Source organism: Carassius carassius, chromosome 29, assembly GCF_963082965.1.
Source record: "Carassius carassius chromosome 29, fCarCar2.1, whole genome shotgun sequence".
NCBI classification, from domain to species: Eukaryota; Metazoa; Chordata; class Actinopteri; order Cypriniformes; family Cyprinidae; genus Carassius; species Carassius carassius.
This window is the reverse complement of record NC_081783.1, coordinates 12965515-13037603: the sequence shown is the minus strand read 5'-3', so window position 1 is coordinate 13037603 and position 72089 is coordinate 12965515. Positions and strand designations below refer to the sequence as shown.

The 72089-nt window shown below is 39.1% G+C and overlaps 2 long non-coding RNA genes across 3 annotated transcripts; one reads left to right on the top strand and one right to left on the bottom strand.

Moving 5' to 3' along the window:
- Positions 1-26626: 26626 nt before the first annotated feature.
- Positions 26627-37827, bottom strand: LOC132110131 (uncharacterized). Its single transcript, XR_009424596.1, has 3 exons — positions 37722-37827; positions 36665-36749; positions 26627-27058 (listed from the first exon to the last, which is right to left on the bottom strand). It is a non-coding gene; the product is annotated as an uncharacterized LOC132110131 (long non-coding RNA).
- Positions 37828-50501: 12674 nt separating this feature from the next.
- LOC132110130 (uncharacterized) lies at positions 50502-59827 on the top strand. 2 transcript variants are annotated; one of them, XR_009424595.1, is made up of 9 exons: positions 50502-50549; positions 50831-50914; positions 51134-51315; positions 53870-53948; positions 54153-54206; positions 55139-55309; positions 55753-55851; positions 59165-59209; positions 59304-59827. It is a non-coding gene; the product is annotated as an uncharacterized LOC132110130 (long non-coding RNA). The 2 variants fall into 2 exon arrangements; XR_009424594.1 differs by lacking the exons at positions 50831-50914; positions 51134-51315; positions 53870-53948.
- Positions 59828-72089: the final 12262 nt, after the last annotated feature.

Genomic DNA, 72089 nt, shown 5'->3' with positions numbered 1-72089 from the left:
TTTGCTCATTCTCAAATCAAAACTCTCCAAACTTTAACTAAATGATTCATATTTTTGAACGGATCGGTTCAATGATCCGTTCACCATATATTGTAGAATTAAAACACTGTCACGATCGGTGTTATGGAAAACACAGGAGAAGGAACCAATCGCAGGTAAGTCATTTATTAAAGGGTAATCCAAAAGGGGTAAACAGTCCAGGCAGGGTCAAAACCAGAATATCCAAATCCAAACATAAACAAGACACAAAGACAAGGCAAGGCAAGGCAAGGCAAGGCAAGATGACGGACATGAATAAACTTTCAACATTAAACAAGGACTCCGTAACACAGACTCAGACAGACCGGGTATAAATACACAGAAGGATAATGAGGGAACAGGAGACAGGTGGGGAACAATCAACAACAAGGAGGAAGGTGACCAAATAAGGGAACAGGAAGTGATAAGGTGACAGACACCGTGAGAAAGGGGGACATCTAGTGGAAACCCAGGGAGACAACCCAGACACTGTGACAGTACCCCCCCCTCTACGGAGCGGCTCCCAGACGCTCCACGACAGACACAAAACAGAGACCAGGAGGGAGGCGGACAGGTGGAGGCTCAGGGGGAGGGACGGAGGGCCAGAAAAAAAATCATGGGGAACAGATACCAGAAGTGTAGACACAAAACAGAGAGACCAGGAGGGAGGAGGACCGGAGGAGGTTCAGGGGGAGGGACGGAGGGCCAGGCTCACAGAGAGGAACAGGGACAGGAGTGAACACAAAAACAAAAAACAACATGAAGCCCCTCCAGGGCGGGGCAGAAGACCACCACGTCCGTGTGGTGGAGACTGGAGTCCCCCAGGGCGGAGCAGAGGACCACCACAACCGTGTGGTCAGGGCGGAAGCCTCCCAGGGCGGAGCAGAAGACCACCACAACAGTGTGGTCAGGACGGAAGCCCCCCAGGGCGGAGCAGAAGACCACCACAACCGTGTGGTCAGGACGGAAGCCCCCCAGGGCGGAGCAGAAGACCATCACAACCGTGTGGTCAGTACGGAAGCCCCCCAGGGCGGAGCAGAAGAACACCACATACTTGTGGACGAAGCCAGAGTCCTCCAGGGCGGAGCGGAAGACCCCCACAACCGTGTGGTCAGGGCGGAAGGCCCCCAGGGCGGAGCAGAAGACCACCACAGCCATGTGGTCAGGACCAGAGCCCCCCAAGGCGGAGCAGACCTCCGTGCGGCTGGATCAACGGGACAACGGAACTCTGGTAATCCCCTGGTGTCCTTACTGGACTCCAGAAGATTGGTGCTGGCCTGACACTGCTCATGAAGATCATTGGTGACTTGCATTTGCTCATGAAGATCAATGGTGATTTGCCTTTGTTCATGAAGATCAGAGGTGACTTGCCTTTGTTCATGAAGATCAGAGGTGACTTGACTCAGTCCTTGAAGATCAGAGGTGACTTGACTCAGTCCTTGAAGATCAGAGGTGACTTGACTCAGTCCTTGAAGATCAGAGGTGACTTGACTCAGTCCTTGAAGATCAGAGGTGACTTGACTCAGTCCTTGAAGATCACCGGTGACTTGACTCAGTCCTTGAAGATCACCGGTGACTTGACTCAGTCCTTGAAGATCACCGGTGACTTGACTTGACTCTGAAAGGTCAACGGTGACCAGCCTAGTCTCTGGAGGATCAGCGGTGAATAGCCCTGACTCAGGAGGATCAGCGGTGACTAGCCCTGACTCAGGAGGATCAGCGGTGACTAGCCCTGACTCAGGAGGATCAGCGGTGACTAGCCCTGACTCAGGAGGATCAGCGGTGACTAGCCCTGACTCAGGAGGATCAGCGGTGACTAGCCCTGACTCAGGAGGATCAGCGGTGACTAGCCCTGACTCAGGAGGATCAGCGGTGACTAGCCCTGACTCTGGAGGATCAGCGGTGACTAGCCCTGACTCTGGAGGATCAGCGGTGACTAGCCCTGACTCGGGAGAGTTCACTGGCACCTGACTCGACTCGGGAGAGTTCACTGGCACCTGACTCGACTCGGGAGAGTTCACTGGCACCTGACTCGACTCGGGAGAGTTCACTGGCACCTGACTCGACTCGGGAGAGTTCACTGGCACCTGACTCGACTCGGGAGAGTTCACTGGCACCTGACTCGACTCGGGAGAGTTCACTGGCACCTGACTCGACTCGGGAGAGTTCACTGGCACCTGACTCGACTCTGGAGAGTTCACTGGTACCTGACTCTACTCTGGAGAGTTCACTGGCACCTGACTCGACTCTGGAGAGTTCACTGGCACCTGACTCGACTCTGGAGAGTTCACTGGCACCTGACTCGACTCTGGAGAGTTCACTGGCACCTGACTCGACTCCGTAGGTTCAACTGGAACCTGACTCGACTCCGGAGGTTCAACTGGAACCTGACTCGACTCCGGAGGGTAAACTGAGACTCTCATCCTGTGCAGCGGCGCTGGGCAAGCAGCCATCTTGGGCCATGACTCTAGACAGGCGGCCCTCTTGTACTGTGGTGCTGGGCTGGCGGCCATCTTGTACTGTGGCGCTGGACCGGTGGCCAATTTGGGCATTGGCGCTGGGCTAGCGGCCATCTTGTGCTGTGGCGCTGGACTGACGGCCATCTTGTGCTGTGGCGCTGGACTGACGGCCATCTTGTGCTGTGGCGCTGGACTGACGGCCATCTTGTGCTGTGGCACTAGGCTGACGGCCATCTTGGGCTGTGGCGCTGAACCGGTGGCCAATTTGGGCATTGGCGCTGGGCTGGCAGCCATCTTGTACTGTGGCGCTGGACCGGTGGCCAATCTGGGCATTGGCGCTGGGTTAGCGGCAATCTTGTGCTGTGGCGCTGGATTGACGGCCATCTTGTGCTGTGGCGCTAGGCTGACGGCCATCTTGGGCTGTGGTGCTGAACCGGTGGCCAATTTGGGCATTGGTGCTGGGCTGGCGGCCATCTTGGGCTGTGGCGCTGGAACGGTGGCCAATTTGGGCATTGGCGCTGGGTTAGCGGCCATCTTGTGCTGTGGCGCTTGGCTGGTAGCCATCCTGGGCAGTGGTGCTGGACTGGCGGCCATCTTGGGTTGTGGCGCTTGGCTGGTAGCCATCCTGGGCAGTGGTGCTGGACTGGCGGCCATCTTAAGTTGTGGCGCTTGGCTGGTTGCCATCCTGGGCAGTGGTGCTGGGCTGACGACCACCCCGCCGGAAGAGACAGAAGTGGCTGGGGCATCCCACCGAAGCCGATGCTGCAGGTAGCGCACGAATTCCCAGAATTCCAGTGTCTCTAAATGCGCCATCTTCTCCTGAGACACTGGATCATCCAGCCCGCCATTGAAATAGTCCTTGAGGGCCGCATCGTTGTAGCCCATGCCCTCTGCCAGGGACCAGAACACCTGAGCCAGGGCACCCACTTCATTGCCCTCTTGGCGGAGGGCGATCAACCAAAGGTAGTTGGTTCGCCGCTCCGCCATCTTGGCTGGGGAACGGAAAAATGACATACTGCTGGTTCCTACTTTGAGTCCTTCTGTCACGATCGGTGTTATGGAAAACACAGGAGAAGGAACCAATCGCAGGTAAGTCATTTATTAAAGGGTAATCCAAAAGGGGTAAACAGTCCAGGCAGGGTCAAAACCAGAATATCCAAATCCAAACATAAACAAGACACAAAGACAAGGCAAGGCAAGGCAAGGCAAGGCAAGGCAAGGCAAGGCAAGGCAAGGCAAGGCAAGGCAAGGCAAGGCAAGGCAAGATGACGAACATGAATAAACTTTCAACATTAAACAAGGACTCCGTAACACAGACTCAGACAGACCGGGTATAAATACACAGAAGGATAATGAGGGAACAGGAGACAGGTGGGGAACAATCAACAACAAGGAGGAAGGTGACCAAATAAGGGAACAGGAAGTGATAAGGTGACAGACACCGTGAGAAAGGGGGACATCTAGTGGAAACCCAGGGAGACAACCCAGACACTGTGACAAACACTTTATACTCAAATGTCAAAAAAGTTACTCGAATCAATGAACAGCACTAATAAAGCCCCATTCTTATAGATCAGTAACTAAAAAAAGTTGGTTTAGGGTTTAGTTACTCTTTAAGAAGGAAATGTGCTCAATTCTCTAAAATCATTAACTAGCCTACCAATGAGAAAATGTTATTGCATTTTTTAATGCATTTTTTTCTTATATTTTACAGATATGAGATTCATCTAGTCAAGTGCAATTTGACATGCAAATGCTCTATAGAACTGGTGAGTATTTTTGTCAATCTACTGCAAGTATATTTGATTGCCTTTTTTTCTATTTTCAGTATTCCTCTCTATTGGGGCTGGGTAAAAAATATTGATTTCTCGATTTTAATCAATTCTCATTTTTATGAACCAATATCGATTCTTAAATACCAGGAATCCATTAGGCATCCTGTTTTCAGTTGATGAATGAATGGAACATTGTAGTGCACATCCCATCCAATAACTCACAATAATCTTTGTGCTTTGTTATTATTGATATGAAACAAAGTCTCAGATTTCAAATTACGTCCGTTTTCTTACTAAATTCAAAAACATAAAAACCGTTTTGGCGCCGTGGCGTGAGATCGCTCAGGCTCAGCTCAAGAGAAGCACATGATTTTCTCTTCCTCAATAATACCAGTTACAGCGCGAAATAAACATGAGCATTAGGGCTGTCAACTAATATTCTAAATTTGAATATACACTGTAAAAATTGCTGTAGTTTCTACAGCAAAATTTTACAGAATTGTACTGTATAAACATTTTACAAGATGCAGCTGTAATTCGCAATGCATTATGGGTCAAATAAGGTTTTACAGTTGTTAACAGTGTATTACCACGTCAACTTTAATTCATTTACAAGAAGCAGGTGTTGTCACTGTAGTTCCTGCTTTTTACACTAACTTACTGTAGTGTGGCATTATGGGATTGCACGCGCATCATTCAAATCTGAAACCCAGCCGACTGGAGCAGCCTGAGAACGATTGAAGATAAGAGGCTTTATTCATAATTCCTGGTAGGTTCACTTAATTATACTTAAGAAATATATCCTTTTATATTTATTTAAGTTAATGTATAAGCGATTTCATGTCACAATAGCCTCCTATCCTGACATTCAGTGGCCTTGGTAACTTCTGTGCAGTAAACTGGGTATTGCTATCATAGCAAAGTTACGCCAAATGTTCGATTTTTGGAAGTAAAATTTTCTTATTGAGAGCATTAAAAAGTAGTGTTTACCTGACTTAAAATAAAGCCCAATGCGAAAGATTGTCATAGTAACTACTATCTATCGAAATAACTACCGAACAGCAAAATGTGAAATTCCATTCGTTTATATGTGTTCAAATGTCACATATTGACTCGACGCCTTACTATAATAAGTGAAAGACATCTTTATATGCCCGACTGGACAAATTAGCCTGATTTAAAAAAAAAAAGAAAAGAAAAAAAGACGGAGGAAGCATCGAAACGCGAGACTGATTCTGATTATATTAGCCTTTCATTCAACATCAAAACAAGCTTAACGGCACACATAAACTCACGGAAAATACATGAGGTAAATGTTCAACTGTTGAGTTTATTTATAACATATGATATAAGAAGCATCACAAGTGAGCTGTTTTGCTGAGTATCACGATTGCAAATACATAGTTCAATAAACAATTAGTTAACAAGTTACTTACTTTTTTAGACACAATATTAACTGTTATTGTATTTCACCAACGAATATAGTTCCAAACAAAGACCAAAGCAAAACTATTTTGCTCATTCTCAAATCAAAACTCTCCAAACTTTAACTAAATGATTCATATTTTTGAACGGATCGGTTCAATGAATGACTCAGTTGATTCCCTCATTAATTTATTTACTGCCACCTAATGGTGCATTAGTTTCAGGTTTAATAAGTAGCATTGCTTTTTTCCAACATTTATTAATTGTATTTTCAAATTTCATGTCATTACACAGTTGTAATTTTGCACTGTTTATTATTTAATTTGATTGGTGGTACAGTTCTACAATGTAATATTACAATTTATAATTATAAATTATATAATTTATAATAGTTTGTTTATTCTAAAATATATGCCTTTTTGGGTGTTAATTTTGGTCTCATTTACAGTACATAATGCTTTAAAGAAATCACAAGATTATTTTCTTTATTTCTTGTAGGTGCAAAGTGTCACAGTGTCTGGGTTGTGTCCCTGGGTTTCCACTAGATGTCCCCCTTTCTCACGGTGTCTGTCACCTTATCACTTCCTGTTCCCTTATTTGGTCACCTTCCTCCTTGTTAGTAATTGATTGTTCCCCACCTGTCTCCTGTTCCCTCATTATCCTTCTGTGTATTTATACCCGGTCTGTCTGAGTCTGTGTTACGGAGTCCTTGTTTAATGTTGATGTTAATTCATGTCCGTCATCTTGCCTTGCCTTGCCTTGCCTTGCCTTGCCTTGCCTTGCCTTGCCTTGCCTTGCCTTGCCTTGCCTTGCCTTGCCTTGCCTTGCCTTGCCTTGCCTTGCCTTGCCTTGCCTTCGTGTTTTGTTTATGTTTGGATTTGTTGGATATCGACCCCTGCCTGGACTGTTTATTCTTTGGATTGCCCCTTTAATAAATACATACCCGCAATTGGTTCTCTCTCCTGTGTGTTCTGTAACACCGATCGTGACAGAAGGACTCCGTCACACTAGGAACCAGCGGTATGTCATTTTTCCGTTCCCCAGCCAAGATGGCGGAGCGGCGAACCAAGTAACTTCGGTTGATCGCCCTCCGCCAAGAGGGCAATGAAGTGGGTGCCCTGGCTCAGGTGTTCTGGTCCCTGGCCGAGGGCATGGGCTACAACGATGCGGCCCTCAAGGACTATTTCAATGGCGGGCTGGATGATCCAGTGTCTCATGAGGAGATGGCACAGTTAGAGACACTGGAATTCTGGGAATTCGTGCGCTACCTGCAGCATCGGCTTCGGTGGGATGCCCCAGCCACTTCGGTCTCTTCCGGCGGGGTGGTCGTCAGCCCAGCACCACTGCCCAGGATGGCAACCAGCCAAGCGCCACAACCCAAGATGGCCACCAGTCCAGCACCACTGCCCAGGATGTCTAACAGCCAAGCGCCACAGCACAAGATGGCCGCTAACCCAGCGCCAATTCCCAAATTGGCCACTTTTCCAGCGCCACAGCCCAAGATGGCCGCCAGCCCAGCGCCAATGCCCAAATTGGCCACCGGTTCAGCGCCACAGCCCAAATTGGCCACCGGTCCAGCACCACAGCACAAGGTGGCCGCTGACCCAGCGCCAATGCCCAAATTGGCCACCGTTCCAGCACCACAGCCCAAGATGGCCGCCAGCCCAGCGCCAATGCCCAAATTGGCCACCGGTTCAGCTCCACAACTCAAGATGGCCGTCAGCCTAGCGCCACAGCACCAGATGGCCGTCAGCCTAGCGCCACAGCACAAGATGGCCGTCAGTCCAGCGCCACAGCACAAGATGGCCGCTAACCCAGCGCCAATGCCCAGATTGGCCACCGGTCCAGCGCCACAGTACAGGATGGCCGCCAGCCCAGCGCCAATGCCCAAATTGGCCACCGGTTCAGCGCCACAGTACAAGATGGCCGCCAGCCCAGCACCACAGTACAAGAGGGCCGCCTGTCCAGAGTCATGGCCCAAGATGGCTGCTTGCCCAGCGCCGTTGCACAGGATGAGAGTCTCAGTTGACCCTCCGGAGTCTAGTCAGGTGCCAGTTGACCCTCCTGAGTCGAGTCAGGTGCCAGTTGACCCTCCTGAGTCGAGTCAGGTGCCAGTTGACCCTCCTGAGTCGAGTCAGGTGCCAGTTGACCCTCCGGAGTCGAGTCAGGTGCCAGTTGACCCTCCGGAGTCGAGTCAGGTGCCAGTTGACCCTCCGGAATCGAGTCAGGTGCCAGTGAACTCTCCAGAGTCAGGGCTAGTCACCGCTGATCCTCCAGAGTCAGGGCTAGTCACCGCTGATCCTCCAGAGTCAGGGCTAGTCACCGCTGATCCTCCAGAGTCAGGGCTAGTCACCGCTGATCCTCCAGAGTCAGGGCTAGTCACCGCTGATCCTCCAGAGTCAGGGCTAGTCACCGCTGATCCTCCAGAGTCAGGGCTAGTCACCGCTGATCCTCCAGAGTCAGGGCTAGTCACCGCTGATCCTCCTGAGTCAGGGCTAGTCACCGCGGATCCTCCTGAGTCAGGGCTAGTCACCGCGGATCCTCCTGAGTCAGGGCTAGTCACCGCGGATCCTCCAGAGACTAGGCTGGTCACCGCGGATCCTCCAGAGACTAGGCTGGTCACCGCGGATCCTCCAGAGACTAGGCTGGTCACCGTTGACCTTTCAGAGTCAAGTCAAGTCACCGGTGGTCTTCAAGGACTGAGTCAAGTCACCGGTGGTCTTCAAGGACTGAGTCAAGTCACCGGTGGTCTTCAAGGACTGAGTCAAGTCACCGGTGGTCTTCAAGGACTGAGTCAAGTCACCGGTGGTCTTCAAGGACTGAGTCAAGTCACCTCTGATCTTCAAGGACTGAGTCAAGTCACCTCTGATCTTCAAGGACTGAGTCAAGTCACCATTGATCTTCATGAGCAAATGCAAGTCACCAATGATCTTCATGAGCAGTGTCAGGCCAGCACCAATATTCTGGAGTCCAGTAAGGACACCAGGGGATCACCAGAGTTTCGTTGTCCCATTGATCCAGCCGCACGGAGGTCTGCTCCGCCTTGGGGGGCTCTGGTCCTGACCACATGGCTGTGGTGGTCTTCTGCTCCGCCCTGGGGGCCTTCCGCCCTGACCACACGGTTGTGGGGGTCTTCCACTCCGCCCTGGAGGACTCTGGCTTCGTCCACAAGGACGTGGTGGTCTTCTGCTCCGCCCTGGGGGGCTTCCGTGCTGACCACACGGTTGTGATGGTCTTCTGCTCCGCCCTGGGAGGCTTCCGCCCTGACCACACGGTTGTGGTGGTCCTCTGCTCCGCCCTGGGGGACTCCAGTCTCCACCAAACGGACGGTGTGGTCTTCTGCCCTGCCCTGGAGGGGCTTCATGTTGTTTTTTGTTTTTGTGTTCACTCCTGTCCCTGTTCCTCTCTGTGAGCCTGGCCCTCCGTCCCTCCCCCTGAACCTCCTCCGGTCCTCCTCCCTCCTGGTCTCTCTGTTTTGTGTCTACACTTCTGGTATCTGTTCCCCATGATATTTTTTTCTGGCCCTCCGTCCCTCCCCCTGAGCCTCCACCTGTCCGCCTCCCTCCTGGTCTCTGTTTTGTGTCTGTCGTGGAGCGTCTGGGAGCCGCTCCGTAGAGGGGGGGTACTGTCACAGTGTCTGGGTTGTGTCCCTGGGTTTCCACTAGATGTCCCCCTTTCTCACGGTGTCTGTCACCTTATCACTTCCTGTTCCCTTATTTGGTCACCTTCCTCCTTGTTAGTAATTGATTGTTCCCCACCTGTCTCCTGTTCCCTCATTATCCTTCTGTGTATTTATACCCGGTCTGTCTGAGTCTGTGTTACGGAGTCCTTGTTTAATGTTGATTAACATTGCCTTGCCTTCGTGTTTTGTTTATGTTTGGATTTGTTGGATATCGACCCCTGCCTGGACTGTTTATTCTTTGGATTGCCCCTTTAATAAATACATACCCGCAATTGGTTCTCTCTCCTGTGTGTTCTGTAACACCGATCGTGACACAAAGAATAGCAGCTGATGTGGAGAAATGTTCGATGCTTCAAGACTCTGAAGCTGATTTTATTAGGTAATGTATTATTTAAATAATTTGATAAACTTGTAATATAGATTACATTTTATATTGAAATACTGCATTGTAGGTTACATTATTGCTTATATTTATTCATTTCAGGTCCACCCAGTGGCTTTTGACTATTTGAGGGTCAGATGGTTCTGAATTCATACCTCAACATTGTGCGTCCCAGGAGCAGGCATCTTTTGCACACTTGAACTTTTTCAAAGGTAACAAGTTTTACTTAAGTAATTTCATTTGCATTTACTTATTTAAAGGGTTACTCCACCCGATAATGAAATGTAGTCATTCATCACTGTTAACAGTGATTAATGTCGTTCCAAACCCGTAAAAGCTTTGTTCGTCCACTGACTGCCAAACAATTAACAATGTCTAAGCTCAGAAAAGTATGAAAAGAATTGTCACACAGATACGCTGTTTTCGTTCAAATCAAAGCGTAAATAAACATAGAAAGCTTGGCCATGTGACCCAGCTGACACAGAACAGCAGCTGTAGTGTGTGTCCAACAGATACTCTCCAAAAATGGCACTACACTGACGCAGAGGAGACTAATTGTTGAATAAATCCTTATTTTAGTTTTCTTTGCATACAAAAAGCATTGTCGTCGCTTCATAACGTTACGGTTGAACCACTGATGGACTATTCTGATTATGTCTTTCATACTTTTCTGGGCCTTGACAGTGGTATTTACTGGAGAGTCTATGGGACAGTCACAATCTTTCGGGTTGCATCCAAAATATCTTAAATTGTGTTCCGAAGACGAACGAAGCTTTTACGGGTTTGGAACGACACGAGGGTAAGATTTTCATTTTGGGGTGGAGTAACTATTTAAGTACTGGTAAATGCTGATTGTATTGTATAGAGGCAATAAGTGGCATTTTGACATTTATTTTATTGAGCTAGTTTCATTTGATACATAACTTTATCCTGATGCTTTTGCTTGTTTTTATGTGCAGATGTTTTCTTGGAATCACAACCCTCACTGGATACAAGACGGACACATAGAGGCAAAACAAGTGGAAAAGTCTCAGAAGAGGGACAACCCTCATGTGTGTGCTCAGCTCAGAAAGTTGATGGACTTTCAGTATGTATTTATTAAATTGTCTTTTGCAGGAATATTCTTAATTTAATAGACCATAAGCTCAAACAACAGAATTTGTGATTTAATGTTGATTCCAGCATTTTATTTAAATCCTTTTCTTTAAAACATATTTGTTTTACAAAAATTATACAAATTCTGTTGATTGACCTTCATTTTTATAGAAAATGAATGTTCTACTCAGAATATGGCTTTTTTTAAACAGTTATTTGTGATGATAAGATTTAACTGTTGAAAGACTGAACATTTTTTTTTTACCACTAAAAGCCTTGCAATGTCTTTCTGCCAGTTTTAATAAATACTTATTTGCGACATCATTGACTTGGTTTTTATTAATTTGTAAATGTATTAAGCTAGAGCTCATGATAATGCATTTATATTTATATTCTTTAAAGCAGTTTCATTGTTAAATTATTACAACATCATATTGTATTTAGGGGTATTTACATGATTTTATTGGCAACTTTTGTTGACAGTTAAATACTGTAATTTAATGAAATTACAAAAAAATGCTGTAAAATATATTTACAGGACTTTATTGGCAACTTTTTTGCCAGGTAAATACTGTACTTTAGTGAATTTACAAAATATTGCTGTAAATTAAAATACAAGTAAAATTCTATGTTACTGTAAAAAATACTACAAACTACTGTATTTCACATACAGCAATTAACTGTAATTTTCTTTGCAGTAATAATCCATTTTACATCAATTAACATCATTTTTACAGGATTTTATTGGCAACTTTTTTGCCAGTAAAATCCTGTAAATTCTACAGTAAATTTTTTACAGTGTATATTCAAAAAGGTGAAAATTAGAAACAAAGGTGAAAATTAGAACACTATAAAAGAATCTGTCAGTGATTTCAGCCTCTAGAGGCCGTTCTCACACTGTATAATGAAAACGGAGCCTTCTCAGCCGCTGCAGTAACAGACCCAACCCAGGAAACTTTCAGCCGCTCCAGCAGAGGACGAAACTCGGAAAACTATCAGCAGGGACTTTTCCACCAATCAACTATCGGTGCCGATTAATCGGCAAAACTGATAAATCGGTCGACCTCTAATCCCGATGCACTGCATCCTCAATTTTAAATTTTACTTCACAATTGATGTGTGCACGCGTGTGCGTGTGTTCACCTATTCGGGAAGTCGCAGTGACATAGTTACATTCCAATTAAGGTTTCAAGGGAGTAAAGCCTGTTTATGCCATTAGGAAATTAAATTTGGTAAAATAAATGTTTTTAAAATAAATGTTCAATTAAAAGCAGTGCTCATTCATCAGTGTATTATGTTACCATTAGAGATGCACACAAAGCTTGCATTTCCAGGTATGTCCCTCTTTGGCTGATTTATTTTCAAGATGGAGGCTCAACATGGCTTCCGTCATTAGAACGATTCACTCGTATGTATTTTAAATGGCAACTTATACACTTACGAGAATACTTAATTAGTTGTCTGAATTGTATAAACATTGATAACATATAATTTTGAAAGAACAAAGTGCTTTTGGCTAAAAAAAAAAATCAACTTTAACTATTACACAGTGTAGCTTTAATTACTCTTGTCTCGACTCCCTCTGCTATTGTATGCTACCATGACAAAGCACATCAGTACATTATTATTGGATTTAGTCTATTACTGAACTGGTACCAAATCGTCCTTGTCTGCATCACGTTGCATCGTACAAACAATTAATTTCGACACCCCTATTGCATATGGACATATATTTTGAGATTATCATTCCACATCGTCACATAGCATGTTTTATTAAGTTAGGTGCAAAATAAAGTTTCAGAAAGCACAGATCCAACAAATCATTCTGTAATTATCCATCTGCCTGCCGTAAGGTTGCTGACCACTGCACAATTGGGTATCTTTGATCTAAACTTGTAGGACTACCATCCACAATCCTAGAACTGAGGTCTAACAGTAATCTGTAATCAGTCATCTGTCTATCTTGGTCTTGTCTGGTTCTCATTATATACAAGTTCACATTTTCATGATATCTACATTATTAAATGATTGAAATTGCATTTGTTTGAATATTCCCAGAGCAGTGCCCGGTGTTCTGTCGAATCTCATTTTGTCTGTGCATTCTGCAGGATGATGACGAGGCCTTCATCCAAAAATCCACAGAGGAGACCACAGTGGGAATCTACATTCTCAAATTCCGTGACAGATCAGATGACATCGGGATTGTTCTGGAAGGCCAGAACATCTTGCAAGGCTTGGACAACTTTGCGTTAGCTACGGCAATGCTTTTTGGTCTTATGTATGCCTTAAATCTTAACTACCCACCTGAAATGAAAAATACATTTGAGGTACTGCAGAAGATAGTCTTCTGTTTTTTAATAACTTGATACTGTTCGTTTACTTCTGTAACACATACATAAAAATGAGTTGTACTCTTAAAAGAAATGCATGAATTCGACTTCTTATGATTTTAAAATTGAAATATCTATTTGTGTTAATGTTTGTTTTGTTGCAGTTACTGTATGAATGGTTATTACTGTTCACCTTTTCCACGACATGTTTGACTGTGCCTTGTCTTTTACTTGAAGTGATGAATAAATGAAATGAGTAAAGTGATATGAGTACTGATGTGTTGTCATTGTTCATTGACATTTGTTCATGGAATCTAAGCTATTTTTAACTTCAAATATCCACAAGAAAGCTTACTTCTAATAGCACAAAATTTATTGTAACTTTAAAAAAGAATACAGCGATTTGATTCAAGAAATGAGTTTGCTTGTCTTACTGCTTTTAAACTGCAGTAATGTTGTTAATGTACTCAAAACTAGTGGATGTAAAAAAATATATATATTTTTTTTTTTATTAAAGTCAGCTTATAGTATTCTAAAACTTAATCAGGTTAGTTTTATTTATTGAAACCTCAGCATATATGAATGCAAAATATAAAAATGTCATGTTAGTTTAACAAGCACAAATTATGTATCTTGAACATATATAAATCAAGTTTATTTCACAAACAAATGATGTATTTTTAACAAATAAAAATCATGTTCGTTTAACAAGCACAAGTTATTTATCTTTAACATAAAAATAATTTCCGTTTAACAAGCAAAAATTATGTCTCTTTAACATATAAAAATTTCCGTTTAACAAGCAAAAAATATGTATTTTGAACATATATAAATCATGTTTATTTAACAAACAAATTATGTATTTTTAACATAACAAAAATTTTAACAAGCAAAAATTATGTAGCTTTAACGTGTAAATCATGTTGCGTATACCTAACTTTATTATGTGCAACAGATGTACATATTTTATGTTAATCCAACAGGTTTTTTTTTTTTTGAGTGTGTACCTCTTTCATGAGCCAATGTGACCGGCTGACAGCCAATAAAACAGAAAGCATTGTGACAGACAAGAAAAACAGAAAGCTACTTTTTATGTGGCCCTCTACAGTCTCTGATGTGCTCAGCCTGAGTTGGCATACTACTAACAGGACCGGATCTCTCCTGTCAGACACCAGCGGTATGGATGAGTGAGTGAGTGACTGATTGATTGACTGAAAGAGATTCCTTCAGAGAAAAAAAAGGCTAAGGTGAAAAGAAAGGGGAAAGCATCCCCCCCTTTCTGAGGTGAGGAATAGCAAGATCAGAGATGAGGCAAGAGGAGAAAATAGCAGCGCAGATAGAAGAAGAGGAAGATGGAAAGGAGGGTCAAGAGAAGAGAGCAGCTCAGAATAACTTCTGCTCTTGGCTCTAGTTTGTGTGTGGTGAGTTTGGATAGTAGCCATGTTTTTGGTGGGCGGGATAAGACAGTGTCCCATTCACGCAGGGATAAGACTGAGAGCTAATAGAAGCCTCTGCTCATTAAAGTACTGTAATTTTAAACTAAATATAGGAGATGACAGACTGTATTATAACCTTGTTTAGACATGCCTTTGAGGGACTTTGCTGGTGAAACAACCAGTCCTGCTGGCCACCAGCATGTGTTGTGTTTGGGATGCTGCTGTCTTGCTTTACCAGACTATCTGGGTCTTTTCCACAAAATGTGAATGGAGCATACTTTTGGAGCATTGTCTAAGGATGCATAATATTAAAATTATGTTTTATAGTACATTAAAATAATTATTTATTATTAATTATTGTGTTATGGTTAATATTGTTATTATTTCCTTTTATAAATTGAAAATAAATAAATCAATTTAAATGCTGCAATTTAGGCATCACAACATAAACGTTTTATAGTTTTTATATATTTTAATTTTAATTTAGTCCTGTGATAGTGTCACGGCTTACGCTGCTGAAAGGAACACGGAGCCGAGGGATAAACGAAACAAGGATTTATTAAATTAAACATAGGCAAGGTAAGTAGTAAATAACAGGTGGCAAGTGGCAAGTGGCAAGTAACAGGTAAACGGGTGGACAAGTTGACAAGTGACTAGTAACGAGTAGACGAGTAGACGAGTAGACGAGTAGACGAGTAGACGAGTAGACGAGTAGACGAGTAGACGAGTAGACGAGTAGACCCGACAAAACAGAACTGAAAGGACAAGGCATTTATACAAAGGATAATGGGGAAACACAGGTGGAAGGCATGACTAAATTAACAGGGACATGGAACACATGCGGGAATGACTAGACACACCTGGGAACTAATCAAACCACACACGGAAGACAGAAACTGGGTCACAGGGGCAAAAACACACAAAATGAGTCCAGGTGTGTGACAGTACTCCCCCCTCCCGGTAGGTGCGTCCTCGCACCGTAGAAACAACAAAGGGAGGCCAGCAGACAGGGACCACAGAGGAAGGAGCCAGGGAGGAGATGACGGAGGGAGGAGCCAGGGAGGAGATGACGGAGGGAGGAGCCAGGAAGGATCTGAAGCAGGAGGTACCCAGCAGGACCCAGGCCACAGCCATAACGGCCCAAGGTGGGGCCGACGGAGGAAGGAGCCATGGAGGAGGAATGGTCACCGACTCCAGGAACTTGACCCACGGCAACGGAGCAAGTGGAGGAGGAGCCCGAGGCGGAGACGGAGAGCCAGGGTGACGGGGAGGAGCTGGAGGTCCTAGGCGGAACTGATGGCTCTGGTGACTGACGCGGCGATGTGGATCCGGAAGGCCGCGGTGAGGCCAGAGTGACCGAGGACTGAGGTGTAGCCGAGGGGATGAAGGAGCCTGATGGAGCCGGAGGGACGAGGCGAAGCCGGAGGAGTGGAGTCCCGAGGCATAGGAAGGACGACGCCAGACCAAGGCGGAGCCGGAGGGACGAGGGAGCCAGGCAGAGCCTGCGGACTGCCGGGCCACGGCGGAGAGGAAGGAGCTAGGAGCCATGGTGGAGCCGACGGGTCAACGGGCCGAGGCGGAGTCCAGGCCTCAGAGGCTGGAGGCGGAGGTGAGGGAGACGCCGACCAAGGCGTCGCTGGAGGATGGCGGTCCCGCTGAGCTCGCACCACAATGATGGTAGGCTGAGGGCGAGCAGAGGGGCAGCCAGACGACAGCGGAGGAGGAGGCAGGAGTGGGTGGGAGGGTGGGAATTTTGGAGGAGCAGGCATTGGAGTAAGCTCTGGGGCTGGAGCCCTTCCTGGGCTTAACGGAGGATCAGGAGCCCGTCCTGGGCTTAACGGAGGATCAGGAGCCCGTCCTGGGCTTAACGGGGGTTCAGAAGCCCGTCCTCGGCTTAACGAGGGATCAGGAGCCCGTCCTGGGCTTAAAGGAGGATCAGGAGCCCGTCCTGGGCTTAACGGAGGATCAGGAGCCCGTCCTGGGCTTAACGGGGAATCAGGAGCCCTTCCTGGGCTTAACAGAGGATCAGGAGCCCGTCCTGGGCTTACAGGAGGATCAGGAGCCCGTCCTGGGCTTACAGGAGGATCAGGAGCCCGTCCTGGGCTTAACGGGGGAACAGGAGCCCGTCCTGGGCTTAACGGAGAATCAGGAGCCCTTCCTGGGCTTAACAGAGGATCAGGAGCCCTTCCTGGGCTTAACAGAGGATCAGGAGCCCGTCCTGGGCTTACAGGAGGATCAGGAGCCCGTCCTGGGCTTAACGGAAGATCAGGAGCCCTTCCTGGGCTTAACGGAAGATCAGGAGCCCTTCCTGGGCTTAACGGAAGATCTGGCATAGGTGCGTTGGAAACCCCCTCATTTTGACCCATTTGGCGCTCCACATTTTGCTCCCTCGTGGTGGGCAGTGTCGCCGGCTCTCGCACCTGGTCTGACGGGTTGCTCTCTGGCTCTCCGTCATCGGTGGGCTCGGGCTTATGCCTCGTACCGTGGGGAGATTGTAGGCTGGGCTCTGGGTCCAGAGTGGACCTGGCGAGATCCTCCATTGGGCCGACCGTGAGAGGTGACCCATTTCTCACCAGATTCCACTCTATGAAAGCGGCGAAATCCTCCCGAGGACCATCTTCGGGCGACAACGCTCTGCACCTGGAGTTCAGGCTGGCGTGATAAAAGGTGCAGAGCGCGTGGTCCGGGTAGCTGGTGGCATTAGCTATCCAGAGAAACCGTCTGGTATGGTCCTCGAGAGACAGTCCCTCCTGCTCCAGCAGGAGGAGGAGGTATTCGGGGCGATAGAGGGGATCCATGACACACTACGGAAACAAAAAGACTGTGAAAAAACGGAAAACAAAACGGAGGGAAAACACGCAGTTCTTAAACTTTTTAGGTCGGGTCTTCTGTCACGGCTTACGCTGCTGAAAGGAACACGGAGCCGAGGGATAAACGAAACAAGGATTTATTAAATTAAACATAGGCAAGGTAAGTAGTAAATAACAGGTGGCAAGTGGCAAGTAACAGGTAAACGGGTGGACAAGTTGACAAGTGACTAGTAACGAGTAGACGAGTAGACCCGACAAAACAGAACTGAAAGGACAAGGCATTTATACAAAGGATAATGGGGAAACACAGGTGAAAGGCATGACTAAATTAACAGGGACATGGAACACATGCGGGAATGACTAGACACACCTGGGAACTAATCAAACCACACACACGGAAGACAGAAACTGGGTCACAGGGGCAAAAACACACAAAATGAGTCCAGGTGTGTGACAGATAGCAAAGATAAATTTTCAACAGTTATTAATTCAGCATTCTTAATTTTCACATGATCCTTCAGAAATCATTCTAATATGCTGAGTTGATACTTAACAAAGTTTTTTTTTTTTTCTCATTTCATTTTCATTCATTCATTCATTCATTCATTTATTCATTCACTGTGAAAACCTGTTTTTTGTTTTCACAGATTTTATGTATAGGGAGTTCAAAAGAACAACATCTATTTGAAAGAGAAATAATTAATTTATTAAAATAATAATAATAAAAATAACAAAAATCAGTTAATTAAAAAACTAAACAATAGTGTACATTATTGCAAATAAATATTCATTAAGAAATTTGAATTCATTTTAATTAATAAAAACAGTAATAGTAAATAGTAATAACACTGTTAATGTTAAAAAAATAAAATAAATAAATAACTTGAAACTTATTATTAATATTAATGTAAAAACAGGAAGCATACAAAAAAATCCAATACGGTAACAATGCATAATATTGTGCATCCCTATGTTTGTCTCTTCAGAAATGCTTCATCGCACAACATATTTAACACATAATGCAACTGACCATGTGATAACAAAACAATCATAGTACTAACTAGTAGTCTATTAGTCAGAATGAAGAAAAACATACATTTTTAACAAATGAAAATCCATGACAGATGAATATGAGTGTGGGAATGATGTGGAATTTAAAGAGATGGGAGAGTTCCTTTCACATATGGTAATCTCAAGTGGCTAATACTCTTTTTTTTATTCTCTCTGCTCTGTAGATGTGTGTTAAAAATGTCAAATGGTCATATTATCAAACAGATGCATCAACTTATGTAAATCTGTTCGGGTTTCAATTCATATTAAAGGGTGATTTGCCCAGCTGGACATCTCTTATATGTAGTCTTACCTAAAGTGTGATGTTAAAACGTTCAGCATATTGATCGGTCCGCAGACTCTGAGAGGTGACAGCGAATAGTGTTTATCATCCGGCCTTGCTTGCTCAGCCAGATGGCTGCGGTGACGTGCAGAACACACATCACACACAGGCTCATCACCCGCTCTCTCATTTTCACACACACTTTCTTGCTCACACCCACACACCAACTCCTTGTGCACTTTATGCATACTCCGATGCACTTTCTCAATATGCCAGTTGTCAGTGCAAGTTACTTTGGCAGCATTTTGCCAGCTGCTTACCCATCCGTTGTAGCTTTTATCATTTTTCTCTTCTTGGTTCTCAGTCCGAGGTCACATGTGTCAGACACTTCCCCATTAATCTTAATTCTGTCAGGTTTAATGCTCTGTAATACCTCTCTTCTTTCATGTCCGTCTTTTTCGTTGTTGCTGGAGGGTTGGGCAAAATTCTGAATTTAAAAATTTAAAAATAAAAAAAGTTTGCCTTTCAGTTCATGGGTTAAAATTTGAGCTGAAATCACATGAAATTAAAATGACTGAATTGCAATGCAGATAAATTAAACATGGTCACACAACAAAGGAATTTAATTCGTTATGCAACAAATCAAAAATAATTATATCTGCAAGGTGCACTCAATAATGTTTTGCACAAATTACACTGATATGGTAATGGACTGTGACCTAGCAGCAATGATTAATTTATTTCACGATCAAAAGTGTCTGATAATAGGGCTACTGAGATGAAGCAAATTGTCTCAGATGGTCATGTGATCATTACAGTTTTGACCCTTTGAGGCATTCTGTTCCATGTGAATCGCATCACATGAGAGTTTTATCTATATTAAACAGATATCACAAAAGTGCCATTCACTTCTTTATCTGATGCTTTTTAATGAGAAAAAAATGACTGTGAGCACTTTTAATTCTGACTAATTATTCCTATTTATACCTTGATCTGTAGAATTGAACAATTAACGCAAGTCAAAACATGTAAAAATATTTTGTATTTGATTTAGAAAATAAAACAAACAAGCAAACAAAAAAATTACTTTTTTCTCTCAGAACTGTGACTTAAAGGGATAGTTCACCCAAATTGCAAAATTATGTAATTAAAAACTTACCCTCATGTTGTTCCAAACCCGTAAAACAAAGCAGTTTGTGATATCTGGTTGGCGAACGAATGGTTCGATGTAACCGGATCTTTTAGAACCAGTTCACCAAATCGAACTGAACCATTTTGAAACGGTTCACGTCTACAATACACATTAATCCACAAATGACTTAAGCTGTTAACTTTTTTAATGTGGCTGACACTCCCTCTGAGTTCAAACAAACCAATATCCCGGAGTAATTCATTTACTCAAACAGTACACTGACTGAACTGCTGTGAAGAGAGAACTGAAGATGAACACCGAGCCGAGCCAGATAACGAACAATAGATTGACTCGTTCTCGAGTCAAGAACCGGTTGCATCTGTTTTCGGATCACCAGTAGTTCTTTCGGACAGTTCAATTCAATAAACCGGTTGAAGAAAATGGTTCACCGGTTATTTTGCAGCGACGTAATGGCGTCATTGGTGATGATTGCCCTTGATTCAAGCCTTTGGTTTACCCACGCTCATAACACTAGCACAGAATCAGTTCAAAATCAATCACCAAAAGAATCAATCACTGCCCATTCATGACAGGCTGCTTGGATGGGCAGGGGGTTTTTGCCCAGAATTGAACCATACCACCAAACCAAACTGTATGCTAAGTGTCATTTTGACGATAGTGGTCCTGACAGAAATCCAATTCATTTTCTCAGGTTTATATGTAAAAAGGCTTGTGTTAGTTCCTGTGTTGCTGTGCTTGCCTATAGTTTAGCATGTTGTTGTTTTCTATGTGGAGCGCTTCTTAGCGATCTGGCACCCCAAGATTCAAAAATATAATAAAATATTTATGAAACTGCATTCATGTTGAACCCACATTTCAAGCAGTGCAATCAAACACTGTGACCTGGAAGAACATTCAGATAGAATACTCAACATGATCCTCACCCCAAAACCAGTCGTCTCAGGAGGGTGACCTACTTTTATGCTCTCTTAGTTTTAATAGGGCCTCACAAGCTGTCAACCCGCTTTTTCATCGCAAAGACTCACGTTATAATAAAACTTCCGAGCAGAATTTTGTTTGTCTCACTGATCTCACAGACACCCTCTGATCTGTAAAAAAGTTATCTATCAGCCTAGCAGAGTTATATTTGTGTTATGTCAGATGTTCAGCGTTGTTCTGTCTCGCATAATTTGACTGCAGTTACACAAACAAGAGTTACAGCAGCTCTGGACTCCTGAATGCCTATTTGAAATGGTTCTTGCTGTAAATTGACACATTCTCTGTGGTAGACGGTTGTTCAGAGAGCACAATGACACCAGTCGTAATGAGAATACATGGTATCCGGTTGCTGAGGCTCTCGCACTCCAAAAGTTGAATTGGTTTTGAGCCTTTGGAAGGTCACATTGCAATGCTGTCCCACTTTACTGACACAATTAAACATTGTTAGGACGGCTGCTCTAAAAAACGCACACACGCACATGATTCACTTCTTATATTTCCTTCTGCTTCTTTTCATTTCTATCAGATTGGCTGAAAAGCTTTACAAAGCCATTAGGAAGGAAATGGCCCTGAAGAGCGACGACGTAAACCTTTCCAATAGTTTATCTCAGAAAATAGAAAGATGTGGGCATTTTGCCCTCTGTAAATTGTTATTAAAAATAAGAATCTGTCAATTGAAATGTTACATTTGACAGACACTTTTATTGTAGATTTTTTTTGGGGGGTTATAAGAAAACAATGTAGTTTTGCTATCTCCGGCATCCAGCTTGGTGTTTGTCTTGAGTCAAGTACTGTTTAAACACTTCATTCATTCATTTTGATAGCTGATATATATATATATATATATATATATATATATATATATATATATATATATATATATATATTTATATATAGGCGCACACACACACACATATATATTCATCTTTTTTTGAAGGCAGTGGTTGGGTCGTTTAAGTGGTTATAAAGAATGTATCAATGGCTAAACTAAACACACAATGGATAGCATGCATGCAGAGCAGGCAAACTTTAGATAAACAGTTTTTGCTGTTTATTAGAGGACAGAGAAAGAGATGGTGAAGGAATGATTGCAAAAGATAAAGAGACTAGTTTGTCCTTTATTTGTGAGTAATTAATGTCTTCACTTTACCAAACCATTTTGCCAGATATCTACATGGGGACCTTAAACAAAGTTGTTGAAGGGGGATGACTTCCTCAGATAAGAGTGATATTGAATTATCTGTGACTGAGATTACCATCAAGGGCTTCAGCGTTAATCAGCATATTGATTCTGATGGCGTTTAGTATGCTAATCAGGGTGAGGTGTGCCACTCCCTCTCTTTACAGGCGCACAGAGGCCAGGCAGAGAGGAATGGAGAAAATACATTATCTATTGCAGTACATTGCACAGTACTTTCTATGACCTTTACAAGGTTGTGAAACAACGGCCTGCCTTAACAAATATAGATGACTTCATTAAAGAGCTTAAAGAGAACATTTCCACACACGTCTTGGGCATGTAATTGATGGCATTGATGGTGTGAGTGTGTCTGAATCTGCCTTGGTTTATATTAATGTTGCAACTATGGGTACTTTTATGCACTTATGTTGGTTGACTTTTATTAAAACTAACAGATTCTTTTCTTTTTTTTCCTCATATGAAGGTTAAATTTAAAAGTGTTATTTATTTAATTTGTATTTTTTTAATTAATTTACTGTGCCTTATTCATTTATTGCTGCTACTTCATTTTATGTTTATATATATATATATATATATATATATATATATATATATATATATATATATATATATATATATATTACCCATATTCCCTGACCCACACTTTTAATCTTAAAGTGTAAATGGAAATTCTGTCATCATTTACTCACCTTTATGTTGTTCTAACATTTATTCTTCATTTTTTTTTCTGTCCATTGGTCATGTCTTAACGTTGCAATTTCGGTATTGCTTTATCTATCTATCTATCTATCTATCTATCTATCTATCTATCTATCTATCTGTCTATCTGTCTGTCTGTCTGTCTGTCTGTCTGTCCGTCCATCCATCCATCCATATATATATATATATATATATATATATATATATATATATATAATTTAATAATTTTTGACTTTCAGTTCTAGTAATTGAATTGATATATTTATTTATATATTTTTGGCTCATTTGATCTGTAAAGAAACAGATTATCACTTCCAGCCTTCATGGACAATTATATTCACTTATAAAGTATTACATACAAAATGAATAGCAGTTATTAAAACTGATGTGGTTTGGAATCAGAATATCAACATGCCTAATAATTACACACACACTGTGTGTATGACTTTAACATCATAATGCAAATTGTTTGATTTTTCAAATATGGACACTTTTAACCCTTAGTTAAAGTGTATAAGATAGAATCCTACAAATAATAAATAAATAAATAATAATAATAATTAAAAATATATATTATTATTATTATTTTTTATTATTATTTGCAGGATTCTATCTTATAAAGGGTTACAAGTGTCCATATTTGAAAAATCGAACAATTTGCATTATGATGTCAAAGCCACTAAGGTGTTGTTTATGAATGCATACTCACACACATACACACACACACGCACAAACACTGGAGTCTAATTTGTCTGCGAGTCTGCTCAATAAAGATAACGGAGCTTCTAGCGGCTGAAAATGAATTTGTCTTCCTTCACACCGGTATCGCCATCCATGTCCACTAATTTGCTCATACATTCCTTCAATGAGCACAGTCTCATCCAGTGTCTCCAACAACTCTAAATCTTTATTACATATATATGTTGCTAAGTAGAAACCGCCCTTATTTGCAGAAACAAATATAAAGACCATTAGCTACAGAAACAAGCTTTATAAACACATTTACCAGAGTAAAATTTGAAGCAGAATATATCAGATTTACAGCGGATCTGTTTGACACAGTCCTATACGTGCGCTGACGTTTGAGGATTTCACAGCTAAAGCTTGTTCGCACAAAAGCCGCGCACTGGAAGATGGATTGCAACGTTCAAAGATGCCTACGAAAGGGGTCATATGACAAAGGATTTGCTCTCTTTGAGCTAATAAGCGCAAGAAAGTAAGGGAAATAAAAGCAAATGACTTTGAGGATTTAAAGGAAGGAGGGACGTCCTTAATCACAAGCGCTTCCCCTCCCCGTGCCACTGTGGGTCTTTCTTCTTCCTCCTCAGCCTCTTGCTTTCTTCCTCATCCCTCTCTTAATTCCTCTCCTCCTGTGTTCCAGAGAGGGAGAGAGGATCTCCCAAGGGGTTCGCACATCTGCTTTGATCAGGGTGTCAGCGTGAGTGTTTCTCGTCAGCGTGTGTGTGTGCTAAATAAATCATTTACACTATGAGTACCCCGCTAGCTTTCAGGCATCTCTAAAGACTTACATCATGCAGTGCCACAAGGACATTTTCTGAATCCCGCATCTGCGGGATTGACAATGGTTTGGATGGCCCCCTGTGGCGTTCCTGCTTGCTCTCTGTCATTAAACACTTCCTCTCTGGAGGAACAACGCAGGAATTAACAAATCTGATGTCATATCTATAAATATTGGGTAATTTAAGTTGTCTTTGATACAGAGCGTGTGTGTATCCAAGGTTCTTGCCATATTAGGGCCGTCTGGATGTGTTATCGTGAGACGTGTAACTGACAGACAAGTCAGCAACATGGTGCAACACCTTGTACTCCTGTGCAAACAGCCTTTTGGCTTCTGAAAACAGCTGTAAATGGACTTTACAGATTGGCTCCAAAACCAATGTTGCTCAGATCCCTATAGCAGTGGTTTGTTCAGAAAATGGATGTTTTTATTCATTTTTATTTATTTATTTATTCATTCATTTGTTAGCTCTTTTTAGACCGCATTTGAGCAGTTTGACTCATTACCGTTCCTTATTCTAATTCAGTGCATAATAGCCTAAGAAATACACTGAAATCCATCACAAAATCAGCTCATCACACCTTGTTGTCTTGCTTATGGCATTCAGTGCTGTCGTTTGAATGCTGTTGGCTTAATATAAACATCAGTGGGTGTAGGCTGTCTCACAGTATACTTGTATCACTTTCTGGTTCCAAAATTCAACTGATATAAACGGTTCAGGTGAAAATAGACTTCTGTTGTCTCTAATGCCAGTTTTAGATCAATTCTGTTTTATGTACACAACCATAAACCATGTGTGTGTGTATGTGTGGGTGTACACACATACACGTTTAAGTAGCTGAGAATTTTTAAATTCATTACATATACTTTGAGATTTAAGTAAGTTAAAATACTTTTTATGATTTCTATTAAATGATCAATTATAAAGGGTCTGTTCAAGGTGATTCAATCGATCATTTTTAGTGCATGTCAAAAATTCTCTAGTTGGAGAGGCCATGTTCAGCCCATGAAAAGATCCACTTTTCAAAAAAAAACTGTAAGATTGTCAAAGAAAAAAGATGAAGAATTTCTGTAGTACTAATAATTTGATATGATTAAGAAATAGATTTGTTGCCAAGGATGTACAAAATGGTCACCCACTGTCTGTTCTAATCACATTGGAGATTAATTTATGCTCCAAGATGTACAGCACGCTGTACCAGAAAATAAATAATACAAAATATTTTCTTACTTACATTCTGTGTCTTGTTTCCAGCCAAAATATTGAAAAAGTTTTAAATCAAGAAGGATTTTCTAGACAAGTAAAATGATTCTTGTTTTCAAAAAAAAAAAAAAATCTAAATTAAGCGAGATTTACAGCTAAATAATCTGCCAATGGGGTAAACAAAATAATTTTGTTTTCTGTTTGAAATAAAATTATTTTGGTTACTCCATTGGCAGATTATTTTGCTTGTTCTAAGCAAAAACTTACTTAATTTAATTTTTCTTTAAAAAAAATAATCATTACTTGTCTAGAAAATATTTTTTTATTTAAAATGTTTTAGATATTTAAGATCAAAACAAGACAACAAATCTAAGTTAGAAAATCTTAATAATAATAATAATTATAATTATATATTTATTTGCAGTACGGAGAGATTATGAAATGCCAAAACTGCTTAAATTAATAGAAAATTGTTGCCAAATTTGCTCCAGTGCATATTTTAAACAAGTATGCTATTAGAAGCTGATAAAAAGGAAAAAAAGAAAAAAATGGGTTAGGCATTTTAGTTGCCTTTTTAGATTATTTTTATTAAAAACAAACAAACATTTCCTCCTTTTTCATACACACACACACACACACACACACACACACACAGACAGACACACACACGTTTGTTTTTGTGAAAAGTGGGGACATCCCATAGGCGTAATGGTTTTTATATTGTACAAACTGTATATTCTATGGCCGTAAACCAACCCTACACCTAACCCTAACCCTCACAGGAAATTTGTGCATTTTTATTTTCTCAACAACAAAAAAATAATTTCGTATGATTTATAAGCATTTTGAAAAATGGGGACATGGGTTATGTCCTCATAAGTCACCCTCTCCTTGTGATACCTGTATCATACCCATGTCATTATACAGAGTTGTGTCCTGATATGTCACAAAAACAAGAGCACACACACACACACACACAGACATATGTATATATATATATATATATATATATATATATATATATATATATATATATATAATGTTCTTCCATCAATATTGAATATAATGCTTTGGATAACAATGTTTGCAAAATAAATTCAACATATCCAATTTAGATGCATATAACTTATTTCTTGCAAATCTTTTAATAACTAAATAATTCTCTCTCTAACACTTAACTAATTCCACTGATTATCATTTCCTATAATTACTAATTATCATAATTAAACAAATTTGAAACATACTTTGTTTTGCCATACTTTTGAATGCATTAAGGGGTATCATGGCTAATTAAGTAAATTAGTCTGCTAGAGAAAAATCTTCTCTCTAACTAAATTTTATTTTTATTTTTTGGCAGAAAACAGTATATCATTAAAGTATGAATCTGTGTTAATGGAGAATGTGAGGCAGATATGACTTGTCTTTGTCTTCTTCTTCTTCTTCTTCTTCTTCTTCTTCTTCTTCTTCTTCTTCTTCTTCTTCTTTCTGTTTGTCTTTCACCACAACAACACAGTAACAAAAATGCCCTTGCATCTTCCGCTTGGTCCATTGTCAATTCTCTAAGGAAAATGCAAAACACATAATTAGTAGCCGAAACAGCATACACTTGACTGTGAAATGTGTGTGGTTTACGAGTGACCCTGCGCATCTGTCCATCTCATAGTAAATTTTTACCTTTTACTCTAGTTCATTGAATATTTATGTCTATGATGGAACATCTCCAAATTGCTGCTAGGTAGATGCTTATGATTTTCTTTGCCAGTCATGACGATTTTGAAAACATATTATGGCCAAATGTAAAATTTGCACATTGGGAATGAATAAAGGGAAGATTTACTTAAACAGTAAAACACTTTTAAAGGAATAGTAAGAATAAGAATAGCCAAAAATGAAAATGTACTGTTGAGCTGTTCAGACTGATCGTTTCTCTTCAGTGTATAATATATCTCAGTTTATACTGTCAGGAGCCACTGGGATTGATTTTGTGTTTTCTGTATCTGCTTTTTTGACTGTGAAAGTCTCATGTATTTTTTGAGTTCTGAAAAAGATCAATTGTAGCAGCATATGTTGTGCCTTGGTACACTATGGAAGGTGTATGTGATTTTTCCTTACAGTTTCTTTTTAAATTTCCGTTGTTTATCCTCTCGCTGTCTATCCTATCTTTTCTGGCATACAATACATATTGTTAACAAAGGTAATTAGTCTGATGTTTATCTGATTTGTAATTATGTTTTGGATCATAATTCATCATCATGTCAGAATGTAGCAGAACAATTATATGAAATTATGAAGTCCTATAGAGGGCAAATGACATAATCTCATGCAAATAAAAATAATAATAACAATAAACACACACAAGTGTCCAAAATGTCTTCTTCCAAGAATGCAATTTAAACCCGCACACAAGAATAAGTAATCATGTGTGTGGATGGATTTCTGTTTACTCATAAAAGAACCCCTGCCAAGTGTCTGTCAGAGGATGTTCTGTTCCTGTCACTGGTTCACACCTGGCTTTGTCAGCACAGGTGTGTGTGTGTGTGTGTGTCTATGGGTTAGGACTGTTTTGCTCCTTTTTTCTCATTTAGCAGTGTCATTCACTGATCAAAACAGAGACTATAGTCTTTGATCACTTAATCAAGCAGTACAGAAGCACCAAACTAGATCCTTATACTGTAGATCATTTAAATATCATACAAAAAAATGCAAAGAAATAAAAGCTTTTTATGACTATGTACAGAGCGGGAAAGGGACAGGTCAGTACACTTTATGTTAACGTTTTCATCGTGTCATTGTAAGAACATCTTCACTGTGTGCTCAAAATGTTGAAGGAACATCATCCTCCAGGTTTTATTTTGAGCAAACTTCTCTTCACTGGCATTTTACATTTTACATGTTCATATTTCATTTAGGTTAGGCTAGTATCAGTTATTAAAATATATAGTGATGAATGGAAAACTTAAAGAAAGAAACATAAAGATACATATACATTTTAAATATAAGATTTTCCCATTGTGTAATTTGCAAATCAAACACTGTCATTCACAACCATTGTTCCATTCGTAAATTGTTATATATTTTTTTGTTTTTGTTTGTTTTTAATTAATCTTTTAAGTAAAGTGATAATTGTCATTCTCACCCAATGTTTCAGTTGAGAAAAAATGCAGTGTTTATGAATGATTTAAAGTGTCAAAGCTTTATTAGCATGGTTGTGGGCATTCAGAATAATACCAAAACATATGTACTATTTTATTAAGTACATAAATGGATGATACAGAAAATGTTTAAGCGATAAATGAAAAACAAACAAAAAACATTGAACATAATAATAATATAAACAATTGTTAAATAAAATATTATATAATAATATAATATAATATAATATAATAAAATATAATATAATATAATATAATATAATATAATATAATATAATATAATATAATATAATATAATATAATATAATATAATATATAGTGAAATATAATTTACATTAGAGCATAAAAAAATATTTAAAAAAAACGACTAATAAAACATTAGTAACAAAATATTGTAGATCTCTCGTTCATCTGAAGTTGAGTGAGTCCAGGTTTAGCTTGAGAAGTAGCCCTGAGGAAAGATGATAGTCTCCGGGGCCTGTGAAGACCAGAGGGGCTTCAGACAGAAGCTCAGGGTGGTGCTGGAAGGCAATATTCAGAAAGTAGCGCTTTCTCTTTCTCTCATCTCAGGAAAGGGGTTCGAACCTAGATACATTTCGAGGACAAAATATGCTAAAAAATGTCCCCAAAGTTTAGTTAAATCTAACAAAACCTTTATTCGGGGTCTTCTCAAAAGTGATGCATTATATATATGGTAAATAATAATTTGTATTTACCTATTTGTTTTTACTTTTATGTTGTTGCATTGTATTGTAACTTAATAATTATAACTGCCTTGTTTAAAGGAATAGTTCACCCAAAAATGTATTTTCTGTCATTTACTCATTCTCACTTCATTCCAAAGCTGTAAAAAAGTGTTCCTGGATGTGTTCTTCTGAAAGATTATGAAGATTAGGAGCAGATTAAAGTTTAACTGAAAATCTTTTCATCTGATACAGCTCTTATCTCATTCATGTTAAAGCTCACATTTTTTGTGCTTTTTTGAAGCTTTGATTGTGTTTACAGTGTGCAATATAACATGTGTTCATGTTTCGTGTGTAAAAAAACACAGTATTTTTCACACAATTCACCTATCTGTATACCGCTGTTTTCACTGTCATAAAAACGGGCTGATGACTTCCTTGTTCTATAAAGTCTCTCCTTCAGAAATACATAACGAGTTCTGATTGTGACAGCGGTTCCTGTGTTGTGATTCGACAGCAGCTTAGCGCACGCTGCCCTCCTGGAAACACGATTGGGCTAGTTTTGAAAACCTGGCAATCCTGATCTGAACCATAGACAGTAAAAGAACGCACATGCTGGAGATGTACTTATAATGACAGGAGCGTTTTTACTGACGAGATGCACATGAAAATCACACTTTTTGCACAGCCCTAACATCTAGTTAACAAAGCTAAACAGCGTTGCCCTTTGTGTAATAAGTTACAGAAACTGTTAAACGCACCAACTTAAATAATAAAATACACTTACCAGTTGTGGTCCAAAAACAACGCCTTCTCCAGACAAAGAGGGAACTGCTCCATCTTTCAAGAATAATATTTGTGCAAATCCGGCAATAAACTGATTGAGATTGAGGAAGCAGTCCTCAGCAAAATGTGCTTGCACATATTTTTACACGTGGATTATAATTTTCGGGAACTGAGTTAAACATAAATTGTAACCATTAATCTCCAAGTACAGCGTCCCTGGGAAGCCCAAACAAAGATGATTGGACTCCGAGATGAAAAAAAAAACAGCGTTTTGACGACATGGCAACAAACACAATTGCAACTCTTCCTCTTCTCCGTCGGAGCGCAACAAGACCACGCCCTCTTTTTGTGTATTCCTGTGGGCGGAGGTTAGTCAAAAAACTGTTTTAGTGACATCATTACTGCAGGAACTAGAGGGATGTAGTCCAAACGGGTCGTTCGTTGTAGGTGAATTCTGTTAAATAAAATATCTCACTTGTCATTGAACTTTGAGCTTTAGAATTTTTACAGATATTATTTATACTCTAATAACAACATTACACACTAATTAAAGTTTAAAACATGGGATCACGAAGAACGGAACCTTTAATGTCTATACTAAAGTATGGTACTTTTTTTTTTGTCCTTTTTGCATGTGTTTTTGTTTAGAAAAGGGCAGTGTGAAATATTGCAGAAATGTGTTCCAATACAATATATGCCAATTTGAAAGGCTTGATAATCATACAGTACATGAAGAGAACACAAATCGTCTGTCATAATGAAACCCGAAAATAAAAGACAAACCACCAGTGGATGCTGATTGATTGGTTTATATTATAGTGTTATCAAGCATTCCGCGCACATACAAACATACACAAACATATTTGATCAATCCTAACACGGCTCTAATGCTCCCTCTGCTTCTCGGGAAGTAAAAAGAAAGCAAATCAAAACAGACTCTTCATATTTGTTTATTGAAAGAGTGAGTGAATGAGTTTGATTAAAATCATTAAAGCATGGCACACTGTTAGGGCTGGAAATGAAAGTGTGATTACCTCCGCCATGCGTGGCTGACTGTGAAAGAAGAGGCATTCACCCTGCCTCTGCTCCCTATTTACTAAAGAATAATGATGTGCTTATAAGTTCTCCGAACTGCCAATTTGTTGTTTCTTTAACAAAACATATTGAAAGTTATCCTGCAAGTCCTGCTTATGTGTGGTCACAGCAGACGTGAAGAAATAAATAGCTAAATGAAATGATGGGCGATGCATAATGCTCCAGATAGACAGAGGTGAAATAAAGAAATGTCAGCGCTAACAGAGGACATGTGAATGAGTAGGGACATTGACCACTGGCTCATTATCTCTGGGCCAAGTGGCAGAAGAGAGCAGACAACTGGCCATATGATGTGGCTTTTCAGCTTCGGTATGGACACTATTCTCTCGCACAACATTAGCAACGTTCCCTTAAACAATGAGACATTATGTGGAGAATAAGAACAGAAAATGATATACAGGTACAGAGAGCCAAGGACTTTAGCAAGGTCAGGATAAAATGATATGTAATTATGTTTTACATCCAGTGTTCAGTGATTTCTCTAGATGCTCTTAAACACAAGTGTCCTTGCTTACCAGATTGGCTTGATAACCACTTACGGGTGTCTCCGAGACACATTTAGAAATATAAACTGTCAGTAATGTATTCAGCTGCCATTCTCTGGAAGAGGAAAACATAGTTCTGAGTTTTAGACGTTTTGTTTTCTTCCATCAGCCTGATGAAAACACAACTACACTGTGTCACGATAATTATGTCAGAGCGGAATAAATGCTAACACTTCCACTGCAAAATTGTATCTACTAATACAAACAGTATGTTCTGGAGATTTGCTACTCTTTCTTGTTAACTGTGATTTATATGCTATCTTCACCCCTCCTCCACCCCCTACAGAGCGTCAACACATCCTTTCAGTTTAATCTTGTTTAATACCTCTTGTATAACTCATCATTCCTCCACCACATTCACAGTTTCATCCGGCTCCTGTAGGGTCAGGAGCAGGGCCAACTTTAGGAAAAGGCATTGCATTTGTCAGTGCTTTTATAAAACATCTTTCTTTCCTTTGCCCTTTAGTATACTAAAATTTAGATACTTAAAATTTTCAGCGATAAATTTTAAAGGGATAGTTCGCACACGCACACCTAAAAAAGGAAATTATGTTATCATTACAAGTTTGTTGTTTCATTGTTTATGCATATGCACTTTTTGGAATATTTGAGTAGGTAAAAATATCGATGTTTTGACAACATTTAAAACATGAAGTATGCAATTAATGGTAATCCCAAATCCTATATATAAGATTCCTAAACATTTGTACATTTGCAAAGTTTCTTAATCATAAATTATTTATGTTGTAGATGCTTTCAATACATTGATTTTTTTAGAGTTTATGTAAATATAAGTACATTTATGTGTGGTAGTACCACTTTCTACATGAACAGTTTCTAGTGTTCTGTCTAAAATAATTGTTTTTGGTGGGGCTGAACTTTCCCTTTTATGCCTCAGTTTACGCTCTTATGTTACACTGCATTAACATCCATACAAATCCAGAAGACAAACTAGTTTGCAAGCAGCACTTTTAAAGTCACTCACTTTCTGTGTCTTAATCCTCCTGTACTTGGAGAACTGAATGAGCTGTCCTTTCACTTTTATGCGACTGTGTGGCTAATTGAAGCACAACACATAATATAACAGATAATCACAGAGATAATGTGCAGCAAATGTGTAAGTGTGTGAGCGAGTCAGTGTGTTTTACTTCTTCCTGGTGATTAATCACTCCTTGCATCATCATGCGTGAAGCAGAAAGTACACGGGCGTGAATGATGCTAACGTTCACCTTGGTTGCGTCAAAATACATTATCCGTTCATGCCCACACTGGCATATACTCAATTTCAAGTCAAGCTAATCATAACATTTTTTTGTCATTTTAATTGAACGTTACAACCCAAGAAGTATCTGGCCAGGCTGCTTTATTAGATCTTACTACATCTAAAGCATGATTGCCTTTCATGTTTGGCAGCGTCCATAACCGCAAGGTTGACGTCCAGGACAACACAGAGTAGCATTTGCACTGGCACAGCTCATTACCTTGTTTCATTAACACAGACTCCCACGTCCATGTGGTTGTTGGCAGAGAGATTTGAGAGCGCGGTGTGTTTGACTACTCTGATTATGCTGTCTAACAGTATGTTGCATTATGTTACGCACTAGCTAGGAAGGCAGCAGCTTCTCTAAATCAATTTGCATGTCTTTTTTTTTTTTTTTTTTGCTTTGTTCTAACTGCCTTCTTTCTGATGCCTGCTTCACATAAGCATGCTTTAAGTATATGTAGCACTGGCTTCAGTTAGCAGCAGCGCTAACTCCATTAGATGGCAGTGTAGTTTGTCTTTAGCAGGAGGCACAGGTGATCGCCTTGAGAAATCTCAGTATGCATGCCTTAAATTTACCATCAACACATACGCTGTGCAGATATACAGTGTCCCCTTTGAAATATCATCATTTCCAAAACATCCCGTAAGTGTTAGGGTTCTCCATTGCCATGGCAACAAATCCTTTGAAGAGCAAGTCAAAAGAGGCTGTGCCAGTGATGGGTAGCACTGCTTGAGCGTGAGCAGAGAAGATGTCAATGCGTCTGAGCTGTGATATTTGTCATTGTTACATAGAGAGGACTATGCAGAATTTTGATGAGGAAAAGCCATTAGCAGGTCACAAGCAATTTTCTGTTGCGACTAATATTTTATACGTGATTGGATCAAAAATGATGAGGCATTGTTGTGAATTCGAACGCTGTACTTTTATGTGGCGCCTAAAGTTGTTCTAACTATAAGCACTTGGGGTGAGATTGTCGCTAATTTCAACAGCGGTATGTAGGCGGACCGCGTTGTGGCTAAAATAACTATTCTCTGTGATGAACCTGAAGGTTTTCCCATGACATTTTAATATAGGGAAAACATCTCCAACAGAATCAGACTGTTCTGCTTTGAAGTTTCCTGGGAGAAACAATATTTCTCAAGTCATAATGCTTTGTGCTTCTTTGCGCTTTCTGTCAGGATGAGCGGTGCTTATAATACATGTCAGAGGATCGAGGTAGTAATTAGATACAGATTGTTTGTCAATTTGCCACAAAGACAGGATAAGTCGCCTCCTCTACCCTCCAGGCTTAACGGAGAACAGGAAACATGGCACAGACGGAGAAGAAAAAGAGCTAGAATCTGTGGCAGCACAGTGAGACATAGTGAAAGCTTCCTTTCGTCTCCTCACTGCTTTTTTGTCTTTCTAGCTGATCAATCCTAGCCTCAGAGCACCAGACAGATGCTCTAAATCTATTATTTAGAAAGACGGGGAATTTCAACATCTGAAGAAACCTCAAATGAGTACATTTACACTCACTGACACACGCACGCTCACAAATAGCCTGTTGGTGCAAAAGTGCCACTTTAGGGATCTCCATTGAGTCTGTCAAGACATATTTGGCTAAAATAAGACAACATGAGACTTTTTTAGTACCTGCTTTCCTCCACAGTCAGCACAAGTCATGTTTCATTGGAATATGTGATGCATGGCTTTCTTTTTAAATCACAGATTCTGCAATCATTTTGTGTGAATGGATTTCTAGAAAAACCTAATGGGCCCTGTCTGCATTTTTCCAAAACAGGATGTGTTCTAATAATGTAATCCTCACAAACAGAACATAATTTCCCTTCATAAAATGCACATTTACGTGTCTAAGTCTTCACGCAGGGCATTAATTCTTATGGTGCTGAGCCAAAATTGTAGCAGTCAGAGCTTTGTTATCATGCATTGTAAGAGTGAGAACAGAGCTGTTGATCTTCAGTATGGAGTCATCATGACATTTTCATATCCAGGCCGAGCATCAGTCACCAGAGGCTGACAGCACAGTGAGTATCAGTTAAGATGACAAGTGTTAGGTGTGATACTGAGTATTGTATTGGGTATGACGATAAACTGGCTTATTTAACAGATAATGATATGATCTTGGTTTTATTGATCTGTGCTACCATGTTTTTGATCCAAATTTATGGTTATGCATCCTTATTTGGAAACACAGCAACAAAGCTAGATATCCATTTTGGATTTAGATAGAAAATAAGCAATTTATAGTAATGCATGTGAAGTTGTATGTACATGCAGGAAGATGACAAATGGCAGTTGCCGTGAATCGTAAAAAAATGCAAAAAAAAAAAAAAAAGATTATAGAGCTCAAGGCGGCTAGAGATAAAACCGCACAAATTAAGGAAAAGGTACAAAACACTTTCTAAGTGGGAATTTTTAGTTCAAATATCAGGGGGTTCTGTACATGCTTCAACCATCCAAACCCTTCATAGACACCATTTGATCACATTGAATGAGCTACAGAATTCAGTTGGAGCAGCAGTCAACAGTCAATAATACAGTATGAAGAACATAACACTGACCTGTATGGGAGGGGTGAAGAAACTGTTTGCCAAAAAGCACGCCAGTGACCCAGCTCCGATTTTATGGTCAAATGTGACTAAGAAAAGCCAAAATTTAAAGCAATGTGTGTGGTTTGAATCTAGCACTGCTATAGAGAGAATGAGAGAATCGGTAAAGGGCAGAGGATCTACTCTTGTGTCTGTTTGATGATGTGCTCACTCAGAGAGAATCAGTGCATTGACTTTCAGTCATGATGATACACTGTTTGTCCTTATTTCTTGCAAATCTCGAAAATCCTCACAGGAGGTGTAACAATAATGCTAGAAGTGTTTGTTATAGGAATTTAGTGAACTTGGTGGGTTTGTTTTAAAAGCAACTTTGCTTTTCTGACTACGTTCTAAAAGAGGTGTCCTTTTTGGTTTACCCAATTAAGTATTTCTGAGTTTTCATAAGTTGTTTAGGGATTTTGAACTTGAAATGCCATCCACCCACCCACCACTAACCCAGCCTCATTTACCCCAATGGACAGCCTAATTAGTTCCCTACCGGTATGTACAAATAAATAAATAAATAATAAATGCCTCACAATGAACTCATTCAGCGAATAACAGAGCAATGTGCTGTCAGGTATTGTATTAGTATAATGCTATTTGGTTACAGTGGCTTGTGTTAACATTTCCATGGTCGCCGGTGCTCTTTGTGTGGGTGATGATATTGAAAATTTTTTTTCCATTTTTGTTTATCCTCAATTTGTCTTCTGCAGAGAATGTGGGGTGGTGCTTTTCACGAGAATGTGTTGCGTGGAAATTCAATCCAAGCTAAAGCTTCTTTGGGCTTCTCCCTTGCCGTGTGCCCTTTGTGAAGCAGGATTTGGTGTAAATGCACCACTCCTGATCTGTTCCATACTCAACGTCAGCCCGTAACAGGGCAGCCACTGACAACTGCCTGGAGATTAGTTAGCACACCAGCTTAAACCCACAGACTTGCTCAAATGAGCCTCATTTTAAAACAGTCCTATGGATTTTCTTGAAGACTGGCAGATTATTTGGAAGAATCCCGTTAAAAGGATCTGTGTTAGAATGTTCCATGCCATACCTCTGTCAATCACCCTGGGCATTTGCAAATCCTGTCATATCTGCAAAGGATGTGGCTTTGCTGGTCACACGTTGGAAGGAAGTGTCTGAAATGCATAAAATAACACCAAATTATAGAGTGGTCAAAAGCAGCTTTAAACTATTTTTAGCCTCATACATGGGCTGAATTTGTTTCACATTTACTGTAAGTGGGTGATGTACAGTCTATGGATATCTATTCAATTATGGACACTTATGTCACAAGGGATGATTTTTTATATTTTTTTCAAAGATTTTCATAGATTTTTTAGCATTCTGTTTTTGTTTATTTTTTGCTTAGCTTTAAATGCATTTTTTGCATAGATTTATAAATATTGCGTGTAAATATTGTTTGTACATGTACTTTCACCCTTGGACATTACTAGTGAAAAAAAAATATAATAAAAATAAATAAAATTTAGAAGGTAAAAAGTTTCAAGTGTGTTTCTTTATTGAAAGTGCCCATAGTTGAAGAAAGAGCCATATTCTGTCTGTTCTTCACATGAAGTCATCCACCATTCTCTCCACAGCCTCATGATCCTTTGAGGCAGCAGTTATATGACAGTGTAAAGAAAACATGAGCATGTGCTCATGCATGCCCGTCCTTTACTAAATCCTGAAGGTCGACATGACTGCATCTTTCCTCCAGCAGGAGCTTATTGACTATTGATGTCTGCCTGTGCTGATCCTCTGCCAAGCACCCAAAGCGAGTGAGGAGGGGAAAAAAATAAAACTGCTGGATTGTTTTCTCTGTATGAATATCATGTCATTAGATTGATAACAGTGAGAATGGTAGGGAATGAGGCTAGTGGTTTGGGTCCTTCTCTGACAAATGTCCTGCTAATCAGCAGCTACATTTGCATTGACACTAGCGTGCTCGGTTGAAACCGAGAGTCACGCAGAGAAGCTTGAAGAGAGGTATTGACACAAAATATTAAAAGCTGGGTCAATGGAAAAACACTAACTGGATTAAACAAATCCTACATGGTGGCATTTCTCTCAGGAAATGTGCATAATCAAAGCATTCATATGTCCTTTACCTTCCCCTCATTTGCAGTTGTCCTAAATAACTGCTCAGATGATAGTTGAAAGAGAAGACAGTCCATCTGAATAATGTTGTGGCAGTATTGCAGCCCTAGAGTCACAATCTGCCAATATTGGATGAGAGCTGAAATGTCATATGCGGCTGAAGTCATGACGAAATATCAAAATCTGTTGAGGTATTTACGGAGAATGCCAAAGTGGCTGCTACCCTCCGCTGCGCCTTCCCGAAAACAAGAGAACAAACAGCTTCAAGGCTGGCACAATGAGCGATGGAAAGAAGGGGAAAAAAATCTTCATAATGCCTCACCTTTATGAAAAAAAATGAAATATCAGCAGGGTTCCACTACAAGGCCGACTGCTGCTTTTGCCATGAATCACTTGAGCGAGAGCGAAATGTCAGCTGAGTGGCCTTTTGCGGGAGGCTGGAGCTGGCCTTGAGAAGCCCCCCTTGTGGCCTTTCAGAGAGCCCCGTGAATTGACTGGGAACTGGAGGGGGGCACTGGGGGGGAACCGGGCCATGCCAGCACCATGGTGGGCTTTTCAAATACTCCTCTGGTATCATCTCCCGGCCCACTACTTTTTCCACTGCAAAGTAGTGTAGTCTAACTTCAGTGGCTCACTCCTACGCAAACGAGTGTGTGTGTGTGTGTGTGTGTGTGTGAGATAGAGAGAATGGGAATTATTGTTTGTATTCGAGCACAACTGGGTGATATGAATACTGAAACATGCTGTCTAAATGTTATCAAACACAAATATTTATCCATATTTAAAATGCCGACAGAGAGTGCTCGTGTTTACATGTACATAACAAACAGCAGTGCAATTGGACGAGGCCAGAAAAGTCACGACAAGCCCTCTGGGCCAGTGGGCTCACAAATACAAATCAATTCCATTGTGTTTTTGTGTTTTGATCCGCACTAATAGAACTGCTCCGAGACACCATGTCCCAGACTGGTGTTTGGCTAGGAAAGACCAACGAAAGGGTCACATTAGCATAAAAATTTGAGCAAGAGAATGTTAATCGCAGATTGACAGGAAGCAAGCGGACTCTTTCCCGACATCTGTCATGCGTGTCCGTTATTCCAGGTGCTCCTGACACAATTTGCAGATGGCTTAAGAAGCGGTTGGTAAGAGTTGAGTTTGGTTTGAGGCCCAATTTGGCTCAAGAATTGGGAGCTGCTAAACTGTGACATTCGAGACTCAACCCTTCGGCTGTCCACATATTGCCCGAGAGGATAAAAGTGCAGAGCATATAACAGCAGTGATGATTTCAGCAATCCGGTGTATGACACTGTGAATTATGTCCAGCAGCCACCTGTCCTATCCTCCCTGCATGCCTCCCTCCTGTAATACAGCGCTAGCGGGGCCGGGGTCATACCTAAGCTTCCCTCGGTTTGTACCAGCGTCAGCGATTCCCTTTATAGACTGCTCACACAATATGCTGCACAGCACTTTCTGTCTTACCTTCTCAAACCCCCTCCCCCCCGCCCCCCCTCAAATAAGCCTAGACGAGCACCCGTGTTCCCTGAGTGGAACCCAGCTGGGGGTTTTTAATTAGAGGTTGTGATTTTTGTAACGGATGTCTTTTTCATCTGCATGGGGACCCCACGTGTGCTATTCACTCATGTAAGCTGATGCTGCTGACATAACTTATGGCCATTACTCTGTGCCTACTAATCAAAACACGCTTCGGAAGCGTAAACACGCTTTAAACGGCTACTTTTGATATTTTCCTCGGAAAGCAAGGCTGCAGTGAATGCCTCTTTGTCAGTTCAGGTTTTTTTCCCATCAATTTTATGGCGCGCCAAGGGAGCCATGACAGACACAGGAAAAACTTCATTAATCAAACACTTCTCTATGCAAACAACATTTGTCAGTGTAAAACAAAGGCTTTTGATACCAAAAAAGGAAGAAGAAAACCCATTAACGCTAAACAAGGTGTTTAGAGTTTTTGTATTTATTTATTTAATTTTGTCCCCCTGCTTGAGGTGTATTATATGCCCAGTTTTTGTAAAGTATATTTAAGGCTTGAGAAATGTACTGAACTACAACTCGAAGAACTTTGAGATTGATGCACTGAAATTTAATGAAATTAAGTGTTCTTTAACATTTTACACAAAAAAATAAAAATTTTTTTTGATAATCTAACTGTAATAAAAATGTTATTTAAATTAAGTTTATATATTTACTTATTGTACAGTTTATAAATGAACTTTTTGACTTTCAAAAAAAAGTTTTACATTTTAAGGCTTAAAGGCTTTTTAAATGTAATTTTTATTTTATAATTATTTTCTTTTTAAACAAGGCTTTGGCTTTTGCCATCATCTTTACATAAATACAAAAACAATAATAAAATAATAATAATAATAATAACAATAATAATAAAAGAGCTCTAGTTATGACTTTGAATATAACTTTTTTCATAAGAAGGGGTTTATTTTTGCTTGTGGAAATAGCAGCAGAAACAACAACATGACGATTTACACATTGTCACATCACACACCTGCAGAAAAAACAAAAAACAAAAACCTTATTTCACTTAAATACTTAAAGGTGCTCTAAGCGATGCCGGGAGTCGTAACTTCTTGTTGATGTGCAAATTGTTGTCAAACAAAACGGAGGCTAGCTAGACCCCACCTCCTCCTCATCCGTGCACTAACCCCCCAAACCCCACTCCCAAATCTTTCTTGTCGGTTATTGGCTGGAACAGTTTGTTATGTTTTGTGGTGCGGGTGAGCCCAGTTTGTTTTTCTTGTTGTTTGTTTAGCCTGTGGTGTCCAGGGAGACCCCGTTTTTTTACAGTGTGTTCAGGGGACAAGCAGCTAGCGGATAGTGAGGAGATGTTTGCTGGATGTGACAAAAAATGTTTTGGCCTAAAAAATGTGTGACATCACTTAGAGCACCTTTAAACACTAAATACGTTTAAGTGTTTAAGTTAAAGTATATATAATTTATATATATATATAAAACTGCACTCTATATATAGTTGTCATAAAGTCTGTGTGTATGGAACAAAGCTGAAGTGTTGGTTAATATTACCTGAAATTTTCAGGTAGTTTTTAAGTGTAGTTTTCACTCCTGTAAGTCACTGAAACCTGTGTCTATATTCAAAACAGAGTTAAGCATTAAAAGGTAAACTAATCTACATTGTGTAAATGTTCATATATTTCCTTTTTTTAATAACCATAATGACCATAATCACTTAACCATTTAACTGATCATTGGGGGTCATTGGTTAAAGGTTTAATTGCATGCATCCATAACTGTAATTTACTGTAAAAGCATTTCTCAACTCGGTTCTGAATAGTGCACAACCCTGGACACTGGGGAGCGTTTATGAAACCTGTTTGCAGCACTTGTTTTTGCAATTCCATTTGATGACACTAGTGGTGTGGGGCATTACACACTTCAGCTTTAACCATTCATACCGTTGGTGTTCTACAATAAATCTAGCAAGTTCACGAATGACACCATTTCTGCTGAGCTCAGCACTTTGCAGAGAGCATGATAGCTCCCTCTTTGTATTCAGGCAGCATCTCCCAAAGAGACAAATCTTAAGAACGGTCACTTACCATTCTGACAGCTCGTTGCCAGGCATGACGCCAACCTCCGTGCAGAGCTGTAAAATCATGAGTCAGCATTTTCAGAACGAGTGCCAGTGTTCATCTGTAATGTCCAACACGCCAAAAATGCCTTTAGTTTAGTGATAATGACAATAGAGGGTGAATAAAACCATTAAGTAGGCCAAAACCAGGACAATGACCTATGTAAGCACCCATATTAAGTGCAAAGAACACACACAATCTCCATGCTACTAGGTACATTTCTGCTTGGAAACAGTGTCAGCTAGGAATGGAATGGCAGGTAGTGTTTAATAAATTGAGTGGCATTATCGGGCCAAGCAAATGACTTTTTAACTCAAGGACAAACACTCAGCTCTACGTAAGAGCTTAGCATTCTATGCCTCTCTTGAGCAAGGTCTCATTCCAGAATGAAACGATGTATGGCATTGTTACTATTAAGAGCCGATTAAGACTTTTTAACATGGCACAACGTATTTTATACAACCACCCTGTTGCTTTAAGCCACACGGCTGACACAATAAATTTTTCACAGATAGGACTGAAGAGAAAGAGACAACAAGGGCGTGTTTTGACTAAAATCCTCCGAACTGAATAATCATCATGTTGGAATTATGTCTTGGAAGACAATGCTGTAGATTCAAATCTTAGTCCTAATAGACGGCAGTGGTTAATTTACTACTCGCTCGGTCAATTCTTTTCATATTGTGCAGACCTCCAGCAACTCAGTTCATTAACTTTAGCCCTCAAAGCCAGGCTCTTAAACATTTTAATTAAAAAAGTGAAAATCTATAACAACAGATTAAGAGCCCTGAGGCTCAAAGAATTCAGTTAAAAACCAGCTGAGGTCTTGGTCCAGCTTTTTCAAAAAATAGGGTGCCAGGTTCTTTTGCTGGAGTCCAAATTAATTTGAAAAATAGAAACCTTAGTATTAGAAGGCTAATCTCTCTCTCTGATAAGGTTTGACTCTTTTAAGATTGTTATTAGAACATTTGTTTTTTAAAGAATAAAATACAGTAAAATTGAGGATTTGAGGATTGAGGATTTAATAGATGAATTTATTTATTTAAATAAGACTTTATTTATTTAATACTTGCATACTTTTGCTGGTTCCATTATCTCTTTTCTCTCTGTTGTAATCTGGCCTATTCACAAACAGTATAATGCACACAGAAGTACTTACTTACTTACTTATCTACATAATTATTCACAGACCCATAATTTATTTGCATGTGCTTTAAGGGGTCAAGTTTTGGCTGGTTAGCATTGTCCAGTTAGCCCAGGATAGTGGATGATGTAAATACACCATCTGGCTGCAAAAAAAGCATGTTTTTTTTTTTTTTTCATTAATGGCCATTTAAAATGATCTGTCTAGGTACATTTTTATTTTATTTTTTTCAAGCAAGATCTTTATATGTTAGTAGCTGTTTTGGCAATTATTGCAGACAACCTTGATTTGACTACAGGTTAGATGTTTAACTTAAAAATACTCTAAAATCTTTAATTAAGTAACAGAAAAAGAAGGTTAGGTATGTGTTACACATACACAAGCACGCACAAAATCAGAGCGGTATTATAAGTGTTTAAAGATCGTCTTGTCCCAGCTGTTTCCAAAATCAACCCAAGGTCATCAACAACATATCAGTACAACACTGGACATAGCAGTCACTCATTGTCAGCTCTAACCCTGAGTCTCTCACTTACAGAACAGCTTCCTGAAGTTTGATATGATGGGATCAGGCAGGGGTCTGCGGGAGCCAGTGTGCGCTGATGGATGAGAGTTTGAAGGCTAGCCAGATGATAGATCTGGACTGGAACATGTCCGCAGAGTTACTGCCGGAACTGACAGCTCAACACAATGGTGATGTCTATAAAGATCTGTATGTCCAAATTCATGTATGGAAGGGGAAATGTAGTAGGGCCATGGAACAGACATATGGACTGGTTAGTAGAGGTTTTGGGAATGCTATAATTTGAAATCCCTGAATTTATGAATAAGTAATATATAGCAAAGTTTAATTTAAGTTTAATAACTTTCTTCCCCCTCGATGATGATCATTCCATGTTAAAGCTTCAAAATGCAGAGCAGTTTAATCAGTAAGATTGTGTTAAATATTCATATTCCGCAGATGCACATTCATGTAGGGGTGTCTTGGGGGACTCTGGACACATATAATGTGGATAAATTTTATCCTTTGAGACGGCCTAAATTGTCCAAGACTGGACAGATTAGAACAGCAGCTAATTCCCTGATCAGAATAATTCATTTCTCAATAAGAATGTTTCCAAAAATGCCAAATTATCCCAACATTATGAATGGAACTAATTTTTTTTTTTTTCAGAACATGTAGTTTGCTGTAGGTCTGTGTGGGCTCCTGTGATCAGGATGGCTTTTCAAAGCAGACCTCAAAAACAAGGAGCATGATGGGAAGCGACTGAGCGTTAAGAGGGAGCGCCAGGGGCGACACGTTAGCAAAGAGGGCCACAAAACTCTGTATTCCAGTTGCCAAGGCAACCAGCCGAATGTTCTGCATGTATACAAAAAGGCAAGCCGGTTTGACTGCGAGGCAAGAGCACAACTCTAACACTCAGTTATGCAGAGCAGCGTATGGATGATTATTTAAAGTATTTTTTTATTTTTTTATAAGAAAAAAAAAAGAGATTGAAATTGCTCTGCTGCTCTAATTGTGAATTTCAAGGAACATAAACTTCAGAGTCATTTTGGGAAAGCTAATTGTGATAAAGCAAGAAGCTGAGGGGCTTTGCCTAAAATAGAGGCTGCATTTAGTGCAATTAGCTAAAACAAGTCACATTTATTTAATTAAAAATCTATATATTTTTAGTAATACTTCTACATGCATTAAAAATAATTAAAGCAACAATTAATTTCACCTTAACTCAAATTGAGAGCAACTTTCTATTTTTTTATACCTATCTTGATTTTTTGATTTTTTTCATAATAATGTAGAGCACAGTCAGACTGTAAGAATATAATTTCCTGGTGATTTTAGGAATAAATTATCGGTAGGGTTAGGTTTAGGGGTAGGGAAGTCTATATTTTTGGACAATAATGTTGGTCCAGGAACATGTCTTACCTGGCAAAATCATGGCGACCGAACCCCTACCTTTGATAAGAAAATTTCACAGGTTATAAATCCCTGTAGAATATCACTCATTTCCCCCCCAAGATACCAAAATGTAGTTTTAATGTTTGTGGGGTAATTAGGTTAAACTAGGGGAGAATGGCGTTATTTTGCCTTAGGTTGATGGTTAATGTGTATAGAATTATATTTCAGACTAAATCATGAGGCTTCAAATCTAATCTGGAGCTGGGCCTGATTTGCATAATGTTCTCTTTTTAAATATGTATATTAATAAGCAGATGAGGACATGGGAAGTGGAGTACATTAGCATGCTTTTAAAGGAGCTTGTGTGATCTGTGATGTGGCCAGGGCACAGCCTCTGCAATGCATTCAAATAGAGGTCCTGGGCCCTTAATGAGCCTGGGCCAAGGGGAGACTGACGTGATTAAGAACTGAATTCCAAATGGCAATATTTTCATTGTGGTTTTAGTTTAGAAATGTTGTCTCTCTCTCTCTCTCTCTCTGTATATATATATATATATATATATATATATATATATATATATATATATATATATATATATATATATATATATACACACACACCATACAAAGTCCATCCAATAAAAGTGAATTTTTATTTCCCTCATTATTTCCAAGATATTAGAATATTTAAGCAGCTTCATTTAGGTGCCTTCCTGACCCTTATGTAGCCGTGACCCTGCTTGAATACCATTGACTTTTCAGATAAATTATATTTGATTTATATCTTTGTCCTCTAAGAAGGTCAGTTAATTTGAGTCTAGTTCAATCATCATCTGGCTGAAATTAAGTTGTATAACTTCTGGCCAATAATAATTAATATTCAAAAACATATTGTACCAGCGGCTGTTTGAGTCATGGTGAATATTCAGGTTTATTGTATTCTCGGTCTAGTACAGAACAAAATGTTTTAGATCAATGAGCCATTTTCCCAAGAATAGCCAGCTGGGTTGTTGTTGTTTTATTTTTTTTGTTTGTTCGTTTTTTTTGGACCAAAGGTCAGTGAATTCTAGTATAGTTCAGTCATCGTCTAAAATTAATTTGTACAACCTCAGGCCAATGATAATTCACATTCAGAAACATACCGATGGCTGTTTGAGTCAGGGTTGGCATCCAGGTGTTTTGTATTTCAGGTCTGTGGTACAGAACAAAATATCTGCCCACCTATTAAACAATGAGCCATTTCCCAAGAATACTAAGCTAAATATTACTTGCTTTTTGTTAGTAAGGACATAAAGTTAGAAGGTTAAAAGTTATTTTTGCCCAAAGATTTCAATATTTCTATTTGGTACATCACTTTCCGTGCATAAAGGTACTATACAAGTGTGTGTGTGTGTGTATATATATATATATAAATATATGGAAAAAAAAACATTAACAGTATGTCTTAGGCATTAGCTGAAGTTGAATCTTTTCTGGGAAATAATTGATTTGGAAAGACCTTGGCATGTTATCTTCATCTCAAGGAGTCCAAGAGGAATGGCAATACAGTGATGGGGAACGGCAAGACCAGACTGACTCTATCCTGTGCCATCACCAAAAGAGACACGCCAGGGAATAAAATCTGCCAATAGGAAGCTGCCATTGCACACATTCTACTGATTATCAGCGTGTGCCAAGATAAAAAGTTTAAAATGCTAAAAGTAATAAACTCTCTCTCTTTCTTATTTGTTTCTCAGAAGAATCAGAGAAATCTAACTGTGTTGATTTGTATGCCATCTAAATTGCTCTGGGACATATTTGCTTGAACATATGTACTGTACACACACAGAGTCCTGTCCAGGCCTCCAGAAGGCTTTCTACCCACACTGGTCATCTTTAGCCTGCCATATAAAAATTCCCACAGGCTGCTTCCTGTAACAGGTCAAACGCTGCAACTTGCCTGAAAAGACTGGCTCTGAAACCAACATGGCCGACCCTCAGGAGAATATACCCACAGGGCTACCCTGGAGCCAAAATGGCTGCATCCCATGGGCAGCGAACCCACATGGCTGCCCTTAAAGCCAATATGGCCAAAATTCCAGGATGTGCAGCATCTTTGTCGCAGAAGACTCGAAATGGCCAAATATTAATGGCGGCGTCCCAAAGGGTTGTACTAGAGCCAAAACAGCTGACAACCACAAGGCTGCGAGCAGGCCACCTTTTTCAAAACACAACTAGCCAAATGGCCAGATGTTGATGAATCAAAAACTATTTAGTCATGACAGCGTGCCTGAATGATTTCACCTCTTGAGTCATATAACAGCATATCCAAATCATCTCCCACTTTGCCAACTATGATCTGTTACTTGGACTGAAATTTAGAGACAATTAACTCACCAAGGACAGTCAAGCAAGGCGAAGTCCATAAAATCATCACTCCCTAATTTCTCAAGCTTGTAGTTCAGGAGAAAATTATGCATCAATTTAAAGCATAATTAAAATATAAAATTGCTAGATTGAAAACTGTAATTTGCAAAGACACCACGGACGAGCTTTTAAACGAGAAATTCATGCATTCTGACATTAAATTTGATGGCGAAGTTCAATTCTAGACTATAGTGCGATCAGAATTATACTTTTCACAGAAATCATGCCTCTCAGTTGGCTAGATAATATGGCTCAGTGGTTAGGCAGAATGAGTGTGCTGATGTCTTTGGTAATTGTGGAGGATTAGAAATGCATTGAGTTTGAAATGACATTAGTTGTGCTAATTAAATTCTGGATGATTGTGCTGCACTTCCACCAGGATCTATGTGTGCTAAGAGAGAGGAAGAGAGAGAGAAGGGTTTGTGTGTGTGTGTGTGTGTGTGTGTGTGTGTGTGTGTTTAGGTCTTATCTCCTTCGACAATGCAACATCCATTCAGCCCTGTGGAAGAAATTACTGCCTGCAGCAGGTAGGGAGAGAATATGTCACCAGCAAAATCAAAAAGAGTGAAACAGAGGTAGAAAAGAAAGTAGCAAGAAAAGAACGCAAAGGCGGTGGAATGTAGAGCTTTTTCATTTGTAGTCAGGCAGTCGAATGATTATCTTAATCATAATTTGTTGAGGTTGAGAGGTCACATATTATTCATTAACATAAAATTTAAGTGGCCAAATTTTAAATCTGAGGGTTAAAAAAAGAGAATATATACTGTAGATTTTTTTATTTTATTTTTTTAACTATCCAATTATCTCAAACTGCTTAAATAGTTTTTTGGTTCAGACTGAGATAAGCTGTGGCAGGAGGTTTATTTAGCTGTACACTTACTGCTAACCAGAAAGTCAGTCCAAATAAAGTAGACAATTATAGAAACTCTGTTTTATACTCTGTTTTTAAACTCTGTGGGTTTTTAACCCACTGTTTTCTGTCTTGGCTCATATGGCCGCTACCTTATTGTTCTTTGCACATGTTGAGCATTGTTGATTATTGCATTTTATTTTACAGTAAAAGCACAAAATAAAGCCTTTAGAAAGTATTTAGAGCACAATTAGGAAGTCTGACACTGGTCCCCCTTACCTATAATCACATGAATAATCACATGTGAAACCCATGAGATCACATGTGAAACAAAATACCCATGTGAAACATGTAAAATTCCCATGTGAAATCTATAATCACATGTGAAATGCATGTGATCACATGTGAAACACATGTAAAATTCCCATGTGAAACCTATAATCACATGTGAAACCCATGAGATCACATGTGAAACATAAAATTCCCATGTGAAACCTATCACATGTGAAACTTGAAATTCCCATAATCACATGTGAAACCCATGTGATCACATGTGGAACCCATGTGATCACATGAGGAACATATGCAATCACATGTCAAACATTAAATCCCCATGTGAAACCTGTAATTGCATTTGAAACCTGAAATTCCCATGTGAAACCCATGAGATCACATGTGAAACGTAAAATTCCCATGTTAAACTTATAATCACATGTGGAACCCATGCAATCACATGTAAAAAGTTAAATTCCCATGTGAAACCTGTAATCACATGTGAAACCTGAAATTCCCATCTGATCACATGTGAAACTTAAAATTTCCATGTGAAACCTGTAATCACATGTGAAACCTGAAATTCCCATGTGATCACATGTGAAACGTAAAATTCCCATGTGAAACCAGTAATTGCATTTGAAACCTGAAATTCCCATGTGAAACCCATGAGATCACATGTAGATCACATGTAAAACGTAAAAGTCCAATGTGAAATCTAAAATCCCATGTTTAACCCATGAGATCACATGTGAAACGTAAAAGTCCCATGTGAACCCTAAAATCACATGTGAAACCAATGAGATTAAATGTAAAACTTAAAAGTCCCATGTGAAATCCATGGGATAAGATTTGAAACCCATCCAATATCTTTGTTAAACCTACACCCCACATAAACATGTAACTTCATGTGAAATCCACGTAAAAATCATTAAGCAATATACCATAGAAAGCATGATTTCCAAATTTAAGACAAATAATTCAAATTGAACTTTTATTTCATTTTAAAAAAAAATAATACAAATTGAATGTTTAAAACAAATAAAGCAAAATCAAATCAGAATTATGCCTAAAAAAAAAAAAAACTCTAAAGTGTGTGACGTGTGTGTGTGTGTGTGTGTGTGTGTGTTTGTGTGTGGTGTGTGTGTGTGTGTGTGTGTGGGGGGTGTGTGTGTGTGTTGGTTTTTGTGGTTTACAAGGACTTTTGACCTGAATACGCACCAGCATTACAGGGACATTTGGGTTTATGAGGACAGGGCCCATGTCCTTATAATTCCGACAGTGTAGATGCCTTTCTCTATGTCCCAGAAGCTCCCTCTCAAATCTTCGCGCCATGTCCTAATATACCACAAAACCCTGAAATTTTACTATACACTGTGTATCCTCTGAGCTCGGGAGTGCGCCCCTGCAGCCCGGACCCGGTACTGCATCCGCGTCATCGAAAATTTGCATATTTTACACTTGTGTAAGTTTGGAGGCCGCTGATTGGCTAGATCGGCATCGGAGGGCGGGAAATCGCGAAAACAAAATGGCGGCGGTGGGCGGGGCTACTATCTGCCGCTAATAGCTCCGTACAAGTAAGTTAATGCAGTTTGGTAATTATTTAAATATTTTTTTGCAATAATTTATCGATTGTATATGATTACATAAATGCATAATGATCATGCAATTAAACATATTCCTTAAATATCATCATATAAAGTATGAATGTGACTTCAAAGCTGTAATTACTCAGTTTAAAATCAGTATATTAATGTAACGCTATTAATGTAACGTTTCATAGATGGTTATTTAAATATATTATTATTATTATTATTATTATTATTATTATAAATCCCGTATACTCGTGCTTTAATCAGCGAGGCAAGTGTGACGGTTTGTAACTTCCTGTTTGGAACGGACGCAATCTGTGCACCTGAAGCGAAGACATCTGTGGTGTGAAGCTGTTGGAGACAACTATTATATTAAAGGTTAGTAATACTGCTGTTAAATCTTTTCTCTGAGAGTTTGTGGCTCAGTTTGGCTTGTTCGTGAGTGTCTTCAGTGCTCTTTAGAAAGCAGCTAGCGCGTGATGCTAATGGCACTAGCGTGTTTACACTAAGTGTCCTCTATTAAGAGTAACATCAGACGAGAATCAACAATGCTTGTCAGTTTAACTTCACAACTGTAAATGTAACCGAACAGTCTAGCCATCATAATAATCTGTTGTCATGGCTACAGTCTGTGAAGGGGAGGGGCAGTTCTGTTTAATATTATTACTGTTCAGCTTGCTTTCATTAATAAACACAGAGATGTGCTCTTTTCACTTCCTAATACTTACTGTATATAATAAGTAAAGTCACCTTTATTTGAATAGTTCTTTGTAGAATACAGATTGTGTCAAAGCACTTTTACTAAGATAACCAGTGAAAATAGTATATTCAGCATATGCTCAGAATACATCATATTTAACATATATTCTGTTCATTAGAACTGTCATTATTAATTTGCATATTAAGTTGAAAACAAACAAACTTAATATTGTCAGATGGAGGCCAACAGTTCTTATTGTTATTAAAGCAGACACATGAGAGGATGGCTGAAGGTGCGAGGCGAAGGAGAAAGACCAGAATGGGCTCAAGGGCAGGTTCATCACTGATCTTAAAGGTGAGCTAATTTATTTAGTCATCATATAGTCACCATTAAGTTGTCTTAGTCCTTTATATTTTTTGTTGGGCAAAATAAGACATTACTAACCATTTGATGGTTTGTAAATGATGACAGGATTTTCTTCCTATGCCTTTAAATTGTCTTGTGTACTAAATCTGTCTCTGGTTAATGACGTGTGGTTCTCGTGATGGTTTCACCTCTCTGTTGTTTTAAAGTGTCTCGTGTACTAAAGCTGTCTCTGGTTCTCGTGATGGTTTCACCTCTCTGTTGTTGTTTAGGGAGGGGTGTGTTCAGCTGTACTGACTTTGAGAAAGGAGATTTCCTGCTGGAATACTGAGGAGACCTCATCAGCAAAGAAGAATGTGAGCATGTGAGCCTCTGGTATGTACACGTGTTTGATCTACATGTTTACTGATAATTAAATTACATGATTCTAAATGTGTCCGTGGACATGTCAGTGGTCATGTGTTTTCAAAGCTTGGTGATGAGTGTTAAATGATTGGTGATCACAGAATATGACATCTGCTGGTCCTAAGGTTTCAGTGCTGATATTGTCTGTCTCTTGTTTAGCATCGATGCAGCTCGAGATGACTGTTCTCTTGGGCGTCTTGTAAACGATGACCATATTAACCCAAACAGCAGGATGAAGACGATTCGTGTGGATGGAAAACCTCACTTATGTTTATTTGCCACAAGGAGCATCTGTCCTGGTGAAGAGATCACATATGATTACGGTGATTCTGATTGGCCATGGAGATGCACGGTACTGACACCTCTATACTGTCAATTCTGATTTATTGGATTATAGTAAAGTTATGTCATTTAATGTCAGTTGTTACCAATTAAGTTAATGTTAATGAGTTCCTATGTATTACATTACATGCATGTTCATTCCAGTATGTCAGGATGTGTGTATGTTTACACCTGTGTTACGAGGACCCTGTTTTATGAGGATCATCATAAGAACATAGTCTTGTGTGTGTGTGTGTTTACACCCGTGTTACGAGGACCCTGTTTTATGAGGACCATCATAAGAACATGGTCTTGTGTGTGTGTGTGTTTACACCAGTGTTACGAGGACCCTGTTTTATGAGGACCATCATAAGAACATAGTCTTAACATGGTCTTGATGTCACATTGTGTGTGTGTTTACACCAGTGTTACGAGGACCCTGTTTTATGAGGACCATCATAAGAACATGGTCTTGTGTGTGTGTGTGTGTTTACACCAGTGTTACGAGGACCCTGTTTTATGAGGACCATCATAAGAACATAGTCTTGTGTGTGTGTGTGTTTACACCCGTGTTACGAGGACCCTGTTTTATGAGGACCATCATAAGAACATGGTCTTGTGTGTGTGTGTGTTTACACCCGTGTTACGAGGACCCTGTTTTATGAGGACCATCATAAGAACATGGTCTTGTGTGTGTGTGTGTTTACACCAGTGTTACGAGGACCCTGTTTTATGAGGACCATCATAAGAACATAGTCTTAACATGGTCTTGATGTCACATTGTGTGTGTGTTTACACCAGTGTTACGAGGACCCTGTTTTATGAGGACCATCATAAGAACATAGTCTTGATGTTTGATTGAAGAATCTCAAGGCGTTTCTCAATGTCAAGGAAGGATCCTTGGAAGCCAGAATTTCAAGGATGCTACGTCATCGACATCCGTCAAAGGACTATTCCAATGTCGAGGATCCTCGGAATTTCAACCAAGGACTGAGTCCTTCGTTCGAAGAATATCCCATACACAGGAAAGGATGCATATGTGTATCCTTCGCGCTCTCAAATCACCCACAATCCTATGCGCGCAGCATTGCTATCTTGTTCAAAAATGTCGAATGTTAGCAGAGTCGGAGCGTTAACAGTTTTTATTTACGTTACCAAACATTTGTTATAACTGTAGTAAATATAAGTAAAGTTTGCCAGTACAAATTACTACCATATTGATATTGTAAATTATACAAATACAAATTACGTTATTGATGGCTAACTGAACCGGACCTGTCATTTAACAATTGTTAGCTTGGTTGCGTCACCGGCATTTCTTTTATAAATAACTAGTTAAGTTGTCCAAAGTAATTTAACGTTAATATTATACCATTATACCACAGCGTTATTCAAACTGAGCTTTTCACTGACGTAATGATGCAATGAGGTGCACTTGCTAACCTGTTCCATTTACGTGTTCTCCGAATGCTAAAGAGGAGTCTCACCTAGCCTCTGAAGGAAGTGACTTGGAAGGACCAGTCCTGCCAAGGAAGTATCCTTGACATTGAGAAACGCCTTCAGTGTGTCGTTTGTTTGACAAAAGCATGGTATTTAAAGACCCTAGTTCTCACCATGACATTGGGCTGTGTGGATGTGAATATTAGGCTAAGTATGGATCATTCACATCTCATTGTGGCCATATGATATTGAAAACGTCTAATTGTTATCTTTAGATTAAGTATATTGTAATATAAGTTGGTAAAAAGTCGGTCCCCTTGTTTGAAATTGACTTTCAGGCAGTATACTACTGTATTCTGCAGTTTTATCATATTTGTGTCATCATCATTATTATTATTATTCTTATTATTTTGGCTTTTTTATTTAAATAACATTCTCCAAGATTGCATATTATTTATTCAAAACGTTCAGTATTTTCAAATGATAACGGTGTAGAATCAGTGTCTAAAGAGTCTAAAGAACTCTGAACAAGGCACAGCAGCTATAAAGGTATCCAAGAAGTTCTTGAAATAATTGTGTTAGTCCTTAAAAGAGTAGAACAGATTACGTTGTCCACATGTGTTTCTAAGAGACATTTGTTTGCTGCATTATTGTGGGTGTTAAAAGTGAGTCTTGGTTTCATGCTGTATAACTAACACAGACACTGTGTCTCAAATCACCAGTTTTTCTCATACACAGAAATGCTTGAAATGAGCTGTCCACATTTGTCTAGTAACCAATGTCCCGGTAATAACAAGGATACAAATAGACCAGACTTTTTTCAATCTAACACACTGAGACTCTTCAGTCAAGTCAAGACCATGTTCTTATGATGGTCCTCATAGAACAGGGTCCTCGTAACAGAGGTGTTAACATGCACACAACCTGACTGACTGCAATGTACATGCATGTAATGTAATACTAACAAAGTCATGAACATTAACTTGGGTAACACTTGAAAATTTAAATATTGATTTGAAATATTGTAATCTTGTAAATTACATTGATAAAATAGAAGCAAGATTATAAAATAATTTAATGTTTTAAATCAGTATTTTATGCACTCATTTATTGTCACAGATGTCTAATTTGATGTTCTTTTCTAGACTTTTCTATAGTGTGCTTGAACCGTCCACTGTTGAAGTCAACACTCTGTCCCAGTCAGAAGACACAGATGTATAGAAGGTACTACGACTGATTGATTGATTGATTGATTAATTGATTAATTGATTGATTTAATTTAAAATGTATTTTTTGATTTCATGTGTCAGTGATCATTCAGTGTTTATGGACTCCAGTATATGTGCATTATCAATTTGTACAGTGCCTGAATCCTTTGTCTGCAGTAGAATGTTTATTTATTTTTTATTTCCGTTTCCTTAATTTCAGGTGACTCTGAAGAAGGACCGGTTACTATTGGATGATCCGGACTGTGTTGAGCAGGTAATAAAATGTGCATTGCATATTTTATGAAATGTTAGATTGATGTTGTAAGTAGTGCTGCAACGACGCGTCGGCGTCATCGATTACGTCGACTACAAAAATACGTCGACGATGAACTTCCTGGTTCAGGTCTCTGCTGCAGATTTTATGGAACGACCGCAGCAGATTCGGCGATTCTAAAAGTACAAACTGATGTGATATTATTAAGTGTCTAATAAACGCAGACTTGCTCATTGCATGATTCTGTTATTCTTGTAAAGATTACAAGTTATTGGTATGATCACCTGTAGCGGCTGAAGTAAGGATAAAATAAAGTAAGTCTGTGTTGGTGCGGGTTTCGAACAAGCGACGCGGTCGCATACTGCGCGCCTACATTGGAAATAACGAACTTGAGCGCGCAAAAGACGCGATATGTGAACGGCCCCTTAAAAGACAGCGCGCCGCGAGACAACAGTCACAGACCACCGAGCTACCCAGAATCAGCTCCAGATCTCTGGAAACCATGCTAATCCATAGCAGAACACTGACTACATTTTATGGTTTGTGATGCTAAAGAACATTTAATGACATCTCGGACAACTGTAAATTTGTGGCTACTGGGGTTTAATTAGAAGCGCAAATGTAAACTCATATTTACCATAGTAAAATAAGTTTCTTTGCCTCTTTATTTTTGTATACTGTAAAAACTTCAACCACATTGGTTGAAAATTAATAAAGGTTGAAATATTATATTAGAAGTTGTACTTATAATTTTTTGTAAAGTTATCAAAAGGATTCATTAGCGAATCAAAAAAAGAACATTAGATAAATTATTTATTGTAATAAAAATAATCGTTGGAGTAGTCAACTAATCGAAAAAATAATTGTTAGTTGCAGCTCTAGTTGTAAGAAATCATCTCTACATGAGCCTTGCTTTTTTTCATTGTTTTCAGATGTCACCTGTCAAAGAGCATGTGTTGAATGAGGAGCAGAGCTTTTGTGCTCCGCTGAAGGAGTTAAGGAGGTATTCACATGTTTCGGATGAACTGTTATTTCAGTGCAACAGTGAATGCTCTGAAGTCTGATGTCTTCATGGGCTGTGATATACTTAGCTGTTACCAAATGTATGTACTTTTAATGACCTGTTTTCACTTTCAGTAATATTAGTCGATGTCTGAATCAGCAGTGTCCAGACTCTGTCCTGTAGGGCCAGTGTCCTTCACACACCTGCCTGGAGGTTTCTAGTATTATCTGCTTCAGGTGTGTCTGGGGTTGGAGCTAAACTCTGCTGGACACTGGCCCTCCAGGACAGAGTCTGGACACCCCTGCTCTAAATACAGATTTGTAGTAATATATTGACCAGTACCTTTTAAGGTCTGTAACGTAAATGTTCTATTATGATTGTAAGTAACTCACAGGGAGGTTTAAGGAAACTCTTCTCTGAAATATGTCTTGTGTTCACTGTAGAATGTAGTGTCATTAGGTATGGTTTATAAATGGTGTGTGATCGTGTTTGACTTCAGAATGCATATGTTTTTCATGTTCTGAGTTTTATTTTTCATTGAAGATAAGATCAACATGACAGATTCTGATGGTGATCCTGAAGAAAGTGATTCTGATGATGATGATGCTCTTGCTGGAGCTGCAGGAGACTCCAGTAATGCTGGTATGTGTCAGCTAAGTGTTTTTTAAAAATAATCAAAGTTAAAAATATTATTGCGTAACGCTCTATTTTAGAGTCTCTAAACTACAGTGGTGTGAAAAAGTGTTGCACCCCTTCTGGATTTATTTTTTGCATGTTTGTCACACTTTAATGTTTCAGATCATCAAACTAATTTAAATATTAGTCAAAGGTAACTAACATAAAAGTAAACACAACATGCTGTTTTTAAATGAAGGTTTTTATTATTAAGGGAAAACAAAATCCAAAACTACATGGCCTTGTGTGAAGAAGTCTTAGTGGACTTTGCTATCCTAGGAACTACCAAAAGTCCAGTGTTTTGTGACCTTAGGGAGCGTGATGGATTGTAGCGTGGTATAAGGCTAGTTAGGTACGCAGGAGCTAAACCATTTAGGGCCTTATAGGTAAGTAATGATAATTTGTAACTGATACAGAACTTAATAGGTAGCCAGTGCAGAGACTGTAAAATTTTGTTAATATGATCATATTTTCTTGACCTGGTAAGGACTCTAGCTGCTGCATTTTGGACGACCTGTAGCTTGTTTATTGAAGAAGCAGGACAACCACCTAGAAGTGCATTACAATAGTCCAGTCTAGAGGTCATGGATGCATGAACTAGCATTTCTGCAACAGAAACGGATAACATGTTTCGTAGCTTGGCAATGTTTCTAAGATGGAAGAATGCAGTTTTTGTAACATGGGAAATATGGTTTTCAAAAGACAAGTTGCTGTCTAATATAACACCCAGATTTTTGACTGTAGAGGTAGTAACAGTACATCCGTCTAGTTGCAAACTGTAGTCTACTAGATTCTGTGTACTGTTTTTTTTTTTTTTTTTTTGGTCCAATAATTAATATCTCTGTCTTATCCGAATTTAATAGGAAAAAATTATTGGTCATCCAATATTTTACATTTTTAACACACTCTGTTAGCTTAGATAATTGGGAAGTTTCATCTGGTCTCGTTGAGATATATAGCTGAGTATCGTCAGCATAACAGTGAAACTAATTCCGTATTTTCTAATAATATTACCAAGGGGCAACATGTATATTGAAAATAGAAGGGGACCTAGGACGGATCCTTGTGGCACTCCATATTTTACTGATGATAAATGAGATGACACCCCATTTAAGTAAACAAAATGGTAGCGATCGGAAAGGTAGGATCTAAACCATCTTCGAGCCTGTCCTTGAATACGTGTATAGTTTTGTAATCGATCTATGAGTATGTCATGATCTATGGTGTCAAACGCAGCACTAAGATCAAGTAAAACTAGAAATGAGATGCATCCTTGATCTGACGCAAGGAGCAGGTCATTTGTAATTTTAACAAGTGCAGTTTCTGTGCTATGGTGGGGCCTAAAACCCGACTGAAATTCTTCATACAGATCATTTTTATGCAGGAAGGAGCTCAATTGAGCAGACACAACTTTTTCTAAAATTTTAGACATAAATGGAAGATTTGAAATAGGCCTATAATTTGCCAGTTCACTAGGATCTAGTTTTGGTTTCTTAATAAGAGGCTTAATAACCACCAGCTTGAATGGTTTTGGGATGTGACCTAAAGATAACGATGAGTTAATGATATTGAGAAGCGGTTCTTCGGCTACTCTTTCAGTAATTTAGTGGGTACAGGATCTAATAAACATGTTTTTGGTTTAGATGCATTGATAAGTTTATTTAGCTCTTCCTGTCCTATAGTTGTAAAGCACTGCAGTTTATCTTTGGGTGCGATGGATGAAACTGAAGTATTAGACGCTGTAAAATCTACATTTGTTATTGTATTTCTGATGTTATTTATTTTATTAATGAAGAAATTCATAAAGTCATTACTATTAAACGTTGATGTAATATTAGAATCAGGTGGCGTCTGGTTATTTGTTCATCTAGCCACTGTACTAGATTTGTGGAACAGCACTGGAGAACCTTCCCAGGAGTGGCTGGCCGACCAAAATTACCCCAAGAGCACAGTGACGACTCATCCAAGAGGTCACAAAAGACCCCACAACAACATTCAGAGAACTGCAGGCCTCACTTGCCTCAGTTAAGGTCAGTGTTCATGACTCCACCATAAGAAAGAGACTGGGCAAAAATGGTCTGCATGGCAGATTTCCAAGACAAAGACTAAAGGCTCGTCTCAGTTTTGCCAGAAAAAATATTGATGATCCCCAAGACTTTTGGGAGAATACTCTGTGGACTGACGAGACAAAAGTTGTGTGTCCCGTAATGTCTGGTGTAAAAGTAACACCGCATTTCAGAAAAAGAACATCATGCCAGCTGTAAAATATGGTGGTGGTAGTGTGATGGTCTGTTTCAGGACCTGGAAGACTTGCTGTGATAAATGGAATTCTGCTGTTTACCAGAAAATCCTGAAGGAGAATGTCCAGCCATCTGTTCGTGACTTTAAGCTGAAGCAAATTTGGGTTCTGCAGCAGGAAAATGATCCAAAACACACCAGCAAGTCCACCTCTGAATGGCTGAAGAAAAACAAAATAAAGACTTTGGAGTGGCCTAGTCAAAGTCCAGGCCTGAATCCTATTGAGATAATGTGACATGACCTTAAAAAGGCTGTTCATGCTTGAAAACCCTCCAGTGTGGCTGAATTACATTCTGCTTAGATGAGTGAACCAAAATTCCTCCACACTGCTGTAACAGACTCATTGAAAGTTATCACAAACACTTGATTGCAGTTGTTGCTGCTAAGGGTGGCCCAAACAATTATTAGGTTTAGGGGCAAACACTTCTTCACACAGGGCCATGTAGTTTTGACACTTGTTTTCCCTTAATAATAAAAACCTTCATTTAAAAACTGCATGTTGTGTTCATTGGTTTCTTATTAGCGTGCATATTATTAGTAGTAGTAACTAAGCACTTATTAATGCCTTATTTTAAATGACCTTATTCTACATTCCTAATCCTACCCAATACAGTAATGTAACAACTGCCTTATTTACTATTAATAATCAGCAAATTAGGAATTTATTGAGGGAAACCTTGTAGTTAATAGTTCATAAGTGTTCCCTATTCTAAAGTGTTACCTTATATTGTATTAATCCAGCATTACTAACAGAATATTACTAAAATTAGGGATGCGTCAGTTTTGTATTAGTGTATTATCTGGCTATACCAATATGTTGATACTTAGTGTTTAGGCAAAAAACTGATAAATGACTGTTTCAAAAATAAACGTTTAACAGGCCAATTCCATTATAATATGTATGTATGTTATGTATGTATGTGTCTTTTCTGTTTGAGTTACTTCTAAGTTTCCTGATCATTATGTGACTGATTGTCTGCAGGTGTTCAGAAGATGCCCATTGAGAGCACCACTGAAGTTCCTTAAGGTACCAGAGGTTTAGATTGCAATAGCACCATCAATGTAAGTACATGAGCTCTCGTAGAGTTAGAACTCACTAAAGTATGTATTCTTCTGTACAGAGAGTGAGAGTGATGCAGAAACTGAAAACCCACGGAGAGGGCAGAAAGTGTCCTGCTCAAACGCTGAAGTTACAGCTGTAATCAAACATTTTAGGACCACAGAGCTAAAGGAAAACTGGCCACAATGACTGAAAACCAGCAGTGTAAAACTGCTGAGGATCCAGTTTTGGTGAGATGCAGTGCACAGAAAATACAGGATTTTGTAAGAAATTGAGGAATTATCTTAAAAAGGAAAACCCAAAGCAAGTGATGTTACAGGACATCCTGTGTCTTCTTGATGCCATTCTATTATCATTAGCACTTTGGTTGTTGTTTTTATTTCCCATAGTGCAAAACTGTTATGGCAGCAGTTAATACAAATATCTCCATGTAGAAATCAAGTTCAACTGTTAGTTTGTCAAAAAATGTCAAAATTCTGTAAATTTCTCGTTGATTTTTGGATGACCTGTCCCTTAAAGAGTATTTCACTTCCAGAAGGAAAACTCTGTCATCATGTACTCACCCTCCACTTGATCCAGACCTGCATCAGTGTTGGACACAAAAGAAGATCTGTTAGTATCTGAACAGCTGATGGGCACCGTTAACTTCTATAGTACGAAGAAAAAATACCATAGAAGTTACCTGTGCCCATCAGCTGTTCAGATACTAACAGATCTTCTTTTGTGTCCAACAGAGTTTTCCTTCTGGAAGTGAACGATTCCTTTAAAGGTAAATCAGTTTCTCTACACATCTGCAGCATGTATTGTGTGCTCCGAGTTAATCGCATGTTTACTGTGTATTTAGTAGGGATGCACCGATCATGATTTTTCAAAGCCGATACCGATTTTTAGTTTTTTTTTACAAGCAAACTGGCCGATTCCGATACAGATTTCCGATTATTTTTGTTTTATTTATTTTTTTAAGCAACAAACAAGAAAGGAAAATATGCATAAACAAGATCTTTTAATTTTTGCGCCATGCAGACTTTGATCTCAGTGCCTCCGATACCTGGGTGTGACTTTTTGACATGGTCTGTAAGAAATGAGATTGATTACATAAAAATTTGAAAACAAGTCTGGAGTAAGCTGCCAAAGAGAACTTAAATAATCCAATAATCCATACTGTGTAAAACAGGTGACACTGTTGCATCCAAGAGTGCAACAGTATTATTTTCATAAGACTCTCTTTGCAATGGAAACTTTAAATACAATTTCTGTGTGCTAAATAAGTCATTAAATGGATAATCAAAATATATTTTTTTATGTTTATAAAAATCATGTTTACAAACATTGGACATTTATTAGTGCAAAACACTTTGCAAACTTTATGAACTCCAGGAACAAAATATAAAATACTTAAACAAAAAAGTAATTAGTTAGTTACTAGTTACTTCTCATAAAAAGTAACTGAGTTACATCCTTACAAAAAGGAAAGTAACTATTGCGTTATTAAATAAAGTAAATACATATATATATATATATATATATATATATATATATATATATATATATATATATATATATATTAAATAGAATCTGAACTATTTTAATGTTACTGTGGACAATGTGAGAGACACCTAACTTAAATATAAAAATATTATCATTTACTTACCATACCATACTTTGATTCTTTATGATGCAATATATATATATATACTATTTGTAGAGCAAATTTAAATTATAAAACTTACACACCTTTACAAATGGTAGACATACTCTATGGGCCCTATCTTGCACTCGGCGCAATTGACTTTGTTCACTGACGCATTTATCATTCCTATTTTGGACCGGCGCAAAGCGGACTTTTCCCTCCACAGACGCACGTCGGCAAACTAGAGATTGAATTTGCGCTCCCTGGGCGGGTCGGCTCAAAAAAGGAGGCGTGTTCCGGCGCAAACGATCCCTAATGCTATCTTGCAGTAACAGAAATCGTTTGCGCTACTAACCAAAAAAAAAAACTAGTCTAAAGTCAATGGCGCGTAGCGCATGTTATCAGATACTATTTTAAGCGCGCAATGTCCATAGTGTAGCGTGTGTGCGTGCATTCTCCAGACTTCACAAGGCAATGTGTTTAAAAATCTTGGCATCATTATCAATGATAAATCATTTTTTGGGTCTCACATAACTCCTTTAAAGAAAAAAAATAAATAAAGCTTGGGTTTTATTTTAGAAACATGAAATGTAAGAACGAGAAGTTTCTAAAATGTCCTGTCTTTACTTATATATAATACATTAGCCTGGTCATCTTTGTCTTTTAGAAGGAAAATTAATTTTTATCGAAATATTTATAAAAACTATTCTGGGATTGTTGTCTTTTTATTAAGGTTGTCTTGAAAAAAATGTTGTGGAAATATTCCCTCCGGTCTGATAATTGTTTTACTCTCTCTGTTCCATTTGCAAGAACTGGCAAGAAATGGCATTTACGCAGCTCCATTTGAATGGAATTTACTTCAAATAAAATTGATATTACAAACTCTAGTGCCTATGGAGCATTTTAAATATATTATTCTGTCACTCGAAGAAGAATCATTTGATTTGCTGTTGTTTCAATCTGTAAATGCTGTCAATTCTTGGCCAGGACTCTGTGAAAATTATGCATTTTAATCTAGATTACACATTTACAAAATTAGTATATGCCTGTTTAACCAAAGCTTATTTGGGTGTGTTTCTCCCATCCCCATACAATGACGCTTCTCTGTGTTTTACTGTCCTGACGAGAGCGTCGGCCTCCTCAGCTGTGAACCGCGCCTGGCGCACGCCTTGGAAGATTTGCTGTTAAAATATCAATCCGCTATGAAATATGCGCGTCTCATCTTAAAGGGAAGGATAGATGACGCTCTGATTGGTTTATTTCACGTTACGCCCAAACCACACCTATGAATAATGAAGCTCCTTCAGACATGCCTCTTTGAAACTGAAAGAGTAATTTATCCCGCCATTAAACTAGCAAATGCGCCCAGGACCCGCCCAAAAAGTTAATTGCGCTTTGCGCTTGACACTTGCGTTTCAGATTGTTAAAATAGGGCCATAAAACTTAAAGGGATAGTTCACTTTGAAATTAATTTTTGATGTTTTAGCTTACCTCAAGGGTATCTAAGATGTAGGTGTCTTTGTTTCCGCAGAAGTTTCAATTTTGATATTTTTAGGTCAAACCGTTCTTGTCTGTCATCATATAATGCAGGTCTATGGATACTGACTCTAAGAGCATGCACAGACAAGTCCAAATTAAACAATTCCCCATTGTAAGTACACATTGATGGCCTAAGACACAAAACGAGTGCTTTGTGTGTGAAAACAAATAGTTTTCACACGTACCTATCAAACACCAGGAAGCATGCGAGCCCTAAGATCACTTGAACGTAGTTGTGTACAATAGGTAAAAACGATATAAAAACTGTTCATTTTCTCACACAAAGCACTCGTTTTGTGTCTTATGGCCATCATTAGACGCATTTCCACTGTCGGGCCAGGGCCGAGCCAGGTGCGTGCCAGGGCCAGTCATGTTTCCACTGTCACTTCTGGGGCCGGCACGGGGCTTACTCGGGACCAACAGCCAGGATTTCTGGCCCGCCGAATGCCTTGGGCCAGCTCGGGCTAAAGGAGTGGTTATGAACAAAGGCGGAGTTTGGAGACGCGAGCGCTGGATGATTATTTTAGCATTAAATACTTTTAATTTAATCATTTAACTCACATCCATGTTTTTAATGTTCTTATCTGTTATCCCATGTGGATTCTGATCACCGTATAAGGTAACGTTAGAAATATTTAACGTTATACACAATTCAAAAGTCCATGTATTCTTTACCATAGTATAACCATGGTAAAAACGCTTGATACACATATTTAGAGGAGCCTATTTAAAAAAAAAAAAAACATTGTGAACGCTCAAAGAAATCAGACAAATCATAAAGCAGGGTTTCTGCAGGGTTTGGTCAGTCAAATTTAAGACTTTTTAAGACCTTTTTATGACCATTATGATTTAAATGTATGACCTACACGAATTACGAAATTTTTTCAGAAAAACTTCAGTGAAAGGCTATCACAATGTTTTTATTTTATCTGTCAGTAGGCCTTTACGTCTCTCTTTTTTTTTCTTTTGAAAACTTTGAAAATATCTGTATCCTGTGAGTCGAGAGCGTGCTAAATGCTCCTGCACGTCGTATTTTTGGCATTTGTAGAAATTATCATTCTTTCTCTAAATATATTTCCTGTAAATAAAAAGAAACACGCAACTGCATAAGTAGGCTGAGAGTGTGTCTTTCTTTTGTGAAATAGGCCTAATGATAATTTATTTCTATGTGACTAATGTGCAATTTGACATAGCTAAATTAATTCCATATGATCAAAATATAACTTTTTATTGTAAACCTGTGGTCAAACAGCTTGGGTTTTTAACTATTCAAGTAAACTACAACAAAAAAAAAACAGTTGCTTATATAACGTTTATTTTGCGATCACACTGTTTCAAGATTTTTTTCTGATTTGTTTTCTGATAAAACATTATAAAAATGTGTTGGTGAAAGTTAGTATTAGTTAGTGTGACGTTGTTCCAGAAAGGCGTGTTACGAGCGTTATTTAGTGACGCGCTGTGGAGCTTCTGGCCTGACAGTGGAAACGCAGCAGTGGGGCTACTGGCCAGAGGCCATTAGCCCAGCACGGCCCGTTTTAAGCCCTGGCCCGGCCCTGGCCTGACAGTGGAAAAGCGGCTAATGTGTACTTACGATGGAGAATTGTTTAATTTGGACTTCTCTGTGCGTGCTCTTACAGAAAGTGACCATAGACCTGCATTATATGATGAAATACAACAACAGTTTGACCTAAAAATATCAAAATTGAAACTACTGCGGAAACAAAGACACATCTTGGATGCCCTTGAGGTAAGCTAAAACATATCAAAAATTTATTTTAAAGTGAACTATCCCTTTAAAGTATTTTCTTCTTCACAAAAGTAAAGAGTTTAACAAAACATTTTCTCAATATAATACTGAACCATGTACCAACATAAATAATAATAATTATATATTAGGGCTGTGACGGTTGGCATGACCACCGCGGTGCTGGAGGATGACCGGCGGTAGTGTGACGTCAGTCACATACCACGTAAATGACTGAACACTATAACAAGTATAAAGTGCAGTTTTGTGTAGCCTACAAGTGTAACAATAATAACTGCCGTGAATATAGCATATACATGGAGCATATTATTCCATGCAGCTCCAGCAAAAATCAGGCGCTCAGAAGAAAGGCATCATGTCAGAACAGGATGCCAAAGAAATGTTAGCCCGGCAAAGCTTTATAGTACGAGCAAATAATGACATTTTTGATTGCGAATAGGTGCAGTCAGTGGCTGTCAGTCGTGCTTCGTAATGATGGGCACAAGACTATTACGAAGGACACCCACAGTTATGAAGCGCGCGGACACCGCTCGTATAGGCTATAAGCGAATTTGTGTGCCTAACCTACTTAATGAAGACCAGCTAAAATCGGTATCTTAGCAGTTTATTATATTAAATTGAACAGTTCTCTGTGTGTGTCTCGTGTTTTTTCACATGTATATTGACCCATAGGCTATAGGCTAGTTAATGGACTTCCCGACGCGTCCACGCTAGCACTGTTTGATGAATATCCTATGTGATGCGCTTTTCGTTCAATATAAAAGCACACAACAAATATGACAGCGGTGAAAAAAAATATAGAGAGAAAGCGTCTGAACTATGCCTTTCATTTCGATATGGATATGCTTGCTCCATGCCAGCTCTGCGTTTCAGCACTCGTCACAACGTCACGTTTATTTAAACCACTTCATACAATATACAGCCTATTTCTTTAAAGCCATAAATATCATAACTATATAGGCTATACTAAGCCTAAAGCATCTATTCAAGAACTGTATTAAAAACAGAAAGACGTGTTTTTTCAGCCCTAAACAAGGCCGCAGAAACATACACTTTTCGTTTATTTAGTCCATTCAACACCCGACATTGATTCTTGGTTTATTAATAAACTATAAATAAAAGATATTCGGACATGCTTACCAATTATTAGCTGCACTTTTTCTTGGTCAAGGCTCTTTCTTTTATCACCAACAATTCTTTTTTTGCCAGTGACGGAGCATGTTGTCATCTCTTCGAGGGAGAAGATGGAGTCCATAAGGGTTCTAGTTAACTTTTTGAAATCCTCGCATCTTTGTGCATGATTTAAAGCAACTGGGTTCATAAACTCAGAAACAGACTTGTTCTGCAAAACAAAAATACAAAAAAACAAACATAGAATACATTCACAGAATTGTCAACATTGTGATTTTATCATTAGAAAATAACAAACACAATTCACTTTCTGTTTTACAACTTTCACATGGCAGCAAAAATCTACCTTTAAACTTGAAAGAAAATGGAAAATGAATTTTCCATTTATTGTTATAATTATTGATATCAACTGATATGAAATGGTTTAAATATGAGATTTTTTGGCAATATCACCAAGCCCTTAAGTAATGGATAAAATACGCTTAAGTGAGCCATTAAATCATGAATTATTTTTTTTAAAGGTGCAATGCATCATATTTCTGAGGATCTATTGATAGAAATGCAATATATGATCCATAACTATGTTTTCAGTGGTGTATAAAGACCATACTTAAAGGTGCTCTCAGTGATCCCGGCGTAACCTCTTGTTGATGTTTAAATTATTATCAAACAAAACGGAGGCTAGCTAGCCCATCACTCCTTCTCATATGCGCCGTTAACCCCGACAAACCCCACCCCCACATCATTTTTATCGATTATTGGCTGGAACAGTCTGTTATGTTTAGTGATACAGGTCCATATGTTTCTTGCTCAGATTGTTTGAGCTGCTTTTGTGCAGACTAGGCTGTCTGCAGAGAGCGCGTTTCTTTACAGTGTGTTCAGAAGACAGGGAGCTAGCGGATAGTGAGGAGATATTAATTTGCGGTATGTGAAAAAAAAGCTGAAAGCACCTTTGATGAACCGTTATGCTTTTATTACCTTAGAATGAGTAATTTATATCTACATAACCGTGGGAACCCCTTTTTATGAAGATTGACATATTGTGACGTCATGTTTATACCGCAGCCGAAACCAAACAAAGAACACTAAAAAAAAAATCATTGCTTGACTCGCTACTCTCTGCTGCTGACTCACCCCCAATTTCCACCAACTGCGTAACGGGCTCCGGGACGTGCGGCGGAGTCAATAGGTTTCCATTAAAGTCAATGTGTGTATTTCAACTGACAGCGGGGCGGCTGCGACTTCGGCTATCCGCAGCAGATACGCAGATCTCTAATTTTGCAGGATGCCGGAGCGCGCCAAAGCACTTCAGCACTTAAATCGCAAGATCATACGTGAATTCGCAAGATCTCGTGGGTTCTCCTGACTTCAGCTGTCATTCATGGCTGCAGCCATTCCACAACAAATCCGGACCTTGTGGGTATTGAAAGATAATGGAGCACGGAGCTGTCATGCATCGGAATCGATCTGCAGCCGTTACGCAATTGGTGGAAATTAGGGGTAAGACGACAACAGCTTCTCGTTCGAGTTTGAAAATGGAGGGATAGGCCTTGACTGATTTGTTGTTTGCAATTCACAAAATTCACAACTAGATGCCACTAAAGATCAGACACTGCACCTTTAAATAGATTAAAGAAATGAACCTTTAGTAAATTACATGGTCCTCAACTGAAATCACTTCTCCTGACTATGTAAATTACCTTTATCTCTCCTGTTTCGTTAAAAGTGGCCAGCTGGGTGTTTAAAGTGGGTACTGGGTAGGGGATTCACAACTACTTATTTTTGCTAGTCGACTAGTTTTGCATAACAGTCGACGAATAGTCGACTAGTTGTTAAATTATTTCTTCATTAAAATTGAGCATTAACGCATTGTTAAGGAAAACACAGAGGAGTTCTGGTGAATCATTGTAAATGTATTTTTGAAATTCAGAAATAACATCATAAATAAATTCATCAGTTATTATTGTCATCAACATGTTAAAAAAACAGCAGCATTCATTTAAAACATTCTTGTAATTAAAACATTCTTGTTATGAACCGCGCGCCACACCACGCGCATCAGCGAACGTTGCAGATAAACATTTCCTCAGACATAACATTGTCAACATCACAACTCTCTTTTGCATAAGTTTTAACTGTGCATTTTTCATTGCATCTTTAAGCAAATATAATTTAAGCAAGTATAGGCCAATACAAGTTTGACGTAGGCTAGGTTGAACCACTATATTTTTTTGTCGAGCCTTAAATCTTAACATGGAACTTCACTTAGCCTACCCCTAGTCCAGTTGGGAACAGAATCTGTAAAAGAGTCCAATTCATCAGACAAGCATTTAGTGTGCTTTAATTTATCAGAGAATGAGAGACAGAAACAGACATAAAAACCTTCTAGTGGGTTTGAAATTAATTTCAAATTTCTGTTATCTAAAAATACACGCAAAAACACTTTCTGTAATGGAAGCTTAATTGTATTTATGTGATTCAATCTAAACTGCCCAATTTCCTTTGCATAAATCTCACAGATTACCGTCAGATGAAACATTGTACTGCAATGTGAACTGACAACTGGCATAATGACTCCAGAATGAACTGTGCATGTGTGATGTGCACCCAGTGTGTGTGGGTGTGTTGAAGGGTAAATAACAAAAAGGGTGCTGCAACATGCTTGATGTGATCAGATATTTGAGGATGAAAAACATGGAAATTTATGTAATGATCTGAGTTTTAATAATTGCCTTAAGTGCTCTGTGATAACCAATTTAAATACTGTTTCCCTCTCCCCTCCTGTCCTCATCGTGAAGTGATTTCTGAAGCAATGTGACACAAATGCATACTGATATGATTTCATTTTAAAGTACGCTGTTTATAGGAAGTAATTGTGAAATTGATGTAAATATCCAAAAAGGGGTGAGAGTGTTACGCTCTGAAAGCAAGTAAGTGGGCTGAATTTGGGTCAGAGTGTTGATTTGTATTAAATCTTCTCAATATGGATTCCCTTATCCAAGCTCCAGAGATTCACTGAGAGCAGTCACAGTAATTGTGCATTGGTCCTGGAGCTGGAAATTGGTTATATATTGATGTGATATTGCGCTGGGGATAGGAAGAAGGGCACAGGAAGTCCAAACAAATAAATGGGTTAGGGAGGAAAACGGAAATCTTGATTATCTCTATTTGAGAATCAAGCCAGAAGGGTGGAAGCTCGGCCCTATTATGGATAAAGCAAAAGGACCGATAGCCACAGCATACAGAAACACACAATCGCCAATAAACAAAGCCTTTTCCCTCACTTCCATATGAAGTCTGACTTTTTGCCCCCTTGATTTAGCATTTTGGTTTTCTTCAGCAAATTACAATGAAATAATACATATCATTATTATCAGAAAAAAAATGGTATGCTATGCTAATTAATGCAGAGTTTTACATTGTGTGTTGAATACTTATGGCTTAGAGGTCATATGCAAAAGTTGTACAGCTCTTAATGCTTATTAAATTAAATATGTAGATACAGAGCTTTGGCTATTTTTATGTGCATGTTTTTATCATCATCGTACTGAAGGTCTTCATTAAACTTCAGTGTTCTTCACTTGGATAAAGTCTTCGCCTTGTACAGTCTTGAACACCTGACTTCTTTTTCCTCCATTTCAGAGACCTTCCATGCTTTTACCAACTGTTCATCAATATTTCCTTAATTAGAAGCCAAAATTAGGAGGTTGTGGGGAAGTATGCAGAGTTTTAATATATCCGTATGAATGTGTAAATTTCATAAGGGCTTCTTGAATTTGTTCTCTGTACTCTTTTACATTTTAAAATAAATATTGTGACTTTTTTCAGGTTTTCTTTGAGACAGCTTTTTAGAGATTGATCCTGTCAAGTTCGTCCAAGTTTCAGATGGACGATTAAAATCTTTACACCTTATTAAGAAAGCCATTTAATTCCCCACAAGCAATGAGCTCAAGTTAACACTCACTTGGCCAGTGGCAAGTTCTACAACACATCTGTTCACCTCATGGACTTATATATATATATTTTTTTTAATTTGATTACAGATTACTTGTTTGTTAGTAGAGCTCTCATATTTAATTTAACCACTAAAGTTGCACACCTCAACCAAATGTACCGTTATTGTCTCATTAATACGCACAAATTCCTCTGTGGTAAATCTTGGCAGGGGTTTAATGGAAGTCCTTGGCTAGTGAGACCAAGGTTAGCACCACGTCTCTTGAGGATAATTAGCATTGGCTCATTACAGGCGGACGGAGCAGCCAGAGGCCCCCGAAGCCCCCTTCACACCGAAGCAAACCCGCTCCCACTCAGCGCCAGCAGCCTCGCAGTCAGACTCCTTGCATCAGATCATATATGACATGCACGCGCTCTGCAATCACATGGTACCAGCTCACTGAGGAGCGAGAGGACTGCAGGGTGAAGTCTGACTGTAATCAAGAAGCAGGCTTGAGTGAAAGCTGGATTGAAGACAAAGGCCCTGTGGAGTCTGATTTCACTGCGGGTTTAGACAATGTAGGAGTAGCCTTCAGATAGAGGTAGGAGATGAGTGGAAGAGTTTGAAGAGTGTTTTTTTTTATTTTGGCTTGGAGTTTTTGAGTTGGCACATTTTTTGGAAAAGAAGGGGAGGAAAAGAAGACTTCTGAATCCAAATATTCTTCCTATACACACACACACACACACATATGTTTGTTATCGTAATGGTTTTTAGACTGTACAAACTGTATATTCTATAGGCCTATATTCCAACCCTACCCCTAAACCTAACCCTCACAGGAAACTTTGTGCATTTTTACTTTCTCAAAAAAAAAAATAATAATAAAATAAAAAAAACCCTCTTTTTTTTTGAGCGTTTTGAAAAATGGGGACATGGGTTATGTCCTCATAAGTCACCCTCTCCTTGTAATACCTGTGTCATACCCATGTCATTATACAGAGTTGTGTCCTGATATGTCACAAAAACAAGAGCGCACGCACACACACACACACACACACAGAGACTCAGGGTCTCAGGGTCTTGCTTAATTACTGGACTTCATTAGAGGAGTTGGCAGCATGGTGTGTGTGACTGGGCAGCTGGCCAGTGCTGAAAAAATGAGACTAGGTCTCACTTTTTGATCCCTCAAGATAGCAGAAAGAAAGTTCCTTTCCAAAGCCAAATGTGTATGTGAGCTGGTTTGTTTGGCTTTGAACTGGTGCGATTGGATGTGATCATTTTAAGAGTGTAACAGTGTGTATTTGTGTTTTTGTGCAGAACAGCAGGTGTTTGATTTTCTCAGCTCAGCTTAGACCCCTCCACTGTCCAGCCGAGAAAAAAGAAATGATGAGCAAGCCATACCCAACTAATTTTACATGCTCACACCTGTTAGCTACAGGCATTAATAGCCAGTAGATAATATCCTTTGATTTTTTAAATATTGTTTTTTATTTTTTATTTTTTTTCCTGAATTTCCTCCTGTGTTTTCTTTTTGATTTATTTGGATTTATTTTCTGTAATCCAGATTCTGTAATCCATCCTTTCAGATACTGAGTAAAGCACTGTTGGTGTTTAGAAAGCATCTATTGCAATACTGTTTAATATTATTTTACAGTAAATTAAGTTTGCCCCAAAAATAAAAATACATTTTTAAGCTTTTTAGATCCCATTATATTTTCTTTGTATAATTCTAACAATTTATATCAGACAGCTGATGACTATGTTTTTTTTAACTAGAACATAAATCTCATTGAAAATACATTTATTTAACTAGACATGCATGTGTGTCACTGTGTTAAATAGAGATATATGGACCAATAATATCTCACTATGACATATGCAATGCAACAGAAACTAAGCGGCCATCACAATGTGTAGTTTAATGTTCGTCACTGAATGAATATTTAGTCACGTCAAGTCAACTTTATTTATATAGTGCTTTATACAGTAGCTTCACCATAATCAACATGAAAATAACATGATCAGAGATGCAAACTTCATCAAATATGAGAAATTAAACTCTGCTATAAAGACAAGTTACTATTCGGGTCAGTTCAGTGTTGATTAAGTCAGAAGAAAAACATTCATTTACATACATTTTTTTATTACGATTCTATTTGAAAAAACTTAGCGTGAAAATTAACAGACATGTTCAAGAACAAACAAAGTGGCCTCAAAAATAATTTGGATACTTAAGCCACACTATATATATAAAAAAAATGCCTTTGATTTTTACAAAGATGCAAACCAAGTAAGTCAGATAAAACAGGCAACCACATTTCCTATAGTGAAATATTCATATTCTTTTATAGAAAGTTTATTTTTGTCAAACAGTAGTGGAGCATGTCCATAGTCAATGTGATGAACTGTTAGAACCCTTGTATGACTTTCAGAGGAACTGACTTCATGGGTAACTAAAGATAATCTTCGGCCAAGTTGGTTAAGTTAATACTGAGAAAAGTTCTAGAACCATATTTTTGCAGATGCAACTTGGTTTGATATTTTGTTATCAAATGCAACCAAATTCATACATTAAGTGTGACTGAAATGTCCAGAAATGTCCAAATACTTATTTGGGGGCCCCTGTATATGCAGACATACACATATCTAGCCCATTGTATTGAGATCACAGTCAGAGTCTCTCCATAAATCCACCCACTCACTCTCCCTGGCGGTACAGCTAGATAAGGGTCCTCAGACTGGCGGAGCATGCAAAAGCACATATCGAATTAACTGTTGGTAATTATCTTAAAACGATGCTTATTGAAGCGACATGGGGAGACGAATGCATAAGAGAGATAAAGTAGCC